The sequence below is a fragment of the Physcomitrium patens genome, chromosome 9 (assembly GCF_059467195.1).
Source record: "Physcomitrium patens ecotype Gransden chromosome 9, ASM5946719v1, whole genome shotgun sequence".
Taxonomy (NCBI): domain Eukaryota; kingdom Viridiplantae; phylum Streptophyta; class Bryopsida; order Funariales; family Funariaceae; genus Physcomitrium; species Physcomitrium patens.
The window spans coordinates 13,873,954-13,945,092 of NC_143418.1; the positions used below are offsets into that span (position 1 = coordinate 13,873,954).

Genomic DNA, 71,139 nt, shown 5'->3' on the forward strand with positions numbered 1-71,139 from the left:
TAGATGCTGCTTTGTCTTCACATGTGATTATACTTGATTGGTAGATTAGAAATTTGGTCAATAAGTTAGCCATGTGCCAGACATGTTGTTAGTTTGCGAAAAAATCTAATTATGTAGTACCTATATAGAAAACTTGCCTTACAAGTTAAGATACTTGTTGTACAAAGTCAATACATTTTTGGAGGTCCTATAGAATGTTGCCACATAGTTCTTAAGTAGATAGTATATATAGAGGCAAGAATGAAGCCTTCTTCACTCTTGTCAACTCCTTTCTTGCTTATAGTCTAGTTTCAAGGGTCTCTAGTTTTCTTGTCTTTTGGCAATAGCCATTCCAGTTTCTTTCTTAATATACATATCAAGTTATTTCTATTTTGTCATCTATCTTTGAAAAAATTCTCACTTGTTTCTTTATTTTTATCAAGTTCTTGTCCTTGATAGATTGACAAGAGTACACTTACAATATCAGAGCTTTGTCTAATCTTGATTGAGAGTAGATTATTCCTTTCTCTTGATAAGACATAAGTGTATTAGAAGTTACAGATTACCCTCTTCTAAACTGATATTGTTCTTAGTATTTTCTTTGTTTTCAAGTCCTCTCTTTTATTTATCTTGAGCAATATTAGACATCTTCTCTTTTCTAAGTGATATCATAGCAAAACTTTCTGAAATGAAGAGTGCAATGGTACAAATGCAAGAACAATTGAAAGAGTTAATATTTGCAATGCATCAACTCAATTTACCACCACAAGGAATAACAAGATTGGCAGGAAGTGAAGATACAGAAATGATTGGAGTTGCTTCAACATCTCCACCAAATCATGTCCCTTCTCCTATGATAGAACATCCTTCCAATCTTAAAGAACCAAGAATTGTCCTATCCAAGAAGTTTGATGGCACCAGATCAAAGTTTAGAGGATTTATCAATCAAGTACAACTTGTGATTGAACCTCAACTCCAAAGCTATCCAACTCCAAGATCGCAAGTTAGTGTTAGGGACATATTCCTTAGAACTTTCTAGAGAGAAGTTTCTAGAACCTTCTAAAAAACAAGCCTCTGGAATCTTCTACAAGAGAAGCCTCTGGAACCTTTTAGAGAGAAGTTTCTAAAAGCTTCTAGAAAGGAAGTCTCTGGAACCTTCTAGAAGAGAAGTTTCTAGAAGTTTCTAGAAAGGAAGCCTCTCGAACTTTCTAGAAGCTTCCTAGATAATAGAAGTAGCTCGAGAAGCTTCCTAAGTAGGAGTATATATAGGGATCGAGGCTGAAGAGTTTTTCAGTCTCAACAACACACTTCTTGGAGTTCTAGCTCACCTTTTTGGTGTTGTTCTTGTACTCATCTGTTTAATCTAGTTCTGCCACTTCTTCTTGAACTTCTTGTTAGATTTCAAGTTTGTATTTTGTGTCCATGACAATTAGATTCATTGGTGTGCTTCTTTCAAGTTTAGCATTATCATGGTTTTTATCTTTTTTTGAATGATGAGATCTAATATTGGATAATCTAGAGGCTTTTTTGATAGAATTTTGATCCATGTATGGAAAATATGATGCAATTCGTATTGCAACTAATAAGATCTCTTTTTTTGTGAGAAGGCAATTGATTAATAATGTTCTATGCTTCACAATTTTGACAACTTGTAATTGATATCAAATGAGATGATGCTACACTTGTTAGCCAATTTTTCTACCGATTATAATATGAGGTAAAAAAATTAATGCTCAACTTACCTGATCCTCAAACATTGAGTCAAGCAATTGACTTTGCTATGAAGTGCAATAATTATCTTTTTAAATTTTGATCTAAGAACCATACAAGTAAACCTCAACATTACTATAATTCAATGGCAACACCAACATCTCTTCAATACATACATTCGAAAGTAGAGGATATGCAAATTGATGTTGTACATTTCAAACCTCTTACTAAACAAGAAAAGACTTGTTGTCATCAAGAAGGATTGTACTTATATTATGGAGAATCCAAGGACACTGCTCAACATTGCCTAAAGAAGCGACACAACCATAAAATGAGGAGTACGATAATCAAAGAAGATAGTATGTCAGAAAATGAGTTTGTCTAGCTGCAATAGGAATCGTGCAGCTAGAATCTTGTACAACACCTAGTAAAGGTCCTATTTTCTCTTCAAAATCCTCTCCTTGTTTTATGATAAATGTTATTTTAGAATCTAAACATCATAAAGCCTCTGCCTTGTTAGATTTATGAGCCTCAGCATGTTTCTTAGATGAAGAATTTGCTAGAAGACATAGCATACTTTTAATAAAGAAAACTAAACTTATTCATGAAGAAGTCATAGATGGTCGTCTATTGTCTTCAAGAGTGATTACTTGTGAAATCCTTCCTATAGAAGTAGCAACTAATGGTCATAGTAGCTTTATAATATTTAATATCATTAGATCTCTCTCTAATCCAATCATTTTAGATTTATCATGGCTAGAAAAATATAATCCTAAAATAGATTAGACTTCTCGTAGTCTTAATTTTTTTCAAATTATAACTAAGAGCATAATTAATCAAGTAAAAAGTCACAAGTCTAGTAAAATTAAACCTAAATTTGTAGGTACAAGAGCCTTCTTGCATACTGCAAAAGAAGGATCACCTTGTGTCATTTATGTCGCACCTGTTTCTACTAGTGGAAAGACTTCAAGTGGCATTCGAAGCCAATATCAAGATTTTTAAGATGTATTTAAGAAGAAGAATGTAGATACTCTTTCAAAACATTGTTTCTATGACTGCTCAATTAACCTTCAAGAAGGAGCACAACCGCTATTTGGACCAATCTACAGTTTATCACAAAATGAGTTGGCTGAACTCAAGGAGTGTATTGAAGAAAATTTGGCCAAGAACTTCATATGCCATTCCAAATCTCCAGTAAGAGTTTCAATTTTATTTGTGAAGAAAAAAGAAAGATCATTGTAGATGTTTTTCAATTATTGAAGACTCAACAAAATCAACATCAAGAACAAGTATCCACTATCTTTGATATGTGGATTTCTTGATCAGTTGAATCAAGATAAGATCTATACAAAAATAGATCTATAAGGAGCATACAATCTGGTATGCATCAAAGAAAGAGATGAATGGAAGACTGTGTTTTGAACAAGGTATGGACATTTCAAATACAACGTCATACCTTTTGGACTTACAAATACACGGGCAGCATCCTAACATCATTCAACTATGAGATCCATGATAAAGAACTTCTTGTAATTGTGGATTTGTTTCAAGAATGGCACCATTATCTAGAAGGTGCTCCTAGTCTAATCACCATGTATACAAATCACAAGAACCTTGAATATTTTATGTCAGCTCATGTTTTGAATTATTGCGAAGCCCATTGGAGTATGTCTTTATCAAGATTGGAATTCAAGATCACTTATCTACTAGAAAAACAACAAGATTTATCAGATGCACTCTCTAGTTGATCTTACCTTGTATCAAAGGAAGGAGATGCTGCTTTTGATCAGCAACAGACAATTCTCTTGAAGCTAAAGCATCTTCATCTTCGAGCAATGAAATCAACACTAATTATTGATTCAACTTTCATTAAGCAAGTTCAGTCAAGTATGTCTTTTCATCATCTTATTCGTGATATTAAGAGAAATCCTTCAAAGTCTCATGTTACTTCCAAGTTTGAATTCAAGAACAATCTACTATATTTTGAAGGATGCCTATATATTCCAAAAGGTGAAGCTCGATTACGTATTCTTTAAGCTCATCATGACTTTTCAACAACATGATATTTTGGATACCATAAAACTTTAGAACTAATATCCAAAGATTTTTGGTAACCACAAATATGAAAGGGTGTAAAAGATTTTATTCAATCATGCAACGTTTGTTCAAGATAAAAAACTCCTTATCATCGACATTATAGACTTCTTCAACCATTACTTATTCCAGAACAACTATGGTCTTCTGTTTCTATGGATTTCATCACAGATCTTCTAATCTCAAGTGCTTATGACTCTATATTTGTGATAGTAGATTATTTTATCAAGATGGTACATTTTGTACAATGTACAAAATCTATCACAGGTGAAGAAATAGCTAAGTTCTTTCTTGATAACATCTATTGCTATCATGGATTATCCAAAGATATTATATTGGATAGGAGAATTCAATTTGTATCAAGATTTTGGTGGATTCTTTTTAAGATTCTAAAAGTAGATATAAAAATATCTTTAGTATTCTATCCTCAAATTGATGGACAAACGGAGTGTATTAATCAAGTTTTAGAGCAGTATTTAAGATGTATCATCAACTACCAACAAGATGATTGGACAACTCTTCTGCCATTGGCACAATTTGCTTATAATAACATAGTACATTCTTCTATACAACAAACACCTTTCTTTGCTAATTATGGTTATCATCTATGACTTGATACTTTTAACTTTTCAAAAGCTGATAGTCTTGTAATAGAAGATTTACAAATCATTTATTAGAACTACATGCAACAGCGAAGGCTCAGTTAAAAGAAGTTCAAGAACAAAAATTCAATGCAAATGTCTATCAAAAGGAACAACCACCATTCCACACAAGTGACAAGGTATGGTTACTTTGTTGTAATATCAAGACCACTCGTCCTTGTGATAAGTTGGACTATCGTAGACTTAGACCATTTCTTATTTCTACACAAATCAATCCAGTTGCATATCATTTACACCTACCAGAGTCAATGAAAATCCATCTAGTATTCCACGTGTCTCTTTTTGAACCATACAAGATAGTAGACATACCAAGAAGAAGACAAACTCCACCTCCTCTTATAGAAGTGGACAATAATCAAGAGTTTAAAGTGGAAGAAGTCCTAGATTCAAAGCGGCACCAAAATAAACTAGAATAGCTTATCCATTGGTGTGGATATGATATTAGTGAACATACATGGGAGCAAGTAGAGAATCTTACAAATACAGCAAAGGCAGTGGAGGCTTTTTATTGACGACATACATCAAAATCAAAATAAAAACCTTCTTTATAAAAGAAACAAGATCTAGGTAAAATAACATTTTACTTTCAATCTTTGTTTGTAGCTTCTTTGTAGTTGTGACGCTAAGAAGATGGAGAACCAACAACCAATGAGTTCGATTGAAGATCCTTCATTTTTTGACCTACCAGACGAGACATTACGATTGTCACAACCTTCAAGATGATGCAATTGAGATGAAGATCTTCAAGAACTACATGTTCTTCTTCAAATAGATGGCGAGATACAATGTGTTTGGGATCACAACCTTGGAAGGGACTCCCAATGTTTGGTGATTTTACTAGAGGTACAAACAACTCTTGACAGTGTTCCAAATATTTTATTTGAAGGAAGTTATGAAGGCCTCAGCAACGATCAAATAACTGGGTGGTCTTCTCGCCCTAGTATGGGACACTATCGATGGTTGAGAGGCCCTATCAATCATCTTCAAAGAGAACAAAGATTAGAGTATGTGGCAAATACAATTTACCGCATCTTGGACTTCCTTGATATGAGATCATTACTCCTCGTGGAACTCATCCTTAGAAAAGGATATAATGTCACAGACATATATTTACTGTAATTGTTCCTTAGATGATATGAATAGGTAGAAGTAGATAAAAGTAGATTAATTTCAAAATATCTTCTAGAGAAGCTTCCTAGAAGCTTCACTGATGTTGCTTTGACTTTACATGTATTTATACTTGATTGATAGATTAGAAATTTGGTCAATAAGTTAGCCATGTGCCACACATGTTATTAGCTTGTGGAACAAGCTAACTATATAGCACCTACATAGAAAACTTACCTTGCAAGTTAAGATACGTATTGTGCAAAGTCAACACGTTTTTGGAGGTCCTATAAAACGTCGCCATGTAGTTCTTAGGTAGATAGTATATATAGAGGTAAGAATGAAGCCTTCTTCACTCTTATCAACTCCTCTCTTGCTTATAGTCTAATTTCAAGGGTCTCTAGTTTTCTTATCTTTTAGCAATAGCCATTCCACTTTCTTTCTTAATATACATATTTAATTATTTCTATTTTTTCATCTTTCTTTGAAAAAAGTCTCACTTGTTTATTTATTTTTATCAAGTTCTTATCCTTGACACTTAGAGATACAAAATCAATTAAGACATCAATAGATTCTAATGAGAGATTTGAAGTAATTGAAGAAGGTGATAAGTCCAAAAGATATGAGGTTTTGTATGAAAATGTCATAAGATCCTTGTTATTTGCTATCTTAGGTACCAAATTTGACATTGCTTATATGTTAAGTATATTAATTAAGTATAGCTCTAATCCAAGTCAAAAGCACTAACTTGCAATGAAGAAAGTAATTAGGTATCTTAATGATATATCCAATCACATGATATGTTATGCATGTTGTAAAAATCAAAAAATATATTCTTGTTAAATATTATGATTTTGATTAATAGATATGGACATTAGAAGATCTTGTAGTGGCTATATTTTTAAGCTTAATAGAAGCTCCATAGCTTGCTTGAGTCAACATCAACCTTAGATGGCAACTTCAACTATTTAAGCTAAATACATTATGTCATGTATAGCAACAAAAGAGGTAGTGTGGCTTTGCACTTTCTTAGATGGACTTAGTTTTGTATGAGCAGAGGCTACAATTTTCAACATGGACAACAATGGGGCAATTTGTCTTTTCAAGAATCATGTATTCGATAAGAGAACAAAATAAGTTTTTGTTTGGTTCCATTATATTCATGAAGTGCATTGAAGGAAAAAAATAAATAAATAAATAAATAAATAATACCAGATTATCTCTTGACTAATCAATAGCTTATAGATATTTTCACTAAGGCATTAGCAAGAGAGAAATTCAAATATTTATGTGGTTTGATATACTTAAGTGAAATAGCAATACAAGGTCACTAATCTTGGTTGTATGAATGAGTTTTGGAGTTTGGTTTCTCTTTGTTTACTCACAACCTAGATTTGTTTTTAGTATCTCTAATTTCACTCGTGTTGTTCCTAGTGTGCACAAATTGCCAATTGAGATTTGCATTGTTTTCATGTTAATTCATGTTAATTTTGGATTGCTATAATTAAGGAGATTTTCTTGCTACAACGAACTCTCTTCTAGCAATTCTAGCTAGTTTTTATACTAAGTGTTCTTACATGTTTTGTGTGTGTATTCAACACATTAATGTGCTCTACAATTTTGTATTGAGAATTTTGATCTATAGTCTGATAAGCTCTACCCTGAATGCATGTCTCTGGTGCTTGTTTTTCAATAAGAGGTGCATCAAGAGGAAATGCTAGAGGAATAAAATCTACAAAAAATTTGGAATTGCTACTACAAAAAGCATGTATTTCGAGTTTTTAAGTCCATTGTTATCAATTTATCGTACACTGTGATCCCGTCATATATTACTAGTTTGATTATTATGTAATCAAAGTATATTCATTATTATGTAATCAAAGTATATTCATGGAAGCAGTAAATAAGTGGTAATTATGATGTCTAATAACCATCATATTAGTTGGTGACTATGGCAGTAGGAGGACAATCTCACTTGTACTTGGGTAATTGAACTTTTGGATTAAGAATGTGCACATTGGCTTGAATGTAAAGAAACTGACTAATTCTTCAATGGATTAAGCTTGACACTTCAATTGCAAGGTAAGCTACTCAAAAGTGGGATCGTAATTTCAGAGAATCAAGAAAAGTGTATAATTAATACACATTGAATTTAGAGTACCGTGCGCTGAACATTGGCTTCTTCTGAAACACTCCCATGCAAACTACACTTTTTTGAGTCCAACTCTATTTTGTACTGCGTGACACGTCATTTCCAATCGCAGCAAATGAAGAACACTCAGTACAACTAAAATGAAATTGTGTTTTTAATTAAGTAAACATAACTCACGAAAATTCTCCTGCAAAGAGAACGGATATGATATAAAATCTAACGTCTATTGAAAGGTCTGCTAACAACCCAAAGTTTATCTAGGTGCTCACTGTGTAGGCAAGACGAGGAGGGGGTGGCTGCTGATCTCGCTGGGCTAGGAAAGTTGACGAATTGTTCTGCACTCTCCATAGACTGCACTGCCATAAAGCACTCCGAGTAGTATACTTCGATATGGATTCTTGTTTCAAAGGAGCTTGAGACACACAATCTTGTCGCACGCAACTTACAACGCCTAGATCAGGCTCATAATAATCAGGTACAATTACACAGCCTAAGGCTACATAACCAAGTGGAGGTCGAGGTCTCCAGATCGTTATTGGCTCCCTAGCGCTGTGCTCTGCATCTCGCCAAACCTGAAATCCGAGCTCATTAGAACTTGACTTTCTCAAACAGCAAGATGTATCTGATAAATTCAGATACGCAGCACACCTCAGATGAAGGCATGATCACAAAATCACAATATAATGGAGAGGTTCCTACCAATTCAAAACCTTGTGGAGTAACAAATTTTCCATCATGATCATCACGATACACCATGACAAGATCTGGAGAGTCGTAAGAAGACTGCACCACGTCCCCTACTGACACGTACCTGCAAATGTCAGGCAAAACCTACTCAATATGGCTATGATTGGTTGTACAGTTTATCTGTATGTAGTATGTTCTGGTTTAACTAACTGTGGTTTCTTTAAAACTTTTTTCACTGAATTTTAGAAGCAGAATTTTAGAAAGGTTCAGGTTTGAGTAAACCACATACCCTGACGGAGGAATTGGGCGCCAGATTGAAACTTTAGAATTCTCATTCCAGGGAGCCGACTGCAAAACCGAAAATTACACGATGTAAAACGTATGTTTAACATGGTAAACTGGAATATGGTGTCAATCAGGAATCGTGAGGCGTTTGACCAAAGACATGGAAGTTCACTTCAGAGAATTTCTGAAATTACATGCACACCAAGCTGAAGGACATACAGATCTTCAGAAGTACCTTATCCCACCACAGCAGTTTAAAATCACTAATAAGTCTCCCTGAGTGTACATATGCTTTTGTTATCCCTGCATGCTGAACATCCGTCTGTAATGGAGGTTGTGAATCTTGCGGTGTGTCAAGCATCGCATGGCTAGCAGATCCTATCAAAGCCCCGAAAGTTGCCATGACTGGCACAGCTATAGGAGCAGCTGGTCCTGCCAAAAGTCCTAACGCTGCACCTGATGCAGCCCCTACCCCTGCACCTGCATAAGGTTTTCTTGCTGAGGATTTCTTCAGCAATTCCTGTTACGCCACACGTTCATACACATGCTGTTTCATACACATTCTATGCAAGAACGTAAGTCAAAGATTACACTCGCTTACTAAAAAATTACAAATCCTATATATAACCTTCAAGGTGATGTAAAGATGCAATCACACCTTTATTCTAATTCTCAAACTAAGAATTCCGTTTGGTGGTCAAATGTTATTTGAGTCAAGTAATGTACAACCACTAAAACAGGTAGGGGTCATAGAGCACCTCCAATATTTGGTAATATTTGATTACAAATATTCTCTTTCTTTTGAGAAATGAGATAAAACGTGTCACAAAAGAATCACAATTGCAGATGCAAAGAATCAATCTTCTCTTCATCAAAGTTTTCAGTCATCGTACTGATCGTCGATAATCATGAAAAGTGACTTTGATGTATGACTATAAAAAGGAAAACTTATTGTTACTCAGTACCTGCGTTGAGTTGGATGACCGGCCAGGGCCATACGTATTTAAGGCTTGTTGTATAGCATTACAGATCTCAATTGCTTGTTTAGTGCCTGGGTGGCATTTCACAACGAATTGAGTTTCTTTCTGATCAAACATGAGAGAGTCGTTACCCAAGGAACGAATTACAAGTCGACAGGGTGGCATTTGCCGAGATTCATCTTTTGCATGAAATAATTCCATCGACTTGAAGTCAACCCACATCACGTCCCATGTCACAGTACATGGTTCTTTGAGAAGGTCGGGCTTTTTTTGTTGGATTAGGCTAGTTGGGTGCTGCACATTAACAGTAGTCACAATGGTTAGTAGAAAAGAAAGACACACAATAATTTGATTGTATTATAAAACCTATTTCTTCACGAACTAATCAAAGATCAAATAGCATTGTATAAAACGAACTTCACGTGGTCTGTTGATAACTCCGCTCGTTACTAGGAACTAATCTGTAAAGAGATAATAATTGCATCCAAGACAGCAACTACACACAACTACATTTTGGAAGATTCAGGAGCAACTTACCTGCAGTAAAATTACTCTACGATGCGTAATCATAAGAGTACGCCCTTTCGGCAGGTTGAAGTGATCTTCATAGGCATCTGACATCGCAAATTTCCCTCGTACTCTGAAAAAGTCAACAGGACCAAAAATTGTTCCCCTCTCTGCTAGTTGCATCAACACCTGAGAAAAAAATAATAGACCACATCATCTTGATGTAATTGGAGAAGAGTGATACACCCAGGAACAGAGATAGTTTCCAACCTTGAACACATGAATTTCACAGAAGAAAATAGAAATATCAGACAGACCTGTCCTCGTGCCTTATACTCGTCGTAAGGACGCAACACATTGTCACCTCCAATAACACGAGGCAAACGCCGTCTCAAAACCTGCTGTTCGAACGAGATGGCAGCACTCAATTTCATGCGCATTGCATTAGCACCCTCTGTAGTTTTGGAGAGTAAATCCAAAACCCCACTCAAGGGTTGAACACCCACTCCAATCACGCCTTTACCCACACCTTGAAGAAACCCTTCAACTCCAGACTTCTGAGCACCTTCAAAAGGTTTCGTAACAATGCCCGTTACACCTCGAAATAGGCTTTTCGCAAAAGCTTCTCCTCCCTCTCGAATTCCTTCGCCTAAATCTTCAACATTCGCCTGAGCCACGCTTATAAATTTAGAACAAAGTAGTGCCAGCAAGATTAAATGGCTTCAATCTTAAAATTAACTGAAGCCCTGAGAACAGTGCAGAGAAATACGTAACATGCCTTCACTCAAATAATCGCGATCATGTCATGAGACGCACATTAAACGTGTTTTACTAGGTGGGTTTTAAAACTTTATATTTACGATCTAAGTGTTGAACGAAGCTGCATTTAAACATGACTTCATCACACCTGTTTCTGACGACCACGTATAAACTTTTTGTCCATTGAGAGAGCAGCAACTCCTTTGCTCATGTTTCCAAGCGCACTGCTTGTGTTGCCCAGTATGTCAACACCAGTTAGTAGTTTGAAAGGTTGACTCAGCAAGTCATTTCGTAAACTGGCAAAAGCAGCAGCCCACAATGCACTTTGCCGCATAGAAACATCTTCATGGACGCGTGGCGTAATACGTATCTGGTATAATATACAAACATCTTGATCAGAAACTGTCAAAAATAGATTTTAGAATTGCTAGAAGTCTGCAAACATGTTGAGGATGACGATTTTAGTATGACGCATGCGAAAGCAAAAAACCGTAGTTGTTGAGGTCTTGGGTTTATGTCAGTTTGTCGCTACACATCAAACATCAAGTCGAATTCACAACCGACGATACCCATAAAATCCGACTTCGGATAGTTCAAGAACCAAAAATGCACCAGACTTGCTAAGGAATACTAGAGGTATAACCATTAACTATATTCGCAACTCAACAGAAATACAACCAAACAATCGCTAGTAGTAACATACCGGCATTTCATCGGTATTTCCTAAAGATGTTATTAGTGTGGCCCAAAATCCAAGCATTCCTCGAGGTCTTTGCGCAGGAGCCATTGTTAGTGTAACCTTGAATCGTATTTCAGAAGTATGAAGTAGTCTGCAAACAAAGTCAAACCTCACACTTAGATTAAAAAATGTATGATATGCAATAACTACATCTGTTATAGTTCTAGAGACTGATTATAAAAAATGAAAGGACCAAAATACCTTTAACACTTGATATTTTCATTTTCATTTTCATTTTCATTTTTCAAAAAACTAAAAACTGTGAAGAAGAAGAAGAAGAAGAAGAAGAAGAAAGAGAAAACAGTACCCTATCTTTATGATTGGATCAATGGCAACAGCTGTTGTCTTGCTGCTGCTTAAGCGCCCCAAGTCGAGATGATGAAACATTTCATGTAAGCGCCAAATTATTGGCTCGTGAATGTTCACCAAAAACGCAACATTTGGTGCGTTTGGGCCCTGCAATTTAAATACAAAACAAACCCTTCGTCACCCTTAAGCGACTAAAGCAAAGAAAGATTGGTTTGAAACTGTAGCTTGTCCGAGTTGGAATAATTTAATATGTTTTCAAAAGATTTATTACTCGACAAGTTCAATAAAAGCAAACATCGCTAATCGCCTGTCACCACTTATAAACTTAATCACAATTGGCAGAAAAAACACAAAGATGATGACAAGGAGGCGTTTAGAACCTGAATGCCGATGTAAGGATAAGAAATACTATCCATTACTCCATTGTCTTGCATGGTGATTGTTCCCTTGAGAAGAAAATCACGATGCGTCTGAGACTCTTGAACCATGAAAAGGACAGGAGACGGGGTCAAAGGCAATTGATTGTCAACTTGAAGACTATCTAACTTAAATTTTAACCTGCATTGAGACGACATAAAACTAGTTAGAAATGAGTTAAGGACTACAGTAAAGGCTGTTGAATTTAGATTCACCACCTTAAGTTTCATACAAAATATCAGCTTTCTCAACATGCTAGGACGAACTTTCTAAGACGTCTTGTACTGATCAAATGTTTTTCACATATCTGAGAATCTCTCACAGCTCAACTATAAAGGCAAGGCCCGCTGCTATGGTTTTCGCATAAATTAGCTACTCTTACACTGTCCTCAGTTGATCATTCTCAGATACTTCAAATATTTTAAGTGGAAAGAAACAATCTACAAATAATTTCACCCTCTCGGCGTAGTTATTCAGGAGCTAAACTTGCCTGTTCGTCCCTGATCCCAATCCAGTTGCATAAGAAACCACAAGATTCTGGATGGACACATAAAGTAGTTCTTCAGGAGTGTGATCAACAATTGAAAGCCCAAATTCTGATAACTCGATGCTAGTATGGATTTGGTTTTCCAAACTATGGAAATCAGGTGACAGAGTCCGAGGTGTGGTTGGAGTCCCAATAATCGCCAGAGGCATGTTAGAAGTGCTGGGGTTACAGTCCATAACTTTGAAAACCCTTGTAAACCCCTCTGACACTACTGTTGCTCGAAGTGAGGCAGCAATCCCTCCACGAACAGAAGGGAAAGGACGGTAATCAAATAGCTCATCTAAGTTGAATTTTATGGAATTCTGAGGATCATGACCCTCTGGCAGGATTTCAAGAAGGTGACTGCGAAGAAGGTCTTCCCAGCCAAATGAAGCTGATGAACCAGGAAGTAACACTTTCCATAAGCTATCGTCACCGCCAGCTTGACGAAATTTGATTGGTATAACAGTTGATAGATTTTCCACTCTGCATCATATACACTAAAAAAGTATATAATCGGAAAGTAAATGACAAATCGGTGAATTCAATTATCTAATAGATACCAAAGAACAACGAATAAAAAAAGGTCAACGAAGATTCCTTGGAGATGTGCTGACAACCTGCAGAAGTAAACATCAAACCATCTGCAACCTTCACATTGGGGCATCTATGTGAAAAGTCGAGATGTCTCCAAGGTTCTATTAGAAGAAACGAAAAACAAATCAAGATATTCAATAAGACAATACTGAAAAACTGAGTTGAGACAATTCCACAAGCCTTGGTGCTGAAAATTTGAGACTTTACCGGTATGGACTCTGACGCGCAGCAAGACGGAAAACAACAAAATAACGAGAATCCTTGACTCCATTGCGAACTTCACCACGTATTACGAGACTTGGACCACCTTGTTCGGCTTGAAGTGTTACATGAAAAATTCCTTCCGTATCCACACTGAATGGGTTACTCCATCGATAGCCATCAACATTAACCTATAGAGGGCAGCAGATCAGACATGAGAGTAGTGAAAACAAGTTAACAGAATACAAGGAAAAGAAAGCTGATGCATAAGATTACCGAGATCAGCAGTATCGGATTACGGAAACTAACTTTCTTTACTAATTATTGTTTAAATACAAAGTAACATCCTGGTTTCACCTTCAACAGCTCTTGCTCGTTCGTAGATTGCCAGAGAATGGCCTTAGGAGGGTCGTTTGGGTAAAACAGTTCTTCATGCCTCAGGTCACATTGACGTAAGGACAATCTTCTTCCTAGTCGATTGACAAATAATGTGTGAGGCTGCACATGAATGACCTGAAAAAAGTTTATCCAGTCCTATTCAGGTAAGTAAAATCTTCTTCGAATACAGGTCAATGATATAATTAAGTGAAAAGTAAGGAGAGAAGAGACAAATCATATGTCACTTTCAATTAGCTATACCTGATATCGTGGCATATGGTCGAACACATGTCCTAAACGGTATATGCTTCTCAACAAAGATGTAATATCTATTCATGATGGTCTAGTTTAAGAACCAAAATATTTATTAGACTCATATCACACCACAGTGAAGGGATGCAAACCTTGGTGCGATCTGATGACATATCCAAGTACGCAGACAACTTGTAATAAGCGCCTCCATCATCTACGGCATTAAGATTAACTCTTTCCATCTGTAGTCAAGACATGAGAAAGGTCAATATAGATTCATCGGGGAATTGTCTGCTGAAAGATTTCTTCCAGCACCACTCACCAGAACATATATATACAACGAAAATAAGCAAAAGAAACAAAAATAAAATCAGGATGTATCAAAAAAAAAGACATCAAGTCGTATTGTGTCATAAACAACAAGACACTGGCGTCAACTCTAACGAAAGATAATGTCAAAACTTCATAAAAGTCCAATATACTATTTGAAGATCCACTCTGATAACTTAATTTTAGATACAAAGAACCTCAGCCAGAATCTTACATTATTTTCAAAGTCTCGAAAAGAGAGAGCACGATTAAAGACATTGCTGTTTGCTACAGCGATTGCAAGGCCAAGGCGAGGCGAGAGTAATCCATCCTCAGCACGTGAAGACAGCGATAAACCCCCTATGCGATCAGAGTAGGCCTGTAGCGAAAGCATCACAGGAGTCCCTGTCATATCCTCCACTCTTTCCAGATAATTGACCACTCGATTCAATCGTAGAGCTTTCTTTACTCCAGGGTGAGTGGGTCGACGAGCAGCCTGCTTAGCAGCTTTAGCTGCCCTAGTAAGCCATGTAGTGTCCCCAGTTGAAGCACTGTCAGGCTCAATCTCAACAAGACGATACGCTAATGGGAGTGAAGCGTCATTTCTAAGCCAATAAGGAACAAACAAACGCACGATCTTGGCAGCCGTACTGCTACCTCCGAAATCATGCTCCAGACTCACCCTCAGCCGCCTGCATCATGGTAGGTTAAGGTAAATGTATAAGAGATCACGGTGGAAACAAAAAAAAATAATTTAAAATAAAACTAGAGAGCAAGAGAGGTCAGATTCAGAAGACGCATTTTTCACCATATGTTGACACTATCTTTGCAGCTCACGGTCCATCATGAATACGACAATCCAAATCAATGTTTACCTGTTACTAGCTTGATGTGCCATCCAGAAACCAGTGGGAAGCTCCTCCATGGAAGGGTCTGAAATAGGAACAATTTCTTTCTCGGATCTCCATCCTCCTTGAGCGAGCCAAGTGAGGTATATGGGTCTCCGCACATCAACCGAGTAGATGTACACACAACCCCCGGCAGAAACTATACCATCCTGTTGTTTAATCAAATTTCCACTTGCCCTTGGTTTTTCCCAAATAATGTAAGCAGCAGAACAAGGAAGGCGGTTTTCCAACTTCACAGGAGCATTAACCGTGATTCGCCAATCAGGGATAGGATTGTTAACTTCATTATACAGGACTGTGGCATCCACATCCACATTCAACCAGCAAAGACCGTGGCCACTGCCACTGCCACCCTCTAGAACCCTGGACAGTAAAATCTCTTCAGCTTTTTCTAGCTCTTTCACTGGTAAAACGGAAACTGGTATATTACTCTTGGTTTGACGCGGAGCAGCCGAAGCAGCCCCATCGCTGCTGTTCTGCATCCTGCTTTGAGATATCAAATCACTGATAGCCCGGCCCCAGCTGTACAGAGAGGAATCAGATTGCGGGCGGACTTGAACACACATGTCAGTATTGCTGTCACCACCGGCCCATGGTAAAGGGACTAAATCTCCAGGTTGAACCACTCCTACTATTTGTCTGCTATGCAAATGGTGAGTTTCAGGGATACATTTGCGTTGCCTAATTAAACGGCGTCGCCTAGCAAAATCAAACATAGACTTTTTTCTAGCCTTTGAGGATGAGGGTGGAACCTTCAAAGACTGAAAATCGGGACCATAAAACCAGCCCTCCTCATCTACATTACCGTTTCTGTCGATTGACCAATTCGTACTCCATACCCAACCAGGTGGTAAGGAAGGTTCCATTAAGTCCTGTTAGAAAACACTCAAGTCTTGTTAAACATAATGAAAATAGAGCTAAAAAAATGATAAGTCACAACTTAGCCTTATAATCTCGAAGTGAATAAGACAACCTACCGGAGAAGTGTTCGAGTAGTCACGATTACTCCAACGGCTTGGATCACCTGGCATCATATGTCCAGGCCATTTGCTTCCCCAGCCTGCTAAAGGCTGATATCGTTGATTCTCAAAAATTTCCTCAACAACTGTAGAGAGACTACTCTCTGAGTCTTTAGTAGACCCATCTGGAATATTAAGAAGCGGATAAGGACAAAGGCATATCTCAAGTGCCATGTCTGTATTATTCACAACAGTCGCAAGGCTCCTAACCTTCACGCACTTCTGATTCTGTTGCATGCTCACTTCTATAGCTAAAAGCCTCCTACCAATCTCCTTCGGCACTGTGGTAACAGGTAAAAATGATCGGAGTCCTGCCCATGGACCTTCTGGGGTCACAGCTAGCAATAGTCCAATATCCACACCTTTTGTGTCATCTTTAGACTCAAAATCGGTCATTTTCTCTTTCTGCTCGCCCTTCGCAGAGAAAAAATACATGCTTACAGTTATCAGACCCCAGCTCTTCTTCTGCGCCTCGTGATCACTAGGTGCATTCTGAAATCAAAAGAAAAAGGATATGAAAACAACAAAAATAGTCAAGAAGACTTAAAACATAAACTCCTTACAAAATATAGTAATTATTCATATCATGTAGCCAGTTTGATCTTACACATGAGCAAGTCAACCTGAGATTTTGCAATCCAGATGAGTTCTAGTAAAAACTCTGCTCCATTGAAAACAAAGTTAACATCATATGACTACGCATAGAATGTGCTTCAAACATCTGATTCTTACAAATCCGAACATCCTAAAGTACTAACTAGATGTGACAAGTTTGAGCAGATCTGGCAGAGTCAACGCAGAGCTCTGTAATGATAAACGCTCAAAGCAAAAAAAAAATAAAAAATAAAAAATAAAAAAAGGGGGGGGGGGGGGGGGGGGGAGAGAGAAGGAAGGAAGAAAGGAGACGAACCATTCTTCGAGGTTGTGATAGATGGTAAGTTTTATTCTCAATGGCAGGCCAAGAAGTCACACGACCCTGTTTCAGGGATCGTCGGACCACGTTCCACAACGTTGATGATTGTGATGCATTTCCCTCAACGTTTCTATCGAGGGAAATAGAAGTTACACCAACTGCCTCGCCTACAAAACAGGAACTTTGAGTTCTTAGTACATAACTCCACGTTGACTAACTTTCTTGAATACTATTTCTCATGTACAAAAACTCTGGCAGAAGCACCTACCCTTTCCGCCTCGCGCAGCCTGATTAGATATCAAAACTTCCAGAGTAGCAGAGCCCTGCAAATGATTAAACACCTTGACTTAACATTCGAAATTAGGCATTAAAAAGTCATGGCTAAGGCGAAGAGATGCTAAAGTTATACTCCCAAAACTGAATCTTCTAAATTGCTTTGATTAGGTAATAGAGTACTCGTTAGCACGAATAAAATGGGTATTATGGAGCGAAGAGGCGATCGAAGGACAATAGTTAAGCAATCATACTCAACTGTGTTAACAACTAAGTATGTCAAATTCAAGATAGATTTATGTTAATCCTTGTGAAAGAACAATCACGCTGAACAAAGTTCAAATGCTCTCATCAATGAACAAAAAATCATTACTACGTTCATACCACATATGAAAACGATGTATCTCTTGACTTCTCATTGCAGTTTATCCCACACCCATGAAATGTGTAAGCAAAGTCGACACACAGGGACAAGTATACCTTCTGAGGAAGTTCAAAAATAAACACTTCATTCCACTTCGCTTCAGCAACTAAACAGTCCAAACCCTGCGTAACGGCATTAGGACGAACACAACGAGATCTGGCACTTTGAGGAAGCGTCTTGTGCTCGTCAGTTGACTTAGTGGTCGCCAGCTTTACAGCGCACATATAGTCTTGATGGTTTCCATCAGCATTGACAAGTAGTTCCTAAAATAACACATAGACACAAAGAAATTTATCAAAATCTGAAATCTTACGACAAACAGCTACTCTAGGATCTAAGGAGTGAACAGTACAAGCCTTCAACCTCGAAGTTTCAGACAGAAATTTCGGGCTAGTGAAACTCGACCAAGTGGCTCCAGTCTAGCATGCAAACAGTTCAAGAAAGTGTAGTAACACAAGCGAGATAAACTATACTACTCAATTGCAGAGACCAGTTATCCATCTCAATCAACAGAAATTATGAGGGTGGTGCAAATATTTAAAGGGGAAAATAAATCAAAATCCAAAAAAAGTAGTATACTCTGTACCTTTGCTTCAGAAACATGGACAGCAACAAAGTGGCGTGGTGGTCGGGAGTCCGTGACATCAACAAATCTATCAGGAAATCGTACTGGCGGCAAGTGCACCAAACTACTGGCATCCTTGGAAAGACATTCCACTTGCTCAAAATTATCCAAAAATTTCCGCAAGTACAAGTCACATCCTAGTCTGTTTTGGACTAGTAGTTTCTCCAGTTCATCCTCTTCCAGTGCACTGTTGAAAGTGTCAGGACTTGGTTCCTTATAATCACTACCTTCCTGTAGAAGACACATGCATTTCGATAATCTTAGTCGGAACAGACGATTGCAAAGACAAAATCAACTTCTTCAATAAAGGTAAGACACGTATCGCAAGAAAAGGGTGCTAATAGCTGATACCAGCCTTTGCATCAGGATGAATCCTGATACAAATTGGTGTCCGAAAGTGCAATGCACCACAAAATTAAAATCGAGACCTGAGTCTACCAATATCAGGTTATATGAACTACCATCCATGCACAAAAAAAAAAAAAAATCACTGCTAAGTGTATATAGGATTGAAACTAAAAGTATTTTGAGAAAAGCGTCCTGTGGTAATTGCAAACTAGAAACCAGTTCTAGGAAGTCAAAAACATTCAAATTCACTGTTAACACCTTTCTAGATTTAACACCTGTTGACAAGACCATACCATTTCAAGAGTCATGCGAGCTTGCTCTTCTAACTCAGTTTGTTTGCGCCATGACGTTACAGATTGCACAAGAGTTTCCAAGCCCGCAGATGTAATGTTAACGTTCACAGCATTCGCCGCAGTTATACGTATCCGCTTACCAACCTTGAAAGCAGCCTCGGAATCCACATCGAAAGACTCATATCTGGTTTGAGCATCAACAATTATTGTGAAAATCAATGTTCCTAGGACCAATTAGAAGGAATAGTTTGCAGAACTTGGTTAGTCAGCAGTCGACGGCGAGGATAATATACCATACAAAATCTGCCAAAAGAGAACAGGGTCCCACACACTAACATATAAAAAATAGACGCAAGAACAAGACACTTAATCGACTCGTGACGTGCCCCTCCAAAATTCTCAAGAACAACTGACGTGGTAAACATACTCACTTGAATATTCCTTCAAACGGTTCAATAATGGGTTCCCAACATTCCAGTTGTGTGTTGAAAGTGGAGGCAGCCATATTTGAAATGATCACAACACTCATTGCTTCCAACCGCCCATGTGCAGCAAGGTTTATGTTTGTTATTGTCGTATTAACAAGAGGTGTCATCTGAGGAAAAAACATTAGTGAAATAATTATTAAAATTTTGAATTAATTGTTTTGAATAAGCATTTAGAAACATAAAATGAAATGAAACGAAACACTTAAGGCTTTACTAACTACTACATCATTAACGCATTTCAAGAAAAATGCTTTAAATGAAATTGAACGAAAAGAAACACATACCAAGCCACCCATATCATCAAATACATTGGCAGAAATCCGCCCAATCTTGAGCTCTGCAGATAATTTGTCCCGCGCTTTCTTCTTCCCATCAGCTAAAGCATATGCCATTCTTCCTGGTGGACACTTCAAGTCTGGTCTTGCAAAAAAGGTATTCGCCTGTTCCATAGCAAGGCAAACAATATAAGCAAAAAAACAAAAAAGACAAAAAAAAAAAAACAAAAACAAAAACAAAAACAAAAACAAAAAACAAAAAAAAACAAACAAACAAACGAACAAACATGTGCTTGTGAGGAATTCTATATATATTATATAGAATTATATATATAAGTCGATCTCTAGTCAAAAACAATAACCTGATTTTCGACTCTCCACATGCTGCAGCTGTAACCTCCACGAACTCCAGACATGCTCCACACAGAATTAGGACTCCGTTCTGAAGACAACGTCCAGATTGCCGGCTTTAACAGCCGCGACTGGATGACCAGGTCAACGCGTAAACAACGAACCAAATCAACAGACGGCATCTCTGGAGCTTTCGTGACAACACAACCAACTGCAACATAGCCGGCTGGAGCCACTGGAAACCAGACAACAACGTCTTCGAGCCCTCTCCCCGTAGTGTGCATACGTTGCAGATAACGCAAAGGTTTTGCTAGGCGACCAGTATTATCATCGCGTAAGGCAACGCCCACACCTGGCGGCTCCAATCTGCATCAAGAGATCTGACTTCAGAACCTTTGAAGTACAATCTCCTTACAGAAACGTTTCCTTTTTCAACATTATAAACACACGTAGAACACGTTAACGGCACTAACTTATTTCGAAGTACCGACAACTAAACATGATAGCAAAGGGGTACAACTCACTTCATAATACTCATTCAAATGTACAGATGAAGCACCACTTACCAGGTGAATCAGAAATACATTTCACCATGTCAACCACCATGTCACAACCATGTCAATTCTAACCAGATCTAAGAATCTTAGCGGACAACGTAGCATATGATCAGGGGAAGCTAATGGATGAAGACCAAAACCGAAGACATGAAAAGGAAAAATAGATTACTAAAAACATTCATCAAAACCCCTAAGAAAAACGACAATCACCCACGCAATCAGATCCGTCTAGACTCTGTTTATTGAGTTTACAATCATAAATAATAGAGAAAAAGAAACATACCCTTGCATTAGGCAATCTCCTACAATAGCATAGCCAGGAGGAAGAACAGGCCGCCAAATGGATGCCGCATGACGAAATTCTGAACCTTTATCCCACCACAACCGCTCGAACTGTGGAGTTGTAATCAAATAGCGGCCTGTACTGTGTCTGCCACTTGCCATGGAATCAACGCGGGAATTAACACTTGGCAATCTTCTTAATGAGCCTTGGTTAGAAGATGCTTCTGCTTTCACATCAGGTTTATCCATATCCATGACAATATGAGATACTGTCCTCAAGAGAGTTTCACTCAAATCCCGTGTCAATATCCTTGATGGAGGTGTTGTGGAACAATGGGCATAAAAAGATCCAGCAGCATTTTCCACGCGCCATATACTGCAACCGTTTTTGTATCTGCCGCTGTAGTAAACCATTCAAAAGTTTATAAATACTCAGTATGTTGTATGCAATCAGTGAAAATTTAATTTTAATTTAATTAAAAATCCTACAAATGCTGTTCCTTGAGTGGCACAAACAAGTTGGGTGACTTACGCAAGTCCTCTATTTTAAAGAGCATTTAGCTAGATGAAGCTGAACTACTATTAGATGTTTGTTTATAAAGCTCTTCATCAGCGAGAGATTGCGGTATTAAGATCCAACTCACCCATCATCAGGCGGACAATAGTAAATACAGTCACTTAGAGATCCTGAAGTCACCATATCAGATCGAATACATCGAACAGAACTTAGAGAAGGCGGTGATAGACCCCTCTCAGCAACACAACCTAGAGAGAGGTAACCTGGAGGAGCGATTGGCATCCAAACGCAACATTCTGAATTAACGTCATCTTTCTGTGCATCCGATCCACCTCTAGGTTCAGCGTCACCTCTGGTGGACCAAATAAGCTCAAACCCAATTGGTTTTTGAGCAAATTTACATGTATTGCTGATAGCCATAACCGCCTGAGAGGGGGGAGCAACTCTGCCATGCAGAAAACGAGTTCAGTAAAATGAAAAAGTTTGTACTGCCTTTTTTCCAAAAAAGCTTCTTCGCTACAGCAAAACGTCGAAAGAAATATGCACACATTATAGTAACTTACCCAGAAGTTGCACAGTCACCCATGATCAGGTAACCCGATGGAGCACGAGGACGCCATATTGCAACTTGCTGAGTTGTATTATCACCTGAAACGAAAGCAACGTACCATTATAGTCGAGGTCCAATCTCTCTAATTCAGCTAGCCAAAAAGCAGAAAAAAATTAAATGTATAAAACCTGAATTCCAACAGTCAGTGCAACTAACAACCACTCTGCACCTAACCTTCACTGCTTTGAAACAATTCGTAATTTTAATAAAATTGAAGACTCGAGTCTCCTGTCGTAAATGCAGGACTTTTAAACGCATGTGACACTAAATCGTCTGGTTACGGGAATGGACGGTAGACATCTTCATCAAGAAACTTTCAGCACGTACCAGAGACATTCACCCATATTCTATCAAAATGAGTACACCGAGAGAGGGCCTGAGCGCCACCAAATTTGAAGGTTGAAAAAGCATCATCTTGAAACCGCAAAATAAGTGAGAGCACATTAAATGAAAGGCGGGTTGAAATATCAGAAGCTCCTGCTAAAAACGTGATCTTCTCTTGAACACAAGCATACTCAGCAGAAACATCCACTGGATCAACAACCACTAACCCAGAACCACCTTCAACCGTAAGCCCCTTCACCATTCCCTTAATCCACTTATCGTCTCCCTTGGATTTTATCCTGAAATGTCATATGTGAATGTCAGTAAGGTAGAATTTCGTATTTCAAACACAAAGTTTAAATTGCTAATAGGCAGCGGGCTTTACACCCCAAGGTCTTTATTTTATTCTTCTGATTTGATAACGCTTCAAAAATATTCAAAAATTGCATCTTGACGTCCAGATACAAGCAAGACACTTCCTAAACATCTATCGTTACCGGACAACCACATGATGAGACATCAAGATGAAGAAACAAACAATGTTCAATAACAAACTGAGCTGACTAATTGAAAATAACGTTAAAGAATTATTAGAATTCGATGATCAGGTTTCTAGAGAGCCACACAACACCAGCACCTTAATAACCCGAGATATTCGTAAGAAATCATCTCCTCAAATATATTTCAAAAAAAGTTAACATTGAATTCTATAATATAAGAGATTTTCATGCAGTTTCAAAGGCCGAGTGTGTCCAACTTACATGACGTAACAGTCCAAGTTGGCCCTCAGCACCCTTTCCCGTCGTGGACCACCAACAGGCCACTTGGTGCTATCATAGAAAGTAAGTTCTGGTGCAACAGCCTGCATTGGGACAGGATACAAGACAAAATAAAATAAAATAACATCAGCAGCCTTTCCGTCACAAACATATACAGATGGAGTCGGGTTCACTCAGAAAAGTTACGGTCTCACTGTCGCACAACTGCGCTAGAGCGCAAAAATAGGCGGCATGTGATACGAGGACTAGAACAGTCGAACAGAAGGGAGCACAAGCGATATTCCTGGTTCAATGAAGCATAATTCGCATTACAGATCCCATGACTTAAGGTACATGAAAGAGGGCGTTACAAAAAACCATGGTGATGGTAACTTCCGAATTTAAGTCTAGGAAGTACTCATAACAATATTTCAACCATGAACTTCCTCGTATTGCTTAAAAGAATGTTGATTTATACGTTACCGACAATTTAACATTCTCAAAGCCCTAAATTTAAGTGGAAAAGCCACAAAAAGTGCACCTGGGTAGAAAAGTTCAATTGCAACCCACAAAATGAACAATCGGTCATTAATAATCAATACGTCACCTGGATATCAATAACATAATTGCTGACTGTGGTCTTCTGCTCCTCACTAGATTTCTTGCCAGAAGATTTACTGGGTGATAATAAAGAATTAGTATGCGGTGCTGCTTGTACAGAGACACCACCGGAGGAATCTACACCTATGCCTTCCAGAATAACGCCATCGTCAAGAGAAGCAGTGTAGCTACTATCTGCGCTGAGGTGGACACATTCACTCAACCAAAATCCATTCTGCAATAAAAACCAACAGATTATGTACAATGAATTTATTTCAAGTTAAGATAAAGTGCTGAAAATTTAACCAGGTTAATAAATAACAACAAACCAAAAACAAAAATTTTAGACTCTACAATGGTCACTGCAGTTTACAAACGGCAAGAAATCTAATATTAGGGGGGAAAAAGGGCATTTACAACCGTAACTAGAATAATGATCGAATCCTACAGAGCGAAAGATCAACAAAAGTATTTAAAAGGTTTCAGGAGGTATTACACATCACAAACGCTTACCTCAATGCGAACATTCTTAAATCGCAAATTTTTTCCAGAACCAATCACAATGAGCGGCTCCATAAATGCTGGCCCATTTTCATCATCCTTAACATCCAACAACAGTGTGTTCCCACAACCATCATAGATGAATTCATCCACATCGTATGCCTCCGCAATAAGCTGTCGTTCACTACTTAGAACGATAGTGTCGTCCTTCTGTTGGTACGATGAGGTCGCAAGTCGGATATGTTCATCCACGACGTCTGTATCATTCTGAGAGTTTTCATGATCACTCTCTAATGCAGCCTTACCCAAGGAAGGTACAAAAAACTCCGCAACGGCAAGAAGAAAATCCACAACCACTAACAGCCGAGGGCGTTGAACACGAATAACGTAAGCTTGAGATTCTGGTTTAAAACGTAAATCCAAAACCAGCATTGTCAGTTCTGGAGAAGTGTCAAGTGCATTTTCATCTTCTACAGCTGTCCTTACAGGAACTCCCAGCTTCTCGACATCAGCCATTGAACCCAGCATCAGTCGCATTTCAGGCCTTGTGTCAGGGCGCTGATCTAGAACTGACAACTTAGATAGCGTTATCAAAATATCCATGTTATTTGTAGAAGTATTGCAGTAACTGAGCCAGAACTTTTGGATCTGCAATGAATGTATTTTCAGTGAGAATACTTTCTCTTTGCTTTCATAAACTCAGTGAACCACGAAAGTAGCAAATGATCCATGACAATAAACATGTACATACACACACAACATATTTCGACTAGGAACAAACCAGCCAACCCCGACGTCAAACTTCGATACACTAGAAGATGACTGATTCCAACAGACATTGAGCAAGTCCTCCTTGCAAGGCAATACAAAGATCAAAACATGAAGGGACTAAATACATTCTAAAACCTTACCTCTAAACGCGCCAAAGGTATCTCCGATTCTAGGCCAATGTACAAATCCAATTCAACCTGCCGAACATCTACAGTTACTCGCATTTTCGTATACGCCGCAGCAGCCGAAGCAGGATCAATATTCCTGGTACTAACAGCGGATTTATCATCCTCAGCTTCACCTGGAGTTTCAAGGAGCATCTTCTCTTCATCACTTATCTCACTCGTTCTTGGAGGTTCTCGAAAAGTTGGCGGAAGATGAGGTTCTTCTGACAAGTTTGTAGATGCACAGTCAATGATAACCAGATATTCTTTGTGAGTCATAACCCCACTCAGCAATGGTACCTGGCACACAGGAAGGTTTCTTAATAGCCATTTATGCAATTGCTCAGAGGACTTTACATCGTGCTCCATTAAACGACATTAGTACGTGGAAGTTGAGGAAACCTTACCTGAACATCAATGGCTAGCTCTGGCACCTTCTTGAAAAGATCCCTCAAAGGTCGCTGAACTTTCACCTGAAGACCTCTAGTTTCTCGAAGCATGGATTTTCCAGCCTGACCATTAATGCCTACAACCATGTTGATGCCTGTAAGCTGCAACATGCCCTTCATATGTTAAAAGAATATGACCACAGATGTCAAATGATATTAACTCTAGATGAAGCCAGAAAAAGGCCAATATCATCCAGGTTGTCAGGCGTAAGCTGGTCAACAGGATTCCCTACTCCAAAACTTTCCATAAGCTGCTGATTGACCAAATTTGATCTAGAAGATTAACGCTGTCACAAAACAATATTCAATTACAATCACATATTCACCCGCTTTTCAAATGACCACACAAAGAGATACAAACCTCAATATGAAGAACATCCAGGTGTACAGCAGATGCAACATCCTTGTCTCCACCATGCCACTCAAAGCTATTATGCACCTCAAGGTGACCCAAGTCCAACTGCATAAACCTGATGACCAAAGATTTTATCAAATAAATATATCATAAGATTCCACAAATGACACACTTGACCACAACTTTGCAACACCTTCTGTCAGTAGAACAAACTCAACTCTGAGAGCATTCAAATAATGAGCTCCAGAAGAGAAAATAGTTCATTAGTTCATTGAGCTGCACACCAAAGTGTATGGATCCAAGCCTCGAGTTCACACTTGAAGTAAATATCAGGGAAAACAAACGTACTCTTGGCTATCAGAGCTGCGGGGCATTATGATAATAGGGGTGTCAAGTGAAAAGTCCAACTTTACAGCTGAAGAACCTTCTACATCAGACTCCTGAATAAGTTTTTCGGTTCCTCCCACTTTGTCCACAACTGTTACAACTTGTGTGGTTTGTGGAGTAGCGAGTGCGACAAAGTATGCTGTAATCTGCTTGAACACATAATCCATTGTAAAAACATTCATCATGCTGATCAATTAGAGTTAAAGAGGGAATGAAAACAGACCATAATTTTACCAGTCCAAAGGCAAGAATGATGTCAATTCAAGGTGTCAAAAGCCTCCAGCTTTTCGTGAAAGTTTTTTCAAGTTGGTACAAGAACAACCAAATCACAACAGTAAAATAAATGCACGAGATGAATGCTGTGACAATTTATGCATATATATGACAGCTAACAAAAATGGATGCATCACGAACCTCCTGAATAAAACGATACAGGAAGACAATTCGCACTGCTGACAGCTTCCCTGAAAGTGAATAGTCGAACCCTTGGTAGTCATCTTCATCCTTGTTATAAGATTGAAATTCCAACTGTTCCACTCAACAACACACGCGTCACTTGACACAGCACAAACCTTTCCTGTTAAATAAAGCAATTTTCATTTTCGTTAAAACCAACCCCCTTTAGATTCAACAAGTATCAATACTTCCAAGCTCCATAACAGAACCTAAGCAGTAAAGCCTCTAAGAAGTGACGACAGTTTATTCAAAAATTAGCATATAGACACACACTGCAATCCCAACCATACAGGACAATCGAAGCAGAAAGCCTTAACAGACACAGATAAACAACATTTCGAAAGAAATCTCAGAAAAAGCAAGCTACACACTAGATTAGGATAAGCCACACACGAAATCGTGGAGATCTAAATACCTCAACCAGCGATCCCGCACCGGGGTCTCGGATATCACAAAGCCAACCCCATTGGTGATCAGCTCCAAGGAACATGTCACAGACGCGTAAATTTCCAAGCGTCCCAGATATATTAAGAGAACCTGGATAAACCTGAACACGATGGCAAGGACCCATAACATCAGTCTAACAACCTGCAAAACAGAGTTCAAAGACAAGCCTCCTACATTCACTCGCTTTTTCCATGCTTATAAAATCACATAAACTCTGCACGTGTAGCAAAACCGCATTTATGTTGAGTCTACAAGCATGAAAAGTATCTGCACTGCAAATTACCCTTAATATAGGCCTAGACCACAACATAGTATAAAATATCACAGTAAGGATCAGAAAGTTCAGCCAACACATCAGAGTCCAAGTTCAATAAAGTTTACCTTGAGTTCAAAATGAAATTTGTCTTGAGCAAGCATACCTAGCTGAGACCCATCTTCCTTATTTACAGATATTCGAGCACTTTCCATCTCCAACTTTAATCCAAACACAACTCGAGATTTACCACGACCTAATAAGCCTTTCACTACATCACGTGGTGCACTGGCTTCAGGGTTACCATTAGAATCACCCTCCTCGAAGGTCTTTGCTGACGAAGAGGACAAACCCCCAGGAGAATCACTTAGCTGTGAACCAAACTCTATAAGTGCTACAACAGTAGGACGGTTGCAGAAGAAGTCTAGTGTAGCCATTCTAATAGCCATCTGGAAAAGTCAACAGAAAACCGTAAAACATTAGATCCTTACCGTCAGCTCATCTCTATGCTGCAATAGAAAGTAAATTTCTCAATGCCTAAAAGACCACTAGCCAGTTATGATCCTAGATCTTAGTTTGATATTCGACTGTCCTGTAATCGTAAGCACTTCCACATCATCACAGATATCTATAGCTAAAACGAGATATACTAGAAGCATTCATTTAACGTTCACTTATCTAAACTACACGCAAAAAGATTGAAGTTATTGTGAATTTACCTGAACGTCTGTATCATCATAATCTGGAGAATTTGATTGTCTAATTATCAGACGCATGTTTGCAAAATCGGACACTACTTCGTCCAAAGAATCCACCCACATATCTTGTACAGTCCCCTCTTTCACAAGATTTATCAGTTCTAACTCCCAGTGCCGAAGAGATTTTTCCTGGCTTGGTGTAAGGTCGCTTCTTCCCGATGAGAATAAGCGGTGGAAAGAGCCACGCTCACTAGACGAAGGAGAACCTGGAACTCCAAATTCTGCCAACGCATCATCAAAGATTTCCTCCTCCTCATCCTCATCCTCCTCATCCTCATCCTCCTCCTCCTCAACCTCTTCCATCTTATCATCTTCTATCGCATCAGGATGTAACTTCTCTACACAACTAGCCTCCACATCATCCACTTCAGCATCAGCAGAAAGTGATGACCGAGCAAGGTAACGACATGATGGAGCGACATGCCCCTGCAACTTGTCCTCAATCCTCAACGAGTGCACCTTCATAGTGATAGATAAGTCATACTGGCGTTGCAGCACATCGACCTGAAATAATTGAATGTAGAAATAAGGACATTTCAACACACAGATGATGATGTTGACTGAATACGTTAATTGTCAGCGTTATGTTCGCCAAACAGCCTAAATGAGAAAACAACGTACATATTCAAAGACCTGGAAAATACAATTCACCACACGAGAATGGTAAGCCAGCCAAACTGTCCGGCGGGGTGGCTAATCGACATGAGGTCCGCATTACACAATCATGACTGCGAAACAACCTGCTAAAATGACGAAGACACAAGTAAACTTAACCAAGTAAAAATGGTAACTGGCATCTAAATATGTCATCAGTGTCAAATATACCCCAACAAACTCAAAAACCATTACACTGACTTACCTTGCCACCATGAGCTTGCAACTCAAGAATAAGTTTTTCATCACCCAGAGAAGAAGAGCCACCGACAAAGGTCTGCACATTCAAGTCCAAAAACCGGATTCAATGACTAATAATATTCAATACGAAATTAGATCTGTACGCAGTGTTACTAATATTAGATCAACTTTGTATTGTAGGAAGTACCAATCATGCAGCTGCATACAAGATCACTTCTTCATAGAATCTGATCACCTACCGAGTTACTTAGAAAAATCCGCAACTCCTGAAGGAAGCCCATCACAAAAAGTTGAGGTTGTTTTGCAGGCTCCATTGGTTCTAGCATTTTTTTGCCTTCACCGATCCCCACACCATCGTCATCAACATCGTCTTCATCTTCATCGCTTGATTCGGGAGGCATTGCCAGAAGCGGTGTCTGTACAGCAAGCAAGGTTGCGGTTAAGAGACACAGATTAAGATGTCTAGTTTATGTTGTCAAAAACACTAGCACATCTATAAAGATTTCAAAGTTATCCTAGAAAATCGAGTTGCTCAATTTACTTCATAAAACGTAAGGCGAACATCAATAGAGAAGGACTAATAAAATAAATAAACGTTTCATACAAAATGAAAGCTCATAGACAAGCAGTTAAAGGTTTGGAGCTTACAGATGCCTTGTACGTGGCGAGAGCCATATAGTACTGCCATGCAGCTTTAAGTTCTTCACTTTTTAATTGCAAGATAAGAGCACTTGAGGACTCGACAACCTGGAGTTACATGCCCATTTGAAATTCAAAAATCCAACACATAGTATATATATGCACAATGGATCCCTACGATGAAATTGTTCAACGAACATATACACTGGACACTGTACACAAAAGGATATTTCTGGCAAAAAGCACAACTCTCCAGACACAAATATCTGCAGTCGTAAGCGAAGGTTACATACTGTTTGTCACGGCTACAGAGAATGAGAAAAAACATGAGTAACCGAAGACGCATACCTTTTGAATGTTAACACCGCGATGGCAAACGGCAATTACATTTTTAAAGTTGCCAATGTTAGCAGAGGGTACTTCGACTACCTGCTTCCCAGTCACACTGAGCAACCTATGGTAATAAGCCTTGGCTCCATTCCAAGAGTACATAGCAAAATACACTACCAATTAAGCCTTTGCTGGATGATGACACCAACCTTCCTAAGAACCAAAACTACGAGTTCACAGAAAACATCAAAGCGGCTGACATAACACCGTTGATGAAGAACAAAGACTTAATGACGAGGTCCACAGTACCTGATACACCTTTGATAAGTGTGCGCACTTTCAGACTCCAACACGTATAAGTATGTTCCAGCAAGAACTGCTCTACAAGGCTGCCACTCTGCTACTGTACTTCCTATACCCTGCATAGCTCACAGAACAAAGCTAGAAATCAATAACATGAGCGAAAATTACGAAGTGAATTTCAAGCACAACGTGTCTGCAAAACATCAAACTACTACGGTGGTCAAGCTTACCCCCCAAACCAAAATCCGAGCATCCCCCGAATACTCCGAACGCTGCCACGGCACCGCCGTTTCTGTTTCTGAAGAGTCGTCTGGATTGTTGTCAACAGTTCCGATTGCACTTAAAACAGACATAAGTTTATGGTACCTTGCAGGGGAAAAGTGTATGCCAAGGCGTGGCACTTTGATGGCAAGCCTCGTGGATGGATAATTTGGATGTTGTACTCGAATCTGCACAATTTAATTGCTCATAATAAGTAAGAAAACTGTAAGAAGTCAATTCATATGCAATCATTACATTTCCAACACGCGCCAAAATATCAACTAAACGATTTCAACTTTTATTCTAATCAACACAATTTAATAGGTTTTTAACAAAAGTATAAACGACAGGATTACAACTAATTTTTGTAAAGATGAAGCTAGTCAGTTACGATACACTCAGCACATGCAACACCTTGTATATGTATGTGAAGTAGCTATTCCCACATGAAGTACTTGACAACTTAAACAAAATCGTCCTTTCCTATTGTCTGTGTTCACGTCTTCAACACTAATGAATACTTTTCCTCGAAATAAATCTAATCAAAAATAAATAGTACTAAAACAAGACAGCAACGTCATTTGCTTTGCAACTTAAAATTACTATCTAGAACACCTCAGATTGATCCAATCCATGATCGAGAATAGCTTCAACATCAAGAACAACACAGTAAGTGCTGCAGATTCGTAAAAGTACAACTGAAAGAGTAGGTGAAAGCGCCAAGGCGGCTGCAAAAACTCTTCACAGTACCTGATCAAGAACGAGCGACATGCCGCAAGGGTCCAATACTGGAAGAATAACTCCGCTAGATTTTGGCTCTTCACCTTCAGTCTCTGGAGATGTTTCACCAGATGACAGCGACGCCGATGATAACGAAGAGATTTCAGACCAATGAAAATCTCTGTCCACCACATATGCCGATATCTCTTTTCCAGTTATAGAGAATCGAGAATATAAATCAGCTTTTAACACGTCGGCATCCCGACTAGCATCCTACATACCAAGTCATTAAATAATGAGAAATTACAACCTCATATGAGGTGCAATTCGGCTGAATGATGCATTAAGACAACTTTAATGTGACACTAATATCAAAAACATATATGATTTCCACATCAGAACTGCTTGCATAGTCACAATGTCTAATCAGGATGGATAAAAACTTACTGTTGTAGTGTGGAGAGTGAAATGTCCCAAATCTAGAAGGAGCTGTGTCTCATCATCGTCATTCTTGCTGATTTTAGCTGGAATAGAAATCTTAGGAGCATCCAGGTCCAGGTCAATAGAGAATCTACACCAAATTCGAAACTTCTTAAGGACTGATACAAGAATTAAAGATGGTGATTATCTCAATTCTATATTACAATGCTAGCCATGTATTGCAAACATATAGTACAAAATTTAAGCAAAAAGCAAAGAAAACAGCAACCTATATTAATTCATTTAACTCCAATGAAAAGGAAAAATCAAATACTTAAAAATTAAAAACAAAAAAATAATTATATGAAACATGTGTTAGACATGATTTAGTATCAGAGTAAACGAAAAGTTATCAGTGACACACATGCTCAATAGAAAGACATAACATCCACTCTACCTGCTCTGCTGTTCAAACGCTTGTTGTAGCTGTTCTTGTGCACGACGTGTAACTTCCTCCAACTTACTCTGCAAAGTACCCAATACTACATCAGTAATATTCAGTGCTCACGAGGGATATAAAAGATATCTTTAGTAACATGCACATGATGTTGAGAACTTCCGACGTTAATAACATCAGCGCTCCTGAGTGGGCTTGACAAAAACACTGCAAGTAAGGATGAGAAAATTGGTGATTGACCAATAAAATTCTAATTGCGAGTTTCAAATCCAGAATTTTAGGGAACCTAGCGTTACAAATCAATGGATTAAAAGATATTTTTTCTGTTTTCAAACAAATTATAGTCCTCCAAAACCGCAGACAGTGTATCACGGCACAGTAGACGTCAACCATTGAGAACCTCCAGGAAGATAGATTCACAATTTCACAGTCCGCAGCAGAAAGAGAACCTGCAAGACCGCTGCAGTCTCTAGGGCGACACCAGGACTAAGAACTTGACTGCTCTTCAAAAAATGAAGAAACCTCTCAAAACTTATCCTCCACACCTGTCAAAATAGAAAATCCAAATGAACATCAAGAGCAAAATGTTTGCCGAGCATTAGTACTAGAAGAGTTGATGAGAGTTTCCTGCAGTGAACTATGTTCAGAAAAATTATATACAGGCACTTAGAAGCTCCTCAGATGCTGTACTCTTTAACTAAATCCCTGAAGAAATAGCAAAGGACAGTGTGTAATGAAGAAATTTGTCGGGAAATTGATTATTCATATGGAAGCCAACTTAAACTGGCTCTGGTCGAGTTACCTTAACGTGACAGGGTGACATAGTGGCAGCTAATTTCCAGTCTAAATTCTCGTCATAAGGAGACTGCACATAAGTCGCTGACAAGGCATGGTCTCTTCCCTCTCGACTCACACTCTGCAGGTAAAGAAAAATTATTGAACATGAGATGAAGATGAAAGTTTTAACAATGATTCTCGTTTTCGTTTCGAACTTGCTAAAACTCTGAAACATTTTCAAATTTTGAATAAATAAATAAAATTTAAAAGCAGTTTTTGAAGGAAACAGATAACAGCCACGCACTAAGACTTAACACCAGATCAAAGCTTTTAAATTGCCATAGGAGATATTTACAACAGATGCCAAACATGATGGTATCAATTTTTAACAAAAACTTGGGTTACACTGTCCCATTTTCGTACACAAGAGAATTGGGTATCTTTACCTCAATAAGCATTCCTTCAGGCGCAGAGAGGCCATAGAACTGGAGTTGCCCTTCACAAGCCAATGTTTTTGGATATACTTGTATTCCAACTTGCAAGTTTTCAAATGTTCCACATAAAATCTCCATATTATTATTATCTAAAATACGAGCCGACCCCTGTCGGATGTTGACGTCAAGGGCCATCTGCATCATATTAGGCCCTTCGGTTTTTGAAACATTCAGCACATCTTCTCCTGGCTGGTAACTCAATAACTGATTGATTTTGCTCCATTCCTCTTTGGTGAGTTCCCCAGGAGCATCGGCACCATTAGGAGGCGTAGGAGATGTAGATGACATTGGGGAGTCATTAGGAGATGTCGCTTGGGTGCCAGCTTGGCTGGAATTTACACTTCCCCTGAGCACAGCACTCAAACAAACCGATGCTTCAGACTGAACGTCGCTAAAATTATCAAATTCCTTCTATAATAATACGAAAATATATGATAACTATGCAAAGCCGCGCAAAAATCAAAACAGCTTACGACAAGCATAACATGTGACAGTCTGCGTCGCACATGTTTAAAAACTACCACGCAAGAAATATCAAGAACCGCTTTCAACGCTTAGGGTCTCTAGAAATTCGCTAGACATCCTACAGCTTACCCAAAGGCCCATGGAAACAGGCCTCCAGATTCCCGCAGAATCTCTGGAAAATCGCCAGGAAACCCAAACATGGAAAGTGGTCCCGTAGTACACCATTCCACCACCACATGATGGAAACATGGAATGATGAGAAATCAAACAACAAGATAAAAGCAAAAGTCAAATGTACCAGCCAAACGACCACCAAGAACTTTTCCTTATTCGTTCTCGTTCTACGGCAGCTTCTTTGGATTTTACACTTTCAACCCTTGCATGAGCCAACAGCCTGCAAGAGGGGAATCATACGTTGCATCAAATTTGTTACGTCAATCATTATCTGCAAATGTCAAGAAAAAGATACACAAGTCTTATTACCTTTTGAGAAGACTATATAAAAGTTTACCAAGGCATCTAAAGAAACGATGTCATTACGCGAATGAAGTGCACTACGCTCCATAGAGCTACTATTCCATCCACAGAAATTCATGCACGTATGGACAACCCTATAGATACCACGCTAATCTTCCAGACATGCAAGCAATATGCTGAGCCAACCGAAGGAATGCACGATTGAACTAGAGACAAACGACTCATGACTATATCATGTTAATTAAGAAATGAAAGCCTCCCAGTTTCGAACATACTTCCTACCTCCAAAGAAGGATCACTTCAATATCAAGATCCTTTTCCATGTCCTTGATTTCTTGATTATCTACTTTAAAACCTTGATGCAGACATTTTGCATAGAGTTCCACATAATTTCGCCTCTTGCGACAAGAATCAGCTATTTTTGACCACTGCAGCCGATACCTGAAGACAAGAACAGTGTTGATTATCAAGAAACAATTTTGGAAGTACGTGTGTATAAAGAATCAACACTAACAGCTAGTCTGCCTACAAATCTCAGTAGATTCACAAATTTGGTGCTTGAAAAGTGGAAGTTACTAAAAAAAACACATTAAACGATTCAAGGAGAAAGTAAAACAATAAGGGAAACCCACCAAACTCTGGAGTTTTGCTGTAAAACAGCTTGACAACCAAAAAGCCACCAAGCCCGCGTATTCCCCTTAACAGGCACTTGAGGACGGAAGTGGCTGTACTCCAACCTGTTGCGATACGTCGACACTCCTTCCAAAAGTTTCATTCCATCACAGTACTGAGCCTGTGGAACGATCAATTCACGCAAAGATTACTCCGAGGCACTTAATTTTCAAGTACAGGTTAAAGAAGCTTAAAGCTTAATTAGTTAAGGATAGCTTTGTAATAATAGTTAACAAATGCACGACTTCCAGAACAAAGATAACACTATGAGACAACTTCCACAAAGAAGAGGGCACAGGGAAAGCTGACACCTACTTATGTAATGCGAGAAAGATGTTTACGCATGAACATAAACCATTATAATAAATACCTCTGAGACTGTCAATGACACGGGCTCCAGTACAAGTTTGGCTTCCTGAAATGGAACATCAGGTTTCCGCGTCTCACGTTTTCCACGACGATTGTATGTCATAAGTCCTCCTACTGGGTGCAGCAAGTACTGACGACCAGCCGCCCATTTCGGCAAGGGCTTGTCAGGAGATGCATCATTTTTAATACCCTCCATGAAAACCTGTTCGGGATTAGAAACCAGATTTTCAGTTCGCAAACAGAAAGAATAATCCCTAAACAAAGCACATCCCAGATCAATGAAAATAATATATATATATATGTGTGTGTGTGTGTGTGTGTGTGTGCGCGTGTGCGCTCACGTGAACATTGTTAGAGTCTGTAATCAAACTATTGAGGGAAAAAGAGCACGGCTTAGAAAACTATCGTACTCATCAACAGCAAGGTTTTACTAAACATTTAAGTAAGAAATTAATTAATATTCTAGAATAAAACTATCATTACGGGGGAACCGCAGGTCACCAATATGGTCTTGACATCCCTGTGTATAAAAATAAGTATAATCACAGATCTAACGTTGCCTTACAAGCCTAAAAGAAATAGGACGGTAAATTTATGTAAACCATAAACCATATAAAGAGCTTGAATATAGTCAGCACGCCATAGGGAGAATTGTCTGGAAACTTTAACATCAATTGAGGTTGAAACTGCTTGGACTAACTTTTTGAAAATCTTATATCCTCATATTCTGTTCACTGTTATCTGATATGTTAAATAATCTGATGCCTTTATATTGGAAAAAGTTTAGAGGGTTATTTTGCATGTAACGTATTGATTGTTTCAGTGTTTAAAACCACGAGGATTCAATGATGAAGGAGAAAATGATCACCCAGCAATCGTCATGCGACTAGATATATTTTGTTATACTCAAGTGTTAACACCATCCCAAGATACATTAGATAACGATGATTAACAAGATCATAACATACCTCCTCCCATTCCTGGGGAGTCATATCCTCCCATATTCTTTCCATAGACCACGGTTTGCTACCTGAGTCATGGTATACAGCCAGACGTTCCAAACGCAAAGACTGCATGACCAGAGCTTCTTGCATGAGTAATTTGTTCAAATTGAATGACCAAAAAGCAAGAAACAAAGCTATAAAGTTTGTCACGTGTCCAAATCTAATATGCATACAAAGATAATAATAACAACAGCAGAGACAATAATTATAATTATTAGAAGGAGAAGAAGACGAAGAAACGATGGAAAATGACTCGAAAAATATCACAAGAAGCGGCTAGAGGAAATCGCTATTATTCTATCAAATCAAGATCATCCAGTAGGCAAGAACGAGAAATATATAGCCATACGCATGTACTAAAGTGAGCAAATTAATTTTAAATTTCACTCTACTTGCTTTGAACAATACAAAAACATAAATATTTGGGAAATGCACCTTGCGGAGTCTTTCCAAGGCCCCACTAGTAACAAATGTTTCATTTCCCTGTTCGTCAATAGTGACAGCTGCTAGCGTCGCTAACGTAACTCCAGAACAGAATGGACGCTCTGGATTGCTGCATGCAAAAAACAGGCTTTACTGAGAAAAACAACCAAAAATGCAAAATCAGGTACTCTGTTCCCGATAACATCACATACTTGTAACTTCAACGAAATGAATAGTATTGCTTTAAAACTAAGGAATTTGACAAGAGAACTGGGTGGCTCAAAAACGTCAGACCACAGTGCAGGGCAATCCTGTTTGAAACATTTGCATAAATCCAGGCAGCCAGGCTTCAATTAAATGGTCAGATACAATCAAACAAATCAATCCAATAAAGATAGCTAAATAGCAGGAAAATTATTCCATGAGCATTTGATTACGTGATATTAACTCAAGAAGAGTAGACTAATTCACCTTGACTTACAACTGATTTGCAGCTCAGTTGAATTCAGAACAAATTCACAGTATATAAGCGAACAAATAGAAGAGCTTATACCTCACTTCATCCTCGTAACGAATGTGTAAATTAGTGATTGAGATTTTCAGATTCCCAACAATCGTTGCTATCAAAGAGCTGAACCAGGTGTTAGAGGTTGTATCCTGCAATAAATTTGTCAAAAAAATACATTTAATGAGTCACGATATTTACTGTGACAGTCGCCACACTTGAGCATTGTTAAGGAAAAATTGGGGATGCTTGCACAAGTAATTGCAAGAACAGTCGTGAGGCTTTCGACTACCAATTACAATACTGAGGTATGTCAATGATTCTAAACATTTCTAATTACGTGAAATAATTATGACTTATTGAAGCACAAACATCGGAAGTAAAAAAACAAAATCAACATACTGTTTGTTGAGGCCCAGCTGTCTTGTGGTCCTTGGCCTCAAGCATAGCCAGTTCAGCCGCCTGTCAAGTCCAGCAACAACCAATGATTAAGCGAAAAGTGTTTCCCCATCAGGCAAACAAATAAACACGCTCCAATCTTTTAAAACTCTATTTCCGAACTTACCAGACAATTTAAAAGATGCCTTCAACTTTGACTGACTACATAAACACCGATGATTCCAGCATAAAGATACACATACGTTTAATACGCTCTCTTTGACACCAAAGCGTCTTGGAACAAACTTTACAACAGAATAAGTACATAAATTCAAAAGATGAGTCTAACCTCACACTTGCGTCTTTTCGCCTCATACCATTTATCTTTGTCCTCTTCCTGCAAGCTCAAGCATGCATCACTTCTCATTAGAAAATGCACATTCAAACCTAACAAAATTGAGTGATGAGCAGCTGAAATGAACACACAACTACAATGAATCGGACAGAACGGAATGAAGTCCAGGATAATACGCCACAGCCAAAAACGTTTATGCAAACCAAGGGTAAAAGAGCTGGGCATATAAATTAGTAATTACCCTGAAGGTCCTATCATCTTGGAGAGGCTCAGCAAGTATAAAAATGCGGTCAAGAAGCACAATTACAGGATCTTTGCCTAGTCGATTCCATGGAACCTGTATGAAACAAAACCATATTACCACCCACATTGAAACATCGCAGAGTTACATAAAACACAAGGACTACATGTGCAACCAAAATGTAATCCAAACTTCAAATTCATACATTGATGTATCATGCCAGAAAAACTGCATCAATGCAATATACCTTCAATGTGACCGAACCCAGGAAGCCAGCTTTTACTGTGATAGGCAACCGTAATGCATTCAAGGCCTCCGCCTTGAGTTGCAAATCTTTCAAGACAACATCTCCTGTGTCACCCAGATTCAAATACCAACACAATAACCACACGTGAAGAAAATATCTTGTTTTCCGCCAGTGAAAAAACACTGATGGACTGTTAGACGGATAATCTTTCAGGACGTGAAATGCCGTTTAAACTCTGAGAATTTGAAATATACACTAAGGATTCAGGGTAGAGTAGTTGGAAGCCAGACCTTGCCAAACACTGATCTTCAAGGCTTCAACTGAGAGTCCACGAACATATTCTCCAAGATAAAGACGAAGAAGATTCAGGACCTGTGCATAAATACAAAAAAAAATCAAGCATCAAGAACGTTCGGGTGTGAGCAATTCTTCTGAAATGTCGGTCAAGGTTTAGTGCACAAGCAATGGCAAAAAAGCCAGTACCTCAGAGCCTTAGGTACTGATCTCTTGACGATACTTGCATCGAGTGCAAGAATTTTCCACACATATCAAATCATCGCATTACTCGGAAAACAATATTTCAAGTCCGTTTTCCAAGATTAGGTACGTCTATACATAAAAATCTACCAATTTATTTTCCACTGTCAAGAGGGAAAATATCAGTTATCACAGCTATAGTAAATACTAATTTTCATTTAACTGTTGGTTCGAAGGAACAAACTACATCCAGCAAAATTACCTAAGTCAACTTAGTATCTCTTTGCTGCTTGGAAGCAAAGTTTACTTGCGTGTCACTAGACAATTCAATTTCTTCAATAGAAGAATGCATGCTACAGAATATCACACAAAGTAGGATACTTTAATCCAAGAAAAGTCAGTCAACGTGGCCTTTTTTCCGATAGATTGCTCGTCACGTACATACCTACAGTTTGCACTCGATGAGGCAACAAAGACTGTTGCACAGCGACCATCGAGTTATTAGAATGGTTCCTACTGTTACAATTTAGGGCACTGAACATTGAAACCGCGCCCACGGGTTTTCTGAATTCGATTCGTACATGTTTCTCACGTTTCAAAAATGATGATCGTCTTCAAGAGTCTCTCAGTTTTCCGCTTCCAATACAGACATAATGCACGAAAACGTGATGAAACAAGTCCAATCCCAAAGTCTGTGTACAGTTACAACATTCGAATACAGTTGTCTGGTATAACAGCTATGATGGAAACAGAGTCACTAGAATCGCCTGTTCTATATACTCAAACTTCATGTCGTAGGTAAAGCAATAGCAATTGCATCGGCCTGCCCCACGTTGTTGATAACTACCACCAGTGCATTAAATTCTGAAAACCATATCTACGTGAGAGAGAAGTTCTCAAATAGTATACGGAAAATGTGCACAAATACGATACAAAGAAATGAGAATAGTGAAGTATGAAACTCAGGAGAAAGGTGCATGAGTGAAAATTGGTAATAGGAGCTGTGACATAATGACGAAGCTGAATGGGAAGAAGTAGATAGGGAGAGATCGAAAAGCAGCAAGGCTGTTATTGTGCCAAGGTTTTAGGGCAAGAATTTCACCAATTGACAGATTAGCTATAAGATTAATTGAAAAAGCAATACATAATAAGGAAGAGAGATTTACATGAGCCTCAAACATATTGACAGACTCTTTCAGCGCAGCTCCACGAATTATACTCCCAAAAAGCTTCCGCGATTTTCTTCCACCATTTCCAACCCCTCCGGTGTTTCCACGCGGGATCCAGAATCACTAACGGAGGAAACCCAAGCGCATCACAATCACGTCAATCCTACGACCCACAAGAATCCGACCTCCTGCTGAATTATTTATCCATTCAACCACAATAAGCCACAAAATACCACCACCTGCACATTTACACTCTCCAACCCGCCTCCCCTTCTTGTTTTCCCCTCATCAACATCATTCGAATTGGATCTACGTCTCCACAATCTTCATCACCAAACTGTTTCGATCATCTCGCAGCCACTACCCAACCTGCATCGCATTCAATCAACCAATGTGTCGCCAATCTATTATAACCTTTCACTTATCAAGAAAATTCACGCTTCTAGCCAAACCTAGTCATTATCCAAACTCAAAACTCTGTCCTCACGAATCCATTCCGCCGTCTCGCAAAAGCAACCTAAAATCTAACTCCTCAAAAAAAAAAAAAAAAAAAAAAAAAGAGAGAGAGGACAAAAAACAAAAAACGAACAGTCGAATCAATTCCAACCTCTGCTACTCCATCTCAACTCCAAAAAGATTCTCACTCGCAGCTGCCTCAAAAATCCATGTCCCCACTCAGAGAATCGACTTTGCATCCAAAACACCAAAAATTCTTGCACAAGCTCTACCACAATGAGTTGCGGCGCAACAAAGGAAAAGGAGAGATGGACAAAGGAAGGAAGGAAGGAAGCCCCTTCTTCCAACGAGCATCGAGGCGAGCAAGAGAGAGACAGAGAGAAAGAGAGACTACCTTCACTCTCGATCGAAGATGCAGACTTGATGAACTCGACGCTCAGTCCAGAGCACTTGTCACGCATGGCTTCTTTACACACACACCCTTTCTTTTTCTTTCTAGAGTCACTCAGTATCTTTCCGGGATCGCTTACTTTAATTTTCTTCCAGCGTATCTCTCTTCATTATGCCGGGGCCTGCATGCAAAACTAAGGCGCGCTGAGAAGACACCGCATTCACACAACCCCTAGCGACCAAGGGGAACTCGTCCTCCCCGAGCAAGAAAACGGTGCTTCAACGTGGCAGGTACCGAGCCGCTAGCTCTATGACAGTCCTCCTGTCCCTGTCATTCTGGGGAAGCTAAGCTCATGAACAGAAAAACAAATATATATTCGGATTCGAATTGTGGATGAAATCCTACCTGGCATTGTTGCCCGAAGAATTGCAATCGATGAACGCCAACTTCTTTACAAGACGGAGATCCTGTGACCACAAAGCAAGAAGTACTTTTGCTGCTCTATTTATTTGCCAAGCAGAAAGGAAAACATGTTTGAATCCTACATTCTTTATCTTGACTTTACAATCAAATAAATAAATAAATAATCTCCAGAAATAAAACTTATGAATTTGTTTTGTACATTCATACAAAATATTGGATCAATTAAGGTCCATTTAATTGATTCAATATTTATTCATACTTACATACACATGATCTAACAGATGGCCAAGAAATAGTATACAGGAAAAATATTGTGCATATGACTTCATTATATTTCAAGAGGCCAACGCCTATTTTCAAATAATTTTTAATTTTATTTATTTTTAAATCAAACTATATTGAAGATTTTAGTAATTTTTTAAAATAATAAGTAAAATATGAATGGTTTGGGTGGATTGTAAGGCATTTACTTGTTCTATGTGTAATTGTGATTTAAGAGTAGGCCAATATATCAGCTTGTAATCATTACATTTTATATTAAGTAGATATTATTTTAATTCGAAGGAATTGTGTAAATTGCTCCATGTTGATAGCAATGTCTTTACAGACCCTATTACTTTTTATTTTTTTTATTTTTATGCTGAGTCATCTTATTTGTCTATTTTTTGAAGAGCAAACATCAGATGTAGCAGTTTTGAATCTCAATCTGAAGGCAAACCCACATTAGTTCCCTAGGATGGTTTGCATTTGACCAAATTTATTGGGCCGGAGCGATTGTGAGAAAGGTTCATCCACATCATTGTTGCTGTAACAAACACTCCCCACTTCATAGATTTCGTGCCAGTGAAAAATAAAGTTTTAATTATTCAAGACTTCTTGGCTTCGGAATTTCCTATTTCCAGGCTCGCTTTCCATGTCCAGTCAAAATCAAAATCCCTTTCCTTCACTTTGTATCCTTTTTCTCAGTTCAATATTTCACTTTCTCACTGTTAACTTTTACGTATATGTTTAATTTCCATCCCCAGCCAACTGTGTTTTGAGAGCAGACGTGCGTGTCAGAGTTGCAGGTGGTAGCGTAGTGACACCTCAGCGATACTGTAGAATACTCTGACCTGTATGAGCATGGTGAGATTTCACTGGAGTGCAGCCCACGTGGGGTCCTTCTTTACGTGTACTCAGTCCAAGTCATGTGTGCAGAAGGTGGTCTTTGGACATCCTCCCGAATGAGATGGCGGGAAAAGGGATGACAGTGACGGTGTTAGGGCTGTCTCAGGCTCCTCGTGAACACTCACTCTGTTCCTCAATCAGTATCATCGTCTCAGCGAGGGCGTCGGTGCCCGTAAGAGCTCAGAATGATGCGATCGACAGCAGTTGTTTTGTTTTGTTTTGTCTTGTTTTTTGTTTTTATATCGAAGAAAGTCATTCTTCTCGTTGCTACAGTGATATCTCTATGAAATGTCGGGGAGTGTATTTGTAGTGTCTTGTTCCACCAGGGGAGAGAAAAGGGAGACGCGGCGGAGGGGGACGATGGAGTCAAGTCGTCTTGCTGCGTACTCAAGTCATTGGCCCTGCCGAGAAGGGTGCTGGAGTTGTATTGAATGAGTTCTTTGAAGAAGTTCGGTGATGCGGTTTGTCAACACGCATCTGAAAACTTCACGGTCGTTTCGACGGAGGGAATCTTTTTGGAGAAGGCGAAACCAGCTAGTGCTATTGCGGAGCCTGAGAAGGTTGCCGATCTTGCACTTCTTGGAAATGGTTTACTTAACGTTTGCGGGACTTGTAGAAAGAAGGGAGATTATTGGACCTTAAAGTGTCCCTCGAAGGAATCAGTTTCAACTAAGGTCTTTTCATTTGGAGGTGAGAAGCCAACGACTGGCGACGATGTCTCCGCAGGAGCTAGTGTAAAGGGATCATATGTGCCACCTAGCATGCGGTTGAGTAAGGCTAATGATGGAGAGAATATGAAGCGACCGGGAAGTCACAAACATTTCAGAAGACACCCGCGAGCAGGATCTTCAGGAGTTGTTCCGACCATTTGGTGCAATCTCTCGTATTTGTGTTGCATTCGATCGTGAATCTGGGATCAGTCGTGGTTTTACGTTTATCGATTTTGTCAACCGGTACTAATTCTGCCCCTCGTACACCATCCACACTTTTGGACAGTTAGTTCTTATTATCCTGATGCTAAACAACAAACCAGTAACAATGCTATATAGAGAGGAGAACCACGGTCCTTGGTGCATCTCTTTGTTGACCAACAAATTAACAAGAGTAACAGACAGTGTGAAAAACCATGATCCTTAATACATCTCTATGTTGTCCTTGATATAAAAAACACACTTGACGGCAAAAATATCCCACGAAGACAAACTAGAGTCACTAACCACATTGGAGTTGCTATCTCTCAATGACAGAAAACTCTCTATTAGGTTGAGCTGTAGGATACAACTAAATTTAGTGCACAATCCAAAATGCAATAAGAATTTGTTCACACACAATAGTTTGATGAAATCTTACAAATTACAATTGAAAGTCAAAGTCGTTAGGTAGCTTAACAATATAAAAGACATCCAAAATTCAAACATAATAATTAGAACAGAAACATCTATTGATCTAAACTTGTATCTATCCCAACATCTCAACATACATCTACAACAAAATAGTTTATTCTTTGTTCCAAAAATTTAGCAATCTTGTTACTCATATTTCATGATAAGTTAATACTTGCAATAGGCAAAATGTCCTAGGATAATAAGTCTATTATTACAATATGCACAATTATAAATAGTAGTTTAAAGACCTCTTATCAACATTCTTGTACCATGAATGCTATTTAAGTACTAGTCTAGTGATTCCAAAGTTACACTTGAAGAAACAAATGTACCATTACTAGTTATTATCTTTGTAGTCATAATACTATACTATGATTTTATATTATTCCAATGACTAATAACTATAGACTATCAAACAAGAAAAATAACAATATTTGTTTACATCATAGAGTTTAATATACCAATTTACTAACATCACTAAATATACAACCTTGATATCTTTGACTTATATTTACTTTTGTAAATCACAAATTATAACTAAAAACTACCTTTCTTAATGAATGCTTTCAAAGTAGAAGTTATGTAATTATTAATGGAAATATGAGATAATATTTTCAAAGTCTTTGTTATGCAATGACTAGTTTTAAATACAAAATTAAATAGATACATCAAAATTAGTTCAAATAAATATAAAAGAAAATTTAGCAAGACCAAGCAAAAATATCCTATTTTATCTTAAACAATTGATATTTTTGACCTAAACATAGTTATATGAATGAAGATAGTATAATTTTAAGGCAAGTCTCAACAACATGTTTAGTATGTCCAAACAAACCTATATATAATACAATGATAATAAATTGGATATAATCGGATCCTACAAACTCTAAGTCCTATGGCTCATATCCTTATCATCTTCCATTTTTTTCTTTTCCATGTGATATATCCAAGAGATATAAGAGGAGAACAAATACAAATCAATGATACCAATAAATGAAGAAACATACATTGTGGCAAACTCTAGATGAACAAAAAGATCTATAATTTACAATAAAAATCTCTCTTCTACCTCTTTGAGCAATTATCAAATATGCCAACAAAATATGAAAAGAAGGGAATGTACAATGATTTATGTTACTATAGGAAAGTCACACAATACATATTCTAAGAAGTATATATAAGCTCTAATCGTATAAGAAAATAATATGTCTATTAATAATAAGATTGTTAGGATCTAAATTTCTTCTTTTATTATTAATCAATGACAAAGTATAAAATTACACATCTTATTCTAAAGTATATATGGATTAAATGATTCATTAATATATCTCAATTAAAAAATTAAATAAGGTGCACATAACCAACTTGCAATATTTTACTCTTACAAGAACTCAAGTTAAATAACTTAGATGAATCATTATGGAAGGAGGAAGGATGTCATATTCTAAAAGCCTCACTAAAATATAACCACAATAAAGACAATTGATAAAATATATATTAATTAAAATTTATATTTAGAATTTTATTTCTTTTTTGGACTCTTTGATTAATAAGAAAATCTAATAAATAACTTTAGACTATATTCCAATTGAATAAATTAAGAAAAATTAATATTTTTACTTTAAATTATACTTATAAAAGAAGTTAATTATAAAAAGAACTTTATTCCACCGTTTGTAATAATATAAGCTAAATAATTAGTAGATAAAAATATATATTATAAAAATTCTTTTTATTATGTAATAAAAAATATAAAAAAATCCTAAAATATATTTAGCTTAATATTTTTTAATAAATAATATAATATAATATTTTTAAAAATGAAAAACTGAATATTGATAATATTTATAGAAGTTTTATATCTTTGCATAAGTACTTAATTCCACTCAAATTCTTAAATATTTTACTAAAAGAAATACCTTCTTTTTTAATCACTTCTTAGTTTATTTTTTAGTCCAATTTAAACCTTCAATAAGACCTCATTAAAATTACAAAGTGAACACCTAATACTTAAAAGATATTTATATAAAACAATTTATTTATGTATCATGTATATATAAAAAACTTGCCTTGCAAGTTAAGACATGTATTGGAGGTCATATTGAATGTTGCAACATAGCTCATAGTTAGATAGTGTATATAGATGCAAGATTGAAGCCTTCTTCACTCTTGTCAACTCATTTTTTACTTCTACTCTAGTTTTCTAGCCTTAGAAAATAGACATTCTAGTTTCTTATTAAATATATTTACATTCTTATTTTTAGTTTGTCATATCTCTTTGGTTCTTTTCTTATTTGTTTATATATCTTATTTAATTTCTTGTCCTTGACATTAAGATATATGGAACTAATAAAACAACTTTTACAACCAAGTTTTAAAGAAAAAATATAACTTGTAGGAATTATTATAAGATAAAAGTAAGACAAATAAAAAAAGAACTTATAAAGAAAATGTGATTAGGAGAAATTCATATAAGTCTTCATGAAGGCCTTGATTGTTTTCTTATGTATGAGGTTGAATGTCTAATTATAAATTAGATAAAATCAAAAAAATCAAATTGAAGGACTTAAAAATAACAAATAAAAGTTTAAATATAAAAATAATATTTTTTTTATCAATTCAAAGAGAATTCTTTTTTAATCTACAAAAATGAATTTTTAAATAAATTTTAAAACCTTTATTTTATTAAATAAATATTATTCAAAATTTTAAAAAATAAAAATAAGATCTTGGAAACAATCTTTAATTTATTAAAAATTTACTTAATAATTAAAAGATTTGAAAAAGATTGACTCTTAGAATTAATAGAATAGATATTGAATTCTTAAATTTATTCTAGTACACCATTAAAAACAATATTACAACTTATTTAGGATGCTATGATAAGACATTTCTATGATTTATAGTATAAGGTTTTATCACCCTCATATTTTTAAAATGACAAAAAGAACTTCTAAAAAACCATTGGTCCATTGTATTCTACAATATAATATATAATATATTTTCCATGTATGTCTTTATAATCTAGTGATTATAAGGAAATCAAATATAATTTGTGATGATTGTTTTTGAAGAATTAAAATCTTTATCAAATTAAGATACATATTTATTGAAGTTTATAGTGCACAAAACAAATTTGGTAACAAAATTATTTTAGCACCACTAACTTAAGAATCAATAAAATATATATATATATATATATTAAAAATATAACATATATATATTGTATGAAATTATAAAATTATATACAAAAATTGTATTGCATATTGCTGGATACTATATAGAAGAATAAATTTCTTACCTTTTGATTGTAATATATTACTATGAATAGATTAAAATATAAAATGAAAAATAAAAATTATAAAAAAAATATAATATAAAAAAAAATCATACAAACATCCTCACATAGACTACAAAAACAACCATTATTAAAAAAAAAGAAAAATACACATAAGACATTATACAAAGTAAATATCATTTATTATTATTTTTTATTTTTTAAAATATAGAAGAAAATATTTTTTGATTATTAACTCTACTAATTTAAGATTAATCTTTGCAACCATTAATAACAATAATAAATTTTAAAACCTAATAAAGCATATATCTTATTTTTTTAGAAATCTATGTACTTGTCATAACTATTTCTATAGAAAAAATTTATACACAATTTTAAAAGTTTTGTATCAAGAAATAAAATAATTTGATAAAATCTTTGGCTCAGATGGCTTTACTATAAAATAATTGAAGGTATTTTTAATGTTTTTGTTACAACAGTTAAGAATAGTAAATACTTATAAAATAAGACTACAATCTAATTATATTAAAGTATATATCTTTGAAGAAAAAATCTTAAATATTATTTGAACAACCACAATATATTGGTAAAGAATAAAAATAGAATTATGAATTTTTTATGCTTTGAAATTGCAATTTCTTTTGTTTTATTAAAATTCAAAAATAAAAATATATTAATGAATTGATGTTATTTTTATAGGTCACTAATAATAAAACAACTACCACCTTTATGATTAAATATTAGTAAATCATAACTTCCTACTATGCTACACAAATTTAATCTTTTATCACATATTAAAAAATAAATAAAAATCATGTTGTAAATAATATTAACCAAGGACATAAAATTTATATTAGATATTTACAAAGTTAAAAGAAATATCTAAGATTCAAAAAGTAATATTGATTATTTTATATTACTGTAGTGAATATCATATTTGAAAGCTATTTATATGAAGACTACTTTGGAAGAATAACTTCTAAATTAGAGATTAAATTTTATCCATGATATTAGGTCAATTGTTTCCTACCAATTGCTTTAAGGCAATGGGCAAGTAGAAGGCAACCTAGTTTTTGAATAAATAACTTAATAATTCAATTCAAACTAAGTAGTACTTAGATTGATTAGAGTAGAAAGGGAAGAGTCTTAAGCTTAACAAGTCTTGGATTGGAATTTCACTATCAACATGAACAATATACTTTGAAACAATTTTTAGATTTAGAAGATCAAAATATGCATAAGCTTTCTGAGAATATCTCCTTGGATTGAGCTGTTTTGGGCCATCTATGCCTCCTACCTTGGACTATTAGGCTCTAGTTGGCCATTTATGGCTCTCCCCATATGTTCAACTCTCAATTATTAGCACAATAAAACTTTTAGACCTTTCTGAGGCGTCATTTGAATGAACTTGAATTTTAAACCAATTTCAAATATTCATCTTGCTTTGTGCCCATCTAGGGGTTCATTATCCATGGCCCATTAAATCTCCAATCTCAAGCAAACAAAAAATCAAAAAAAACTTGAACTTTGTTTTACAATCCTACATTTTATCGTACTTGCTGAGATACTACAGCACCCCAATTACCGCTCATGAAGAATACTCATCAAGCTCTCAATATCCACTTTGAACTGTTTATCTAAGTCGACACAAACATGTTACATCCCCAATTCTTGACCTAAACATTTCCTCAATGTTCTTTCAAAAGTTCTACTATTGACTCAAAACAAATTGCATTAATTTTCTTCGGCATAGATTCAAGTAGGTAGTTACCCACCTCGATAATCTGTCCAGCCTGAATGGCCAAGTTTGAAGAGTAGCAAAATTGTTGCACCAACTTCATGTGGATTCAGATTTCGCGTTTTGTAAAGAGTTTTGATTATTGAAGAAATGTTAAGCCTTGAGGCAATGTTATTCTGCAGAGGGAAAGATTTCGTAAGGCATGGGTGCCGCAATCCAGACGAAAATGTGCAACAGTGGGCATATTCTATCACACCCTCCTGACATGATAATTTAGTTTTACTTCGCGACATCTGAGCCCAGTAATCGCTCTCGTTACGGTGCTACTATAAGACAGAATGCCAATTGAAGGCTATTCAAAGTTATTTAAGGCTCAACGAAAGTCGTATTGAACTGTATTCAACTCAATAATAAGAAACTACCACTTCAAGACTCAAAACAACAAACGTAAGTCAGAATGTATCAGAAAGTTTTTAAACAAAAGGGTCCTCAAATCAGGACCAGAAGCACATCCAATATGCTATTATACAAGAGCCCATCAAGGTGGTGGCCTAAATCAATTGTGGTATACTGAAAAACTTTAAGCCAGCAAAGCAAAGAACTGGTAGCGATCCAGCTCCTCACGTCAAATCCAGTAGCTCCCTAAGAGGCATTGGTTGTTGGCAGGAGTCGATAACCTCTGTAATAGCTGCATGTGTTTCAGGACTGAGCATGTTCAATGACATATGAAATGCCTGTAAAACGGAAAACAGAAGGCAAATAGAATGTTCCATCAGTACTTGTTATTCTGTACGAAAGAATATCTGCCTGCTGCAAAACCCAAAGCATACTAGAAGACAATAGGAAGGCCAATTTTTTCTGATCATCAGCTCGATCAATAAGACGATGACCTTTCCCTTGTGATACATAAACTTCAATTCTTATGCGTCGGCTACACAAATTGATATACTCCAGCACAGAAATGTCACGAGCCAATAATGATAACGGAAACAGTAGAAACCCGACACATACCAAAAACCTCTCCATGACAGGTACCAAAGAGCTCAGGTTATCTCCAGGTAAGCGTTGAGCGATTGCCAAGCGAACAACATCACTGCAACCACCAGTAATAAACAACGATGCCTTTCTTAGTGTAAAGCAGGAAAAGGAATGCTGAGAATAAACACATAAAATCCACGGTTCTAAGAAGCCTAAGCAAAGTTTAGCTTTAAGAGGAATATACGAAATACCTCTCCAGAGATAAGAATGCCAGCAATACTGCTGTATAAGCCTCGACAATCATGTCCTCTGCTTCTCGCTCCCCTTCTAAGATATTCACTTCCTCATCCACCTGTGGGATTTACAACAAGCGACCGCATAGCATTTTAAAATCTTCAATAGCCAATTCATTAATGCATATGATTTACTTTGAACATTAGTATGGTTCTGGGCAAGCTAAAGTAATTGAGAATAAAAACATTAGACTTCTCAAACATGAATATTCATCTCTCTAATAACATTAACTATTCTAATAAAGAAAGAACTTAGTAAGTTTCCCTAACTACCAATAACATCTTACCCTAAATATGTGGAACCGTGCAACTTAATGTTAAGCCAAGAACTACAGCCTTAGATTCAATCCCTACTAAGTGGAGTAACCCCAACATAGAATTTGAAGACCACGAAATTATCGAGCTAATAACCTGCCAGGAATGCATAATTCAAAAGCATCGACACTATATTCCTCACACTAAATAGCGTGCATACCTCTGACAATTTCTCGTCGATGGCTTCTGCTGCCTCTCCAGCTCCTTGCTTGCTTAAGAACAAAGCGCAAAGCAAGGAAATCATGCCATAGTTGCTTGAAAATCTTCCTCTTTTTGCGGCAATGTGTGGAGGCAAATCTACATCCAAGGTTGCTAAGCGACCCCTGTATAATCCACACACAATGCTAAGCACAAGGGAACCGATATTATCTTTATAAGTTGCAAACATAGAACATAACATATTTTCAGACAATTTATTTTACACCAAGCTGCTGATGACACTTTGAGTGCAAAACAGACAATCGGAATGGAAAAATGAGGCCAACCTGTTTATTTCATCCCTCTCAACGAGGTTACACAAAACGCCCAGGGCCACCACCACCATCTCCAAATCTTGATCTGTGTCACTACCTTTTCCTTTCAACTTATCATAAGTTGTAGAACCTACTCCTTGTAATGTGTCAAATGAGGGTTTAGGAAAATACGCCACCAAGAGTGTAGCAATTGGATCCAGACCTCCGCAATTTGCTACTTGTCGACAACCGACTGGATTGTTATTTGTAAGATTCATAAGAACCTAACGGTTACCCCAAAACAGTGATTAGAGTTAATAAATAAATAAAATAGGTTGAGATGTGTCGACATATGAACAGATATGACACTAAAAATCACACAAAAAAATATATTCACCGACATATTAACCAATTTGGTTGTCTCGTACTTACCTTGGCAGCAGACAACAAACATTCAGCCAAATGAGGACTGGGCTCTCTGTAATCTTCTGAAGTAGTTACCAATGCTGCAGAACCTTGGCTATCAGATGGTTCTCTACGCCCGCTAGTTTTAGCTGTGTCACTTGCCTCCTCTACTTTGCCCAGTTTCCTTCCTTTCTTTTTGCTTGCCATTCCAGATTCAAAGTCGAATTCATCATCATCAAATGCAAATGGATCCTGCGAATCGCTCCTGGAAGAGCTTTCTTTTCGCTTCAGAACTAAGCTTTCTGATGAAGGCTTTGCCTCCTGTGCAGCAGATGACGAGGTACCAGATATTCGTAGTAATGTTCTAGAAACAAGAGTTTCTGGAGGAGCTGACTTCTGCTTGAAAAGTGAACTTTCAAAGCCACAGGCTTCAGTACCGCTACCACAAGGCTGCCTTGTATGCGCTTCTGACTTGAGCCTCAAAAGAGCTTTACCTGGCCCCCTCTTGCTGCCTTCATTGAAGACACTCTTGCTGGGACCCCCGAAGGCTGCAAGCAAGAACATCAGTGAAGCCCTAATTAAGGTTGGCCAAAAGAACTAAACCAAAAGCTCTGAATGATGTATTCTATGAACACCTGAAATATGGAATGGACGAACATTGCATTATTGATGCTTACACTTGATGCTTGACGAGGCGGTCTTGTCCACCACCTTCTCCGCTTTCATGCAATCTTTTGCGCCATTTTTATCCATACTGCATTTGTCGCGAACTTCTTTCCTTTCCTTATAGCAATCAGCAAGCTCTGTTTACAAGAAAAACTCCCTTACTACAGACCTTACGACAGGAGCAACATCACAAATTCCAGCTCTAATGTTCTGAGACAGGAAAGTATTCTCCTCGAGAAACAAAGCGAAGATAGAAACTTACCGGACAACAACTTGATAGTGGTGATGATGAGGGCAATAAAAGTATCTGGAGCGTCTTTGCTGACTCGAGGCAACCTCAATTCCAACAAGTGTCTCTGCATGTTGCAATGAAAATTTTAAGTCTGTAGGACATTACCAGAGGATAACCCCAGCATATATTTACGCAATGAAGAACTTCTGAAAAAAACCACACCTGAATTGACATTTACTTGCTTAACACAGTTGAAATGCACGACTTAATATTAATCCAATCCAGAAAATCTCGTGGATACAAAGAAGAAGAAGAAAAGGAAAAAGAAAAAGAAAAAAGAAAAAAAAGGAGAGAAATGAAAGATCTGAGGGTTACCTTGCGGCATGCTGAATTCCACACTCTATCTTAAGTTAATCCATTTCATGAAAAATTAACTACTGTAAACATTGTCGTCCAAAATTTACCTGATTTTGTTCGCTGAGAAAAGTCACATTTTCCATTACAACGAGACACCTCAAGAGCATACCAACTCCACCATTTTTCTCACATTTATCGAGTGCTGTGAAGTACTTGCTCTTACTACCCCCTGCTGTCTCCTCAGCCTCCACCGCTTCCTGTAATGTATTGCAACTCAGAGCACCATCAAAACATCATTTCCAAATAGTCATGTTTTTTCAACTCTTCCAAGGCACTTCACAACCCTAGTACTTACACTGAAGTATGAACACCTCTGATTTAAACATCGTTTCTTCATTTTCCCATGTGAGGAACCAAAATTCAAGATGGTGATATTGCTTTACCCGTATGTTTCTTAGGCAACCAGCAGCTAGGTCACAAATGGTATCAAGACCTCCAAGCTCGCGAAGTCTCTCTTTGAAAAACCCCCCCATTCTTCGTGCAGCCCCGGAATTATCTGCAAAATCGGCATCATAATGGATAAAACAATGAAATACTACAAATGCGACAATGACCTACCTGATAAAGCAAAAACGAGGTGCAGGGATAGAGAAAGTCACTAAACAACTGTTTGGCCACTAAATGACTACAGAGATACAATAAGTCCTCACAAAGCCCGAAAGAGGATATGTATGATTTATCGAAAGAAATAGTCAAGCTAAACTTATTGTATTCAAAACATGGAATAAAGTATACACATAAAGTTTTTATCAAGACATACCACCATACATCCAAAAGGGTTAACACATTAGGTCACTCAAAGGTCTCATTTACTACAACATCTATTCCGTGGCACCAGTTCAGATATGATTTACCGTCAAGCACAACAGGAGAGATGCATGCTTTCTCAACTGTCAATAATGCAAGCCACTTCGATGAAATCTCTTGTCCAAGAAGAAATCCACTTTCAGAATCTTTGTTCAAATAGCTAAAAGGATTTTTCTCGTCTTTTGCGAACAGCTGATGTACTTCAGCGACAACAGCAGCTCCACTTTTATCAACACCCGAGCCTGAAATACCGATTTTCGATCTGAATCCAAGCTCTGACAGCTTACTGCCACCTGTCGATGAAGTTTTTTTCACAGGCCGAGAAAGAGATGAACCTAGTAGTCCCATTAGGAATCTCACACATGCTGCAGAATCGAAAAGTTCCTCATTCTGACCCTGTTGCACCCATAAGTAGGTCACAACTGTGAATTCATAATGAAGATAAGCACTTCAAGTTACATCGGTTGATAACAGATGACAGAAAAAACTATAAAGGATGGCATAATTCATTGCTAAAGATTAACCCCCCGAGGAAGAGAGATTGCTTAACAATATTTCACACTACTCATAAAAAAAATTGACATTTATCTCATAAGGTCAGAAAGAGACTACAGTTCAACATGATCCAAATAAATATAGGCTTCGAACTCCAAATATGAACACTGTGGATGTTCAACCTTACATCAAGAGCAAGAAAGTACAAAACCGCAGCTGCTGCCAGAGCCAAAGGAGGGTCATCCAACGGAAGAGCCACCACTGATTCGAAGAGGGGCTTCACCAACCTGCGAAAATACATGCAAAACACATGCTCAACGATTGACCTCGTCAACCCACACCACATCCAGGTTTGATAGCACTCGGAAAGTTAAAAATAAAATTGGAAGTACCTGCGACAAAAGTATAACCCCCTGATCAACTGAGACTCACGAAATAGTTCAGCAAAGTCCTCGCTATAGCTTAGAGTTTTGCTCAAACACGAATGGATTGTACACTATCAAGTATGGCAGATCGTACCCATGAGTTCTTAGAAGTCGTCGCCGCTGCATTGAACCACATAACGACAGAAGAGACTGGAGACTAGCCCGTTGAACACGCAAAGGTTGTCCAGGCTTCAATCCATCCAAAGCAAAATTAGCTTCATCGGTGTGTGCCATGAGCTCTCCAGATTCTTGTACTTCTAGCAAAGTTGCCGTTGCTGGAGTGGTACGTCCCCAGCTAATTGAAGAGATGCCCGATCCACCCCATTCAGTTCTGTGGTTTGAAACTCTGTTAACTGCTTGATCACCATCCAGAGCCAACTTCTCCATAAACTCGTCGCCATTCAGATCTTGACTGTCCTGGGAATTAAGCAATGGTACGTTTGTAACTACACCCCCATTCTCCATCTGTCTGCTAGGCCATGTAGGCGGTCGTGGCCTTGCAAACCCAGGGACAGTACCCTCGTCCGGTAAACTGTCGGATTGCCACAAGCACGATTCCTGAGGGAAAAACCATCATCTATGAATCCGGAATACTCAGAGGATGTTAACTTTATCTGAGGACTTGACGTACAACCCGAGAAATTAACTTGATTAAAGAGAGAAATGAAGTGATATACCCAAAAATACAAGAATGAAATCTCGTAGGAGCAAAGATCTTCCCGACGGAATCGAGAAGCAATAGATGGAGCTCGAAAGGTGCTAAGTGGAATTAGATTCTAGCAACATATTAACGCAACATAATAAAATGCCCTGTGAATCTCAAAAGGTTAACGGTTGCTTTGATCGGCACCTGAGAGGACGGGAACGTCTCGTGAGACAGTGGAAGCGTCTCCTGCGAGCTACTCCATGGAGAGTCTTGAGATTGGGAGCCCTCGCCTCCGAGTGCGCCATCGGATACACTGCGTCCACTCCGACGTCGTTGATACGTTCTCACAATCATCCTACTAAATCAAAATTCCACGCTTCTTCCCTCGTATCTTAACGTGGAAACAAACCTCGACTGGACCACGTCGGTAATGCTAAAGTATGTCGTTAAAGTGTTCCAAAATATACCAATACGATACGGGCGGTACGAATGTTTGTACTCCCAAATTCATCACGACTAGTCTCCTTCTTGCTCCATGAAATGTCGGAACCAATTCAAAGACGCTTCACATTTAATACCCTTGACAATGTAAACTGATGAAGGCGCGAAGGAGAAGCATAAGCACTGCAATTTTCAGTCCGCTCCCATTACTGCTAGCCCTGACAACTCCAGTTAGGTGCAATTACACTAAGATGTGCTCCAGCTGTCCGATTTAACAAGCGAAATGTACTCAAGCTGCTCAAGCGAGGAACAAAATAATTATCAGTGGACACGCATCCCCCTGTAGCCTGCATGAATGGCGTCGGTTACATTACTTAGAACACGTTAACATCTTACATGTTGCTTCTTAAATCCGATACTCTGAAGCACTCATGTTCCAATGAAGCACTACACCCTAAGCTTCATTAATCAAACCAATCTCGAACGCAGTACTTCTTCGCTGCCAATTCTCTCAGTCGCAAAACACGCTAAATTAGTTGCAATACGTCAAAAATGAAGCTGGGAATCATAAGTCTCTATTTCAGTGACCATAAAACACCTCAATCACTTCCACAACCAAACGTTCTGATCAAAACCTCACCACCTCTGGGGGCGCACTTTTGCTAGAATCTCAAATATATATCACAAAAATAAATAAATAAAATAAGGGGGGGGGGGTAGAGAGAGAAATCCCGCCGCAATCCACATAGCAATAAATGACAGTAAAATCTCAAGACTCACGGCGCCGCACCATGTGTAACATAACCTAGCCCACGCACAGCGATACGAACGCCTCCCATTCCACAGCATCCAGAAACACAGAGAAATCGCAAACTGACCTGCCTTAGAAAAAACCTCCTAAGCAGCGAACGATCAAGCAAGGACAAGGAAACTAACAGTAGGGGAAAGGGGGAGAAGGGAGGGGGGGAGGGAGGGTTAGAAGCTGGAAGCGGAGGGGTGAAGAGCTTTCGATTTGAAAAGACCGCGCTGGAAAGAACAGAAACAGGGGATTGAGGTGGAAGCAGAGACAGGGAAGAGAGTCAGCGAAGGAAAGGGGGAGGGCGGGGAGGAAGGGAGAAGAGAGAGGGGGGGAGGGAGACGAAAGCTGTGAAAAGTAAAGGAAAAGGAAAACCTGGATGACAACCATGTTCATGATGGCGCCACTTCACATTCCATGTCCCATGGCCCCATGCCCCCCCCTCCTCTCCATGGATCCCCCCTTTCATTCATCCATCCATCCTCCGTCTTCTCGTTTCTCAACCTCATTCATTCATCCATCCATCCTCCGTCTTCTCGTTTCTCAACCTCATTCATTCATCATCCGTCTACTCGTTGCTCCCCTTCGTTCGTTCATCCTCCGTATTCTCGTTGCTCAACTGCATTCGTCCATCTTCAGTCTTTCTGTTTTATTTTTAAAGTATTCTTTTTTGTAGAAAAAATCAAAAAGTAGATGGTTATTGAAACTCTATGAACACAATTTTTTGATTTAGACAACAAATTTTTATTGACAAGACATGTAATACATTGTATTGTTGTCTTGTGAATAAAAATTATGACCAATTTCTATTTAAATTTTTATGTAAAAAGATAAACTAACTTATAATTATTTAGAAATACTTACTCAAAAACTGAACTCAAAACTATCATTTTTTTACAATTTTTTTGTTTTTTTTTTTTTTGTTCTTTTAAATTTTTTTTTCGCAGAGTTGTATTTATTATACAAGATGAATCTACAAAAGAAAAAAATCTCCTTAAAATAACATATAATAAGGTTTTAAGAATAACTTTAATTACAACATAAATTTTATAAGTTAAAGATGAATATTTTGAACTTTGTTTTTGGAGAAGAATTTGGCATCAAATAATGATATAATAACTAATATTTTAAAAAATTGTGTTTTAAGTAGTTCAAGAAGGGATAATCATTTTTTTATTTTATAATGCTATAAATTATTAGAATAAGTAGTGTAGATTCAATTATTTAGAATATATAATCTAAGAATAATGGAGCAAATTAAGAATAAAACATCTTGAGTCTTAAAAAGAAAAAGAATATCTAATGAATATATCTAATGAAAAAAATATACAAAAATATCTAATGAATTCTATCATAATTATAATACTTTTTAGAAAATGTAATATATCCAAATTTTGATATAATAAAAAGTACTTTATAAAAAATCTCAAAGTATTATTATATGTTGTTAGAGATAATAAATAGATAAATAAATAAATACCAATGTTTGAAAAATAGTAAAAACAAACTAAATATTTTTTCATATGTGCATGCAAAGAACATATTATATTATATAAAACAACTTGGGTATAAGACAAAGAGACAAATAAGAGAACATGGGGAACATAGGAGCACGGGGCTTTTTGAGGCCCCATAATTTGGAAGAAGCCACTATCAACTGCTATGAAAAGGGTAACATGGGAACATAGGGACCTTTTATGTGCCCAATGACATGGGTTTCCACTAGTGTGTATATATATATATATATATATATATATTCACATCTCAATATGTGAATATATATTTGAAGGAAAAGTTTAACATTTTTATATAACTTTATAGATTTCAAGAAATCAATTATTAAGTCATTAATTCACTCAATATTTGCTTACAACACCATTTTTGTTGTTTAAGTTTCAAGAAGTTTCTCATTTAAGTCCCAAGAAGTTGACTAATTTTTTTTCATAGAAATGTAAAAACAGTTAGTTATATATTTACTTATTTACAAGCAAAAATAAGAAAATAAACATTTTAGAGAAAACTATATTTTTGAATACATAAAAGGAAATTGTGGCCTTCTGTTTTCATTCTTTTTTCTTTTCTTTTTTCTCTCTTTCTTGACTTAAGTATTATACAATACAACAGGTCAAATTCAACATGTTGTAATAAATACACATCAGAACATTCTTAGGGTATCATCAAGAGTACTTTATTTTATTTTAAAATGTGTGTAAAGTGTTTAAAAACGAATTGAGAAATATTATATTAATTTATGCTCTTTTATGTATGTAATAATGATAATAATAATAATAATAATAATAATACTAGAAACAAAAGGTAATTTGATGTACACTAGTTTTAAAAGAGAGACATGTTGCACGAAACCATGAAACTGGCAATAACAAATCACAACATAATCACTCCATTATATATCTATATATATATATATATATACATATGGAGAATTTACATCAAGGGGTGCACTCATAGAAATAATTACAAGTAGGCTCACAAATCAAAAAAATAAATTTCAAAGAGAGGCACAATTCTCTTCCTTGCTTCTCCTCGCTTGCCATGATTTGCCACAATTTGTCATTGCTGCTTCTCTTTGCATGGTCCAATAAGCTCAAGGTCAAGCTCAAGATCACTAGCAATGAAACAAGGAGATCAAGTAATGACAACTCATGACAAATTGGTTGTGGAACTATGTCCTCCACAGTCAAGGATGATGATGGTGCTATTGCAAGCTGTTTTGTCCAAGTCTCTACTTCCTACCAATTTAGAGCCAATGGTGATAGGTTGTCTCCATCCAAAATAAAACTAGCAAGACAATTTGCCTTCTCACTTGTGGTGAAACTAAGTCAAAAACCAAACTATGTGCTCAAAATGTGGCTGAAAGGGGCCACAATTTCCCTATTTACAATTGGTGATGTTGAGCATGATGATTATCAACCCTTGTTGGTTACTTTTGCTTGTTGGACCACACAAGGAGAGGCAACAATGACAAACAATGCATCTCTTTGTAGTTATTTTCAATTTGTGCTCCTACTTATAATTATTTTTGTAGGTAAAACTTTAGAAGTAAATTTTCATATATATATATATATATATATAATTCTGTGTTGTTGAGCACTCACTGCAATCTTTGGCACATCCATACTCCTTTGTTTCCTTGTTTCATAGTTTCCATGTCCCTACATTTGCTCACATCTATGTTCAATGGTTTCCTTGTCTCTATATTCTCTAGTTCCCATCTTTCCACATTTCTTTGTTTCTATGTTCTTTGATTCCTATGTTCTCTTGATTCCACGTTCTCTTAACATTCTTCAAGTCCCCTTCTTTATGGCCAATCAAAATACTTTTTTGTTTCTTTGTGTTATACCCAAGTTGTCTTATAGAGTAAATAAATAAATATATATATATATATACATATATTCAAAGTTGTTTTGTACATACATCCTGGTGTGCTCAGAAACATCAAAGGCGGCATGATGTCTTGGTGGAAAGTTGATAACTCTTGATCTATTGTGTGATACCTGCCATGTCCATAGTATTAACCTCAACAAAGTTTGGATTTTATCAACCCCAATTAGGATGCTTCTTTGTCTCTTTATGTTATACCCAAGTTGTCTTACATAATATAATAGATAGTTGAAATCATTGTCATTAAAATTTAAATATTCTCTTCCTCAGATTTGTACAAAGATCTTGTATATCATATAGCAAAATCTGTAGCAAATTTTGTATTTTTTTTATGTAGAATATTAAAATGCTACATTTAACACAAAAAAAAGATTCATGCTGTACGTGTGTTCCAAAAGAGAAGGCATTAGTTTATATGGGTACTAACATCGAACCTGCAATAAATCGTACCCTACCACACAGTTCGTTGGGTAGGGGCAGAATGGGTGGATCAACACTTTTCAACCGTGCACGCAACGGTGCGCGAAACCAAGCATGGAGCGACGGCACGGCCATGCCACATTCTTGAGTTAGGGTTTGGCCACAGGCGCGCTCCGGGAGGGCCTGGCTCGAGGGATCGATCGAAGTCGACATCTACTCGCAGTGGGTGCAATTTTGGGATAGTGTGGAGCTATGGGTGGGACGTTGGCGTTGCGATCCTGCTTAGCGGTGGTGGGCTTGGTGCTTCTGTGGGGATGCGGTGCACAAGCTGTTCAGTTCGAGGTTAGCGCTCGAACTACCAAATGCATCGCGGAGGAGATTCAGAACAACGTGGTTGTGATCGCGGATTATAAGATCGTGCATAGCGATGAGTCGCATACGATCACTGTGAAGGTGGGTGGGTAGCTACAGCCAGGGATCTCGTCTATTGTTTCGTTGTGTGTGTGTGGTGGTCGTTGGTTTGAGAGATCATCGGAACTCGGTACTGAAGGATGTCATCTGCGAAGAGAATGGGTGGTGTGGTCTGTGTTGGGGAGTTTGTTTGATTTTGACGCCTGATATCTTGATGGTCATGATGTATTTTCATTTCTTTTTGTTTATCTGAAAATAAACGGTATATATTTAAAGTCAGCCGTGGTTTAGTTGTCTTGCAGATGAATTTTTCCTGATAAAGATGAGAGTTTTAGGACATGTATGAGAATTCAGGGTGAATTTTAGTTGGTAACGATGACCACCACCACCAAATTTGGTTGAGATGCTGTAGGAACTCTTTTTACTTTTCACCTTCATGTGTGGTCAGCTCTTGAAGAGAAAAAAGTTGTGAAGCTCGTTCATTATTTAAAAGTGGGTTTCTATACTGTCTATGCATGTTAACATACGTGCGACTTGTGGTTGTGATTTACAGCAGGCTACTTCTGTTTTACGTGTTGCTGAAACGGAGGTGAATTTGATGAATGTGCTGTTGTAATGTGCAGGTAACCTCACCGTATGGAAATCAATTGCACTACCAGGAGAATGTCAAGTCGGGCCAGTTCGCATTTACAACTTCGGAGACGGGCAATTTTATGGCCTGCTTTTGGATGCTGAATGCACCTGCCACAGCGGTTGCCAATGTTGCTCTTGATTGGAAGACAGGAGTCCATGCCAAAGATTGGGCGTCTATTGCGAAGAAGGACAAGCTTGATGTATTCCCTACAAACCTCTTCTCCCAGTATTACAAGTCTAACTTTAAATTGAGCTTTAATTTTTTGGAATTGTTGTGCGATTTCAAACTGAGATTGTAGTATATGGTCGAGCAGGTGGCAGTCTATGTTCATCAAGATTCCTACCTAGGCATTTCTTTTATCAGTTTTGATATGAATCGCGTACTTAGTTTCATGTTTACTTTCTTTGAAGTGCTGCTCTGCGCTTCTGATCTTAGTTTAAGTATGTTTACAACCAATTAATGCAGTTTCTTCTCCTTATCGCAGGGAATGGAGCTTGAGTTGAGAAAGCTGGAAGAAGCTGTAAATTCAATACACAGTGAGATGCTGTATTTGAGAGAGAGGTATTGTCGGCACTGTTTGCACTGTCTGCGTTTTACAGCACGTAAACGAAGTTAGATATTGAAAGCTTGTGATAATGGTTTAATTATTTTAATTTTTGAGTTCTCTTCTTCCTGTGTTTGTATCCTTGACTATGTTGTCGTTAATGATGAGTGTTTGTGACAATTGCAGGGAAGCAGAGATGCGGAACTTGAACGAATTGACGAACTCAAGAGTAGCATGGTTTGGGATCATGTCCCTCCTTGTGTGCCTAGGAGTAGCAGGATGGCAGTTGTGGCATTTGAAGTCATTTTTTGAGAGGAAAAAGCTTTTGTAGGTTTCGTGACTTGCGGATAAGTTTCTCTGCCTTCAGTTCTCTGTTCAAAAGTAAAGTTCAATTGTCATGAGGGGAAAAGGTGTACGTCTGCAAGATGGACGTGGCTGGACACATCCTTAGCTGTTCCTGTCGACACCTTTGATGGTTTTTGCGCGCCAAAAGAAATTCCTCACGGCAACTTGTACACATATTTTGGAGATAGAGTTGAGAAGAGAAGAAACGCTCTTCTCTGCTTCAAGGTTTTGATTGGGATGGTATTATCTCAATTAAAAAGCTCTCCAGGTTCACACTATCTGGTCTTCTCGTAACTTGGGGGTTCTGCATTTAGCAACCTGACAATTGCTAATTCTATGGGTTTTTCTTTGCCCAGCTATGCCTCAAATCAAATTTGTAGGGGAACCTAGATTACTTTTTCAAACGCAGATTTGGGTGGAAACTTGGAGAATGTTTCCCAAGTGTGCCATATGACAATAATGTTCGGTAAATTGGAAAACGAGTTAATGCTGCATTGTCTCGTGACATAAAAATTTCTAAGTTCCAACTATGCCATCTCTTACTAAGATGTCACCTGCATGAGCGTTAAACACTTGTTCCACAAGAACTAGCAAGATTCAGAGGGATCGATGAATTTCACCTTGTAAAATTCTTTTGGTTATCTACTTCAGGTGCAGGCCTGCATCAAGCGTCAAGGAAATTAGGATACCTTCAATGCCTGCGCAGCCCTAGTTTGGGTGCTTTCTGGACGTTGATCATCGTCATCTCCTATGTTGCATTTCTGGTTAGCGGTTTGACGACTATTGAATGCAGGTGTCTCTAAAGACCTTCTCTACGTAGTACCAGCATTTGTCTGTAATCCAAGATTGCATGTTGAAGTTTCGTTGGAGAAATATGGGACTTAGATGATGTCTGATGCTTTACAACTCGTAGGCTGCTAGTCCTCGATCCTACTTCAGAATTTGTTTCACATCTTAAATGGAACTCGATTACTGGTCGCTGCCCCAGAACAATACTTGCCGTTGAAAGAAGCTACGCTCGAGCTGACTCCGATCGCTTGCTCTTTGAATCCACCAATTCAGAGCCTCCAGCATTTTATCCTGTCAAGCACTTCGGGAGGTAGCTTACGTCTTAGTGCAGAGGTTAAATTGAATGCTCGCCACGCAGGCAGTATCAGCGTCACAAATTCTGGTTCAATCAATATGGTGTTCAATTCATTTTCTAAGCATGTCGTTAGGTTCCCATCTTCAACTTCTCACAAGTTTTGCATTTCATGTTCTTGCCAAGAAGTTTGAAGCAAATGAGGGGTTTTTGGATTGAACTCAAAATATTAGGAAACATCTCTATGAGGACCTATCACAACTTTCTTCAATCGAAATCGGTTACTCAAACCAAGGAGTTCCGTTAAGATGTTCTAAGTTGGGCGAATTTCGTGTGGTCGATGCAAGTCTGCAGTAACATTCTGGTCGAAGTTGTGTGGTTTTCAGACAAGAATTTCAACCCTGCAAATCTCAAAGTGTCAACCAGCGTTGATTTCGGCTCCAAGGCAAGCATTGAAAAATAAAACGTGCAGGAGCATACTCCGGTTTACGAAGGAGAATAGTAACAGTAAATAGTCATAATCCAATAACGATGAAAAAGATTGTTACGAAACTCGTATGAACAATTTGAAAGATCACAGACGTTGAGAAAGTTCCCAACCTTGCAGTTGATGCTGCTCTCTGTTAAGTCCATTTTTTATTTTTTATTTTTTTAATTCTGGCCTAAAATAAGTGTTGAAGTGAATGATGCGCTGTGGTTGAGACTCCAGCAGCTTGTGATCATCAACGGGGGAGAAATTGACATGTGAAAGGTCCAATGCATGACATATTCTGCAAGTTGGGCTGCAATGCGTAAGTGTGCTGCAACCATCCTATAATTGGACCTTGTTACTTCTCGACTTTATGTTGGATGCTGGATCCAATCAGCCTGTGAAAATTTCTCGGCATGATCCGTGACATTGACGGGGTTCTCTAGTTCCCACACATATTATGTCAATTTCTTGAGGTGATTTACCGTCTCTGAGACTAATTCTGAAGCTTTCGCTCGATCATGGGAAGTGAAATGCAGCATCGATCATGATCTCTAGTAACCACACAAATATCTGAGTGCCCCCAAATTGATGGCACATGAAGACTTTAAACGAATCCGAGTATTGCTTAGTATTTTTCCTTTGCTGTTGCAAGTGGGATGAATGGGTGGGATGTTGCGAGCGACTGCTGTAGAATAGTCGAACCAGCAGCCTTGAACTACACCTGCACGAGTAGACGCAAGATCTGCCCGCTTCTCAGCTACTTGTGAATGCAAGAGTAGTGTGTAAAAGCCCTTGAGAGGACAGGGCTTCAACAAAGCCGAGCTCAATTCTATTGATTATTAGAAACTAGACCAAATATCTTAACAGCAGTTACGTGCTGAAAACTATTCTCAAGACAGATTGTTATAACCCTGACTCGAGTGCATTTCTGACAAAAACCTCCTTCACTTGGTTTGTGCACGTTTGCAACAGAGAGGTTTTGCACGACCTCATTTGAACATTCGCTCGATATGCCTGTTGCAACTACACCTTCAGGGTCTTATTTTGTGCTCTGTGCTCAGCCAATAAGAACTCCAGCTGTTGTTGCTCGAAGTTCTCCTGGTCGACCAGCTTAGCCCCTAAGGCTTTGAACCTTTCCATCTAATTATCTTGCTTCACTACTTCATTCCCAGAACACATTTGACCCACGAAGCAATCACTATGGTGCATAACATTGACAAATATTCTTGTCTACGTAATCGTCAGATTGTAGAATAAAAGGTCACAGACACAGGACCTGATTTAAGCAATTCTTAAACAAGAGTAGCTCTATTTTTTTTCCCACAATTTATTTCTAATCCCTGCCTGTTTCCGTCTCTGCTTCTTTTGATTCTTGTACATTCGCCATCATCTCCATGTCACTGTTGCCTTGCTGAGTTTCACCATGAATTCTAGCGATGGTTGTCCACTGGAGACTTTTAAAAATAGTGAAATGTGTATTCCAAATATCATGCATCGGGATGTCCGCTAAGCTACGCTGTGAGGTTGTTTTTCACTTTCTGCACGGTGTGAACTCGTTTATTTTGAGCTTTGCGATTGCATTTTTGGTACATGTTTGTGTTTGTTCTCACAACCCAGCTGCCAATGACTTGTTTGTCATGAATAATACTTATCACTTTGCAACATCGGTACAATTTGAAGGCGAGATTTGACCCAGAAGAGTGAGTTTTGCTGTTAAGGTTTGATGCAGTAGCTCTCTTGAAGTATGCGCCATCTATTAACTCACAAATATTATTCTAAGATGTATTTGTCATTTTGTCCCATGTTCAACAAAAAGAGTGGTATTTCATCATGTGAGTCAAATATGTTGGTGTTTGTTTGCTGTAAATGTGATAATAATAACACCTTTTACTAGTTGAATTATATATGCACTATTGTGTATTAGCAAACAAGTAAAAAAATAACCATCTTTTAAAGATTTTTTTTCTTCTTGTTAGACATTGAAAATACAATTAGATTTCCATGAATTTTTGGTATTATGGATAGTGTGTATTACATTTTGTACAACATGTTGGTTTGTATTACAAAAAAAAAAAAAAAATGAAAATAATGTGCATAATTTTAATAGCCATATTAACAAAAGAGTTTATCCAAAAATGCAAAGACAATACATAAAAAGATTAAGGTGTATAATAATAATAATTATAATAATGTATTGGATTAAAAATAAGACTGAATATTTTTATATATTTTAAAATAAAAAATATCATATTTTCTTAATATTAAGAATGATTTAAAATTTAATTTAATTTAATTTTTTTAATATGATTAGTAGATTAATTAGTCAAATAAAAATATAATCATAAACTTTAGTATTTTAAGATTGTTAAGATTTGTTAATTTTTTTAGAATTTAAGATTAAAGTAATTATTGATAACATTAACTTCCAGGACTCTTCGGTTTGATTTAATTGTACTATATTCAAGATTTTTTTTAAAAAATTTTACTGGATGAATTTTTAATGCTCTATTATAAATCTACTTGTGAAGTTGTTGATTATGATAATTTTACAATATTATTTTTAGAGTTGTTTAGAATAAACCAAGATCTCAATTCATCAACATTCATAAAAATGAAACAAACAAAGATAACAATTCACACAATTTACAAAATTAAATTAAATTATTTTATTTATTTTATTTTTAGAAATATTTTAATGAAATAAATAAGTGTATAAAAGATTGTTCATTCTAATATCTTCAAATATAAAGGAAAATGTTTGAAGTTCCATGCAATTCTCAAGGAAAATGTTTGAAGTTCCATGCAATTCTCATCATGAAGTGATGAAAGAAACAATAGATATGAAACAATAGATATGAACAACCATGATATTGAGTTTCAAACACCTCTTCACAATAAATAAAAAATAACAAAAATTTGTAAAGCTATATATATATGTATATATATATATATATGTATATATATATATATATGTATATTATATAGGAATGTTAAATAGACCCATGCTTTTACTAAAATGACCCACCCATCATGAAAAAAAATGATCTCTAGATTCATTTCTTCACTATTGGATCTAAAACTAATAAAATCCAACCATATTCATTATGATTACCGTATTCTTCATCATGGATGGATAGGTTGATTTAGTAAAAGCTTGGATCCATTTAACATTCCCCCCTATGTATATGTATACATGTATACATATGAATGCATTCCCCCTTATATATATGTATACACGTATACATATGAATGCATGCAAAAGACCATGAATCCACTTTGACTGACAGTACCACAGAGGAGAATAAAAGAATGAACTATTGTTCTACAAAAAGAAACTTAAAAAGCTGGTAAACGCTACACACACATACCAAACTTGTTGTTACTCACATCCAATCTTATTTCTTGGTCCCAAACAAACCCACAAAGAGGCAAACAAACCAACTTAGTTTGCCCCTTCTCGTTTTTCTTGTTTTTCCATGTTTGCTTCGATAACGCTACTACGGTCGAGGTGAACAGGGCTACAGAAGCACGCAACGCATTTGTAATTGTGTGTGTTTGTGTGAGCGAGAGGGGGCTCCGTTCATCTAGACACAAGCTGGAGGAGGGATTGAAAAGGAAGGACATATCCGTAATACTAGGGCAGAAAGGCCCAAGGTAGAGTAGTATGTGGCCATGAGTAGAGTAGGCAGGGCATGGGAGGGAGGGCGAGAGTTGTAGTAGTAGAATGTTGCCCAGCAGGGTCCAACTGGGTATGGCAATCACCGGTTGTCACCGATCGTCGCTGCCACAATTTACGAGCCCATCGCAACGCAATTGCTCTACTACCCTCAGTCATGCTATGACTCTGCGCCGAGTTTTCTGAACCATCGTCGTCGTCGTCGTCTCGGTGTTTCCTACACCTGCATCATCCGTTTGCGTAGGGTATAAACTAGGCTTCGACATTTCGAGGAGAATTTTGGTTTTTGAAGGTTGACTGACCCTGGCGGAGATTTTACCCGTTTTCTGCTGCTGCTGTTGTTGTTGTTGTTGTTGAGAGGATAAACAACCTGCAGGATCGTGGTGCTGGAGTTTTGTGGCGTTGGGTTTGGTACTTGGGGATTTGGGTGGATTCCAGAGTGTGGAATTTTGTGGATTGAGGGTGAGGAGAAGACAGAAAGAGGTGTGTTGTATCGGGAATCGATTTTGTAGTGTTGGGATTTAGGGGGTTGTCAAGCAGCAGGGAGGAGGAGTTTTGAGGCATGGGAGGAGAAGGAGTTGTGGGAGCTATGGGCCCTCCTCCGGTGCAAGGTGAGCCTGTCTGTTTTCTCTCAGAGCTAATCCTGAGGTTTTGAACTAGGCCTGGATTTCTACGGCGATGGCGATAATTGATGCGCGGTGTCACCTAGTGGCTGCTTGAATTCTTTGAAATCTAATAGGTTTGATGGAAAAATAATTGATTCATTCAATGGAGACATTTTGTTTGCGGAAGCCTTATGGAAACGACCATGAGCTATCAGAGTTATATATTTTTAGTGCATGAATGTTGAGACTCGTACAAAACATAGCTGGTGAGGAAATGGGTAGCGGTGATTCTAACAATTTCTTTCCAGTCGGACGTTTGTTTACAAACAGCTGATTTTAGAACGTTGAGTGACTAGTATCTCATCTTGTATAGGTTCATCTTAGTAGTCTGTCACATTTATATGTCCTCCTTTTTCCCAGGGAACCATAGAGTGGGACTGCATTGTCGTGGGTGGGATTTTTTTTTCCCCTCTTGTAAAGGCCACCGTGCATCTCAGTTGTTTGCAGATTATGATTTATGATAATCTTATATGTCCCAATTACTCTTTGAATGGTTGTGCGGCAGATACTGAAGCAGCAGGGCCGGCTGAAGGAGAGGCTGTGGAAAACAAGATAAAGACAGACCCATGGAAACTGGAGCCTCAACCAATTCGTGAAGACCAAGTAGTTAATGCTGTCAATTTTCTTTCTCATCCAAAAGTTCGGTCGTCGCCCATCGTTCATCGACGTTCGTTTTTGGAGAGGAAGGGCCTGACGAAAGAGGAAATCGACGAAGCTTTTCGCAGGGTTCCGGTATATACCTCTCAACTGCTTAGTGTGAATAATCCTTAACAATCCTGGAAGTGTTTTATAAACGAATCTGAAGAGATTGGCGTTGGAATTCAAAACAGTACTGGTGCAAACTATCAGTGTTGTTGTGGTCTTAACGTACCTCAATCTCGAGTAATGATATGTCTGTAATGAAAAAAATAAAAAAAATAAAAAATTGTAGGAAGATATCCCCTGGTATTGCAATGGTCTTGAAACGTGACGATTCATTTGAAAGGTCAACTTTTCATATTGATTTTCGTGTATTGCATTATTCTTTAACAAGAGTATGAGTAACCGAGGTTTATTTGGCTCAGGATCCTCCATCTTCAGAGGTAGCCGCAGCTTCTGCGGCAACAAAAGGTTTGTTTTGCGATGCGTATGTACGCATCAAGTTGTTGTCAGCACACAGAGAGCTCTAGTCTTTTTTTCTGCGGAGAATGCAGTTCCGGTGATTTGTGTTATTGATTTCCTCGATGCATCTAGGTATCTCTATTACATGAAGCAATTTGTATCATATCCTTCTCCATTCTAGCTTTGCAAATGTTCCTAACAGTAACTGAATCTAACAGGTGCCCAAGTGAGTGTACCCTCATCTCAGTCAATTGCTCCAGCTCAGAGTCAACCATTAACTGCTCTGGCAAGAAGAGAACTAAGCTGGGGACAAAAGCTGCTTGGGCTGGGGGCAATAGTGGCGGCGAGTGCTGGTGCAGGTGTCATCACCAAGGTTTGTATTGCATTCTTTGGTTGAAATTATTTTATGTAGATATCATAATTTTTAGACAGTGCCTAACGAATCATGTGATCCACTTTGTTAGGACACGAATAATGTTGATACAATCCGAACGGACTTACATATTGAATCAAGTTGATTGCATTGGCGATATAACTTTTTGAGAAGACTAATATTTTAACAGTTAATCCTGAAATAATAATAACAGCGTTGACAAAACATTGCTCTCTGTTCACAACGAGTTTGTTGAGAAAATTGTGATGATTTTACCGGATTCATGTTTACAGGTGTATTTACTTCCAAAGTTCAAATCATGGGTACGTAGCATCCTGGTAGAGGAAAGTGAAATTGATAAGAAGGTATCTCCACCCACAGAGGGGCCACCCGTTGAGCCAGTTGTGAATGAGGTTGCTCTAGCAGCTAACGCTGCAGCTGCAGCTGCCTCTGAAGTGGCTGCAGCAATGCGTGAGTTTTCTCATGCTAGAGTTAAAGGTAATCTCCCTCTTCTACAACTTTCAGGGTTTTCTGTATCACTCTCCGTGTTTTTCTGTTCTGTAATGATTCTATTGAAGAATATCGAATAGTGTACGAAGTTCTTTTACTGCTACCATAAACTGTAGAATACCGTAATGTTGGTTCACGGGCAGTTTTCTGACAATCGAGAGGTACCAAGTTGACGTGTTGACTTGTATTTTTATTGTGGTTTAGAAAGTCTGCAGCTGGGAAGCATAATCAAAGCATTGGAGTCACAGACCCAGGAGCTGAAATCTGCCCTCTCCGGCATGCGGGATGTTGTAACCGATCGGGATGCTGTGACCAATCGGGATGTTGTGAACAACTCCGAGTTAACTCCTACGTCATCATTTGGCAGAGGTCGTCCTTAATCAGCTTGTGCTGGATGATTAATTCCTCGCAATTTGTATTTCTCTCCTGGACTCGCAGATTTATTTTTGTTTTTATTTTAAATGTGAAAGTTCATTGTGATGTGT

The 71,139-nt window shown here is 37.7% G+C and overlaps 5 protein-coding genes across 12 annotated transcripts in view; 3 read left to right on the forward strand and 2 right to left on the reverse strand.

The window, feature by feature from the left end:
- Positions 1-7,661: 7,661 nt before the first annotated feature.
- LOC112286629 (uncharacterized) lies at positions 7,662-41,666 on the reverse strand. 6 transcript variants are annotated; one of them, XM_090253255.1, is made up of 68 exons: positions 41,645-41,666; positions 41,034-41,163; positions 40,792-40,917; positions 39,439-39,520; positions 39,149-39,252; positions 38,902-38,997; positions 38,655-38,702; positions 38,330-38,389; positions 37,976-38,079; positions 37,435-37,552; positions 36,964-37,065; positions 35,997-36,197; positions 35,587-35,747; positions 35,237-35,395; positions 34,776-34,871; positions 33,965-34,358; positions 33,544-33,657; positions 33,191-33,286; positions 32,742-32,809; positions 32,312-32,435; positions 31,895-32,137; positions 31,114-31,332; positions 30,890-30,999; positions 30,599-30,695; positions 30,260-30,358; positions 29,851-30,027; positions 29,616-29,687; positions 28,718-29,260; positions 28,127-28,447; positions 27,714-27,845; positions 27,257-27,370; positions 26,804-26,988; positions 26,462-26,570; positions 26,059-26,202; positions 25,628-25,951; positions 24,729-25,364; positions 24,223-24,450; positions 23,619-23,719; positions 22,861-23,156; positions 22,487-22,571; positions 22,051-22,368; positions 21,408-21,806; positions 20,579-20,933; positions 20,226-20,381; positions 19,885-20,048; positions 19,454-19,637; positions 18,774-19,043; positions 18,244-18,450; positions 17,759-17,813; positions 17,488-17,657; positions 16,536-17,069; positions 15,526-16,430; positions 14,886-15,342; positions 14,494-14,583; positions 14,069-14,224; positions 13,718-13,902; positions 12,878-13,399; positions 12,351-12,528; positions 11,969-12,117; positions 11,626-11,752; positions 11,071-11,292; positions 10,481-10,831; positions 10,194-10,352; positions 9,642-9,950; positions 8,912-9,196; positions 8,681-8,739; positions 8,404-8,515; positions 7,662-8,276 (listed from the first exon to the last, which is right to left on the reverse strand). In XM_090253255.1, the coding sequence occupies exons 3-68, from the start codon at positions 40,804-40,806 to the stop codon at positions 7,962-7,964; spliced, it is 13,770 nt and encodes a 4,589-aa protein (XP_090109381.1). In that variant the 5' UTR covers positions 40,807-40,917; positions 41,034-41,163; positions 41,645-41,666; the 3' UTR covers positions 7,662-7,961. The 6 variants fall into 6 exon arrangements, 3 of the variants coding, with proteins under 3 accessions (XP_090109381.1, XP_090109379.1, XP_024384464.1); XR_016504851.1 differs by lacking the exons at positions 41,034-41,163; positions 41,645-41,666 and having other exon boundaries at positions 8,912-9,156; positions 40,792-40,949; XR_016504850.1 differs by lacking the exons at positions 41,034-41,163; positions 41,645-41,666 and having other exon boundaries at positions 8,912-9,223; positions 40,792-40,949.
- A 1,626-nt stretch (positions 41,667-43,292) lies between these two features.
- Positions 43,293-44,139, forward strand: LOC141045748 (eukaryotic translation initiation factor 3 subunit G-like). The gene is made up of 3 exons (XM_073536085.1): positions 43,293-43,403; positions 43,542-43,655; positions 43,738-44,139. Exons 1-3 carry the CDS (start codon positions 43,293-43,295, stop codon positions 44,137-44,139), a joined length of 627 nt encoding a protein of 208 aa, XP_073392186.1.
- Positions 44,140-50,100: 5,961 nt separating this feature from the next.
- On the reverse strand, positions 50,101-57,296 carry LOC112286865 (wings apart-like protein 2). Of its 3 annotated transcripts, none has more exons than XM_024529198.3 (15): positions 57,103-57,296; positions 55,988-56,571; positions 55,232-55,695; positions 54,900-54,999; positions 54,265-54,613; positions 53,794-53,906; positions 53,458-53,607; positions 53,024-53,117; positions 52,773-52,898; positions 52,123-52,643; positions 51,724-51,974; positions 51,399-51,561; positions 50,882-50,982; positions 50,664-50,745; positions 50,101-50,386 (listed from the first exon to the last, which is right to left on the reverse strand). In XM_024529198.3, exons 2-15 carry the CDS (start codon positions 56,135-56,137, stop codon positions 50,273-50,275), a joined length of 2,778 nt encoding a protein of 925 aa, XP_024384966.1. In that variant the 5' UTR covers positions 56,138-56,571; positions 57,103-57,296; the 3' UTR covers positions 50,101-50,272. The 3 variants fall into 3 exon arrangements, with proteins under 3 accessions (XP_024384966.1, XP_090109383.1, XP_090109382.1); XM_090253257.1 differs by having other exon boundaries at positions 57,107-57,293; XM_090253256.1 differs by having other exon boundaries at positions 57,015-57,271.
- A 3,722-nt stretch (positions 57,297-61,018) lies between these two features.
- Positions 61,019-63,306, forward strand: LOC112286352 (transmembrane emp24 domain-containing protein p24delta3). Its single transcript, XM_024528154.3, has 4 exons — positions 61,019-61,295; positions 61,877-62,086; positions 62,372-62,448; positions 62,618-63,306. The coding sequence occupies exons 1-4, from the start codon at positions 61,095-61,097 to the stop codon at positions 62,760-62,762; spliced, it is 633 nt and encodes a 210-aa protein (XP_024383922.1). The 5' UTR covers positions 61,019-61,094; the 3' UTR covers positions 62,763-63,306.
- A 4,855-nt stretch (positions 63,307-68,161) lies between these two features.
- The window catches only part of LOC112286380 (peroxisomal membrane protein PEX14), a 3,558-nt gene continuing 580 nt past the window's right edge, over positions 68,162-71,139 (forward strand). Inside the window, exons 1-6 of the mRNA XM_024528235.3 lie at positions 68,162-68,616; positions 69,176-69,402; positions 69,735-69,780; positions 69,990-70,144; positions 70,438-70,642; positions 70,859-71,023. Coding sequence (XP_024384003.1) covers positions 68,568-68,616; positions 69,176-69,402; positions 69,735-69,780; positions 69,990-70,144; positions 70,438-70,642; positions 70,859-71,023 — 847 coding nt within the window. The 5' untranslated portion in view covers positions 68,162-68,567. The remainder of the gene's footprint in view (positions 68,617-69,175; positions 69,403-69,734; positions 69,781-69,989; positions 70,145-70,437; positions 70,643-70,858; positions 71,024-71,139) is intronic.

What these genes read in the sequence shown, in the direction of transcription:
- LOC112286629 (XM_090253255.1), bottom strand. An exon ending in TGGGTTCGGTCACATTGAAG is followed by an intron (nt 38,998 to 39,148) that starts GTATATTGCATT and finishes TGTTTCATACAG; the next exon opens with GTTCCATGGAATCGACTAGG. An exon ending in CGAAAAGACGCAAGTGTGAG is followed by an intron (nt 38,390 to 38,654) that starts GTTAGACTCATC and finishes TGGACTTGACAG; the next exon opens with GCGGCTGAACTGGCTATGCT.
- LOC141045748 (XM_073536085.1), top strand. Translation starts at nt 43,293, where the DNA reads ATGGCGGGAAAAGGGATGACAGTGACGGTGTTAGGGCTGTCTCAGGCT. An exon ending in CAGCGAGGGCGTCGGTGCCC is followed by an intron (nt 43,404 to 43,541) that starts GTAAGAGCTCAG and finishes GTGTATTTGTAG; the next exon opens with TGTCTTGTTCCACCAGGGGA. An exon ending in CCGAGAAGGGTGCTGGAGTT is followed by an intron (nt 43,656 to 43,737) that starts GTATTGAATGAG and finishes GTTTCGACGGAG; the next exon opens with GGAATCTTTTTGGAGAAGGC.
- LOC112286865 (XM_024529198.3), bottom strand. Translation starts at nt 56,137, where the DNA reads ATGATTGTGAGAACGTATCAACGACGTCGGAGTGGACGCAGTGTATCC. An exon ending in TGTACTTTCTTGCTCTTGAT is followed by an intron (nt 54,614 to 54,899) that starts GTAAGGTTGAAC and finishes TGGGTGCAACAG; the next exon opens with GGTCAGAATGAGGAACTTTT. An exon ending in CACTATCAAGTTGTTGTCCG is followed by an intron (nt 52,899 to 53,023) that starts GTAAGTTTCTAT and finishes TCTTGTAAACAG; the next exon opens with AGCTTGCTGATTGCTATAAG.
- LOC112286352 (XM_024528154.3), top strand. Translation starts at nt 61,095, where the DNA reads ATGGGTGGGACGTTGGCGTTGCGATCCTGCTTAGCGGTGGTGGGCTTG. An exon ending in CGCATACGATCACTGTGAAG is followed by an intron (nt 61,296 to 61,876) that starts GTGGGTGGGTAG and finishes TGTAATGTGCAG; the next exon opens with GTAACCTCACCGTATGGAAA. An exon ending in ATGCTGTATTTGAGAGAGAG is followed by an intron (nt 62,449 to 62,617) that starts GTATTGTCGGCA and finishes TGACAATTGCAG; the next exon opens with GGAAGCAGAGATGCGGAACT.